The sequence below is a fragment of the Macaca nemestrina genome, chromosome 20, assembly GCF_043159975.1.
Source record: "Macaca nemestrina isolate mMacNem1 chromosome 20, mMacNem.hap1, whole genome shotgun sequence".
In the NCBI taxonomy this organism is placed as follows: Eukaryota; Metazoa; Chordata; class Mammalia; order Primates; family Cercopithecidae; genus Macaca; species Macaca nemestrina.
Genome location: NC_092144.1, coordinates 14,256,010 through 14,311,114, shown reverse-complemented (window position 1 = coordinate 14,311,114; position 55,105 = coordinate 14,256,010). Strand labels below are relative to the sequence as shown.

Genomic DNA, 55,105 nt, shown 5'->3' with positions numbered 1-55,105 from the left:
TGGTCCTCCTCCCACCTCCTCTGCTCCCTCTGGGGCCCTGGGAACGGTGGGGAAGCTGTTAGCCGATAATGAGACCCCCGCTCCCTTAATGACTCTGGGGGCTGCGGGGATGCCTCAGGCTAGCTCTGCCCTAATTAATTAATAGGGAGCGTTTCCCACAGAGGAATTAGCCTCAATTCCTCAGTCTCAGGCTCTTCTTGGCTCAGCTCATGTTCAAGCTCCACCTTGCAGCTGGGGCAGTTGTCTGGGGCAGCCTGGGGTGCTCCGTCTGCACTGCCCTGCCCTCCTAATGCTAGAGCCAGAGTTGGAGCCTCTGATCAGAGTGGACCGGGGGTGACTGGAGGTTTCAGCCAGACAGATGTGAGCTCCAATCTAACTCCACTCAATTTTTTTTTTTTCTTGAGACAGAGTCTTGCTCTGTAGCCCAAGATGGAGTGCAGTGGCACGATCTTGGCTCACTGCAACCTCCACCTCCTGAGTTCAAGTGATTCTCCTGCCTCAGCCTCCTGAGTAGCTGGGATTACAAGTGCGCACCACCTGTCTGCCCACCTTGGCCTCCCAAAGTGCTGGGATTACAGGCGTAAGCTGCCACACCTGGCCCTGACCCTGCTCTTTATTAATTCTGAGGCCTGCTGCTTAACCTCTTTGAGACCCTTTTATATCCATAAAAGGGAGCTGGCAGCCTTTACTGTTGAGAGAGCAAGAGATCCACAAGGCCACGATGAGGTTAAGATACCAGTCCCGCATGCAAAATATAAGGTAGCACCAAAAAACTCGGCGACTAAACTAAATAATGTTCCAATGTCAATAATTAAAAAAACCCAACAACTCATGAAATTAACGCAAAGAATCCATGGTTAAACCAAATAGCAGAATGTTCAAGACGGAATCAGTAAGCATGTTGAACTGAGTCATACAGGAGCCTAAAAAGCGGAAGGCACTGGGCACAGTGGCTCACGCCTGTAATCCCAGCACTTTGGGAGGCTGAGGCGGGCAGATCACCTGAGGTCAGGAGTTCGAGACCAGCCTGGCCAACGTGGTGAAACCCCGTCTCTACAAAAAATACAAAAATTAACTGGACGTGGTGGTGGGCACCTGTAATCCCAGTTACTTGGGAGGCTGAGGCAGGAGAATCGCCAGAACCCAGGAGGCGGAAGTTGCAGTGAGCTGAGATCACATCACTGCACGACAGAGCAAGACTCCATCTAAAAAAAAAAGCAGAAGGAAAAGTAGGAACTTTGGTCCCGTCTTTATTTAACATGTTGATCTATTTTGTTCATTGTGGATTTTTTGTGTTCATTTGATTTCTAAAAAGATTGCATTGAAATATTGTTTCTCTTTAATATTGAGGATTTTTGGCACTCCTTTACTTTTGTTTTATTGAAGTGAAATTTGTGTAATGTAAAATTAACTCTTTTTTTTTTTTTTTTTTTGGACACAGAGTCTCCCTCTGTCACCCAGGCTGGAGGGCAGTAGTGATATCTTGGCTCACTGCAACATCCTCCTCCTGGGTTCAAGCAATTCTGGTGTCTCAGCTTCCCAAGTAGCTGGGATTACAGGCGCACATCACCAGCAGCTAATTTTTGTATTTTTAGTAGAGATGGGGTTTCACCATGCTGGCCAGGCTGGTCTTGAACTCCCGACCTCTAGTGATCCATCCACCTCAGCCTCCCAAAGTGCTGGGATTACAGGCATGAGCCACCGCACCTAGTCAAATTAACTCTTAAAGAGTACAATTCCCGGTGTTCTGTAACCATCACCTCTATCTAGGTCCAGAACGCTTCAATCACCCCAAAAGGAAATCTATACCCTTTAACAGTCACTCATCATTTCTCCCTCCTGCAGCCCCTGACAACCACAAATCTGCTTTCTAAATCTAGGATAGGATTTGCCTATTCTGGACATTTCATATAAACAGAATTATATACACTTACGTGGCCTTTTGTATCTGGCTTCTCTCACTCAGCATTATGTTTTTTTTTTTGTTTGTTTTTTGTTTTTGAGACGGACTCTCGCTCTGTCCCCCTGGCTGGAGTGCAGTGCCGTGATCTCGGCTCACTGCAAGCTCCGCCTCCTGGGATCATGCCATTCTCCTGCCTCAGCCTCCTGAGTAGCTGGGACTACAGGCGCCCGCCACCGCGCCTGGCTAATTTTTTTGTATTTTTAGTAGAGACGGGGTTTCACCGTGTTAGCCAGGATGGTCTTGATCTCCTGACCTTGTGATCCGCCCGCCTCAGTTTCCCAAAGTGCTGGGATTACAAGCGTGAGCCACCACGCCCAGCCAGCATTATGTTTTTTAAGGTGTGTTTTAAAAATTATTTTTATTTTAAAATTTTATTGAAATGACAGATAAAATTGTGTGTATTTATTGTGTACAGCATGTTTTGAAGTATACACATACACATTGTGGAATGGCTAAATCTAGCTCACCAATATGTGCATTGCCTTCCAAAGTTTATTTTTGTGGTAAGGACATTTACAATGTACTCTCTCAGCATTTCTCTAGAGTACCATGTATTGTTATTAACCAGAGTCACCATGTTGCACAATAGATCCCCTGAAATCATTCCTTTTTAAAAAAAAATTTTTTTATTTTAGACGGAGTCTTGCTCTTGTTGCCCAGGCTGGAGTGCAGTGGTGCGAATCTCAGCTCACTGCAACCTCCGCCTCCCAAGTTCAAGAGATTCTCCTGCCTCAGCCTCCCAAGTAGCTGGGATTACAGGTGTGCACCACCATGCCCGGCTAATTTTGTATTTTTAGTAGAGACAGGGTTTCACCATGTTGGCCAGGCTGGTCTCAAACTCCTGACCTCAGGTGATCCGCCCACCTCAGCTTCCCAGAGTGCTGGGATTACAGGCGTGAGCCACCGCGCCCGGCAAAAATTATTCCTCTTTACCAACTGATATTCTGTATCCTTTGGCCACCATCTCCCCAATCCCCCTACTTAAGTCTCTGATAATTATCATTTTATTTTCTGCTGTTATGAGTTCAATTTTCTTTAGATTCCACTTGTAACTGAGATCATGTGGTATTTGTCTTTCAGTGCCTGGCTTATTTCACTCAACATAATGTTCTCTAGGTTCATCAAAAGGAAATCCTGTTATTTGTTCATGTTGTCATAAAGGACAGGATTTTCTTTTCTTACAACTGCATAGCATAGTATATTTAAAAATTCATTTCTCGGTGGACACTTAGATTGCTTCCATATCTTGACTATTGTGAATAACTTTGCAATGAGCATGGGGGTGCAGGTATCTCTTTGAGATACTGATTGCATTTCGTTTGGATATACATATCTGGTAGCGGGACTGCAGGATCATATGGTAATTCTATTTTAACTTTTTGAGAAACCTCCACACTGTTCTTTTTTTTCGAGACAGAGTCTTGCTCTGTCGCCCAGGCTGGAGTGCAGTGGCATGAACTTGGCTCACGGCAACTTCCGTCTCCTGGGTTCAAGTGAATCTCCTGCCTCAGCCTCCCCAGTAGCTGGGATTACAGGTGCACACCTGGCTGATTTTTGTATGTTTAGTACAGACGGGTTTTCACCATGTTGGCCAGGCTGGTCTCAAACTCCTAACCTCAGGTGATCCACCCCCCTCAGCCTCCCAGTTTTGAAATTACAGGCATGAGCCACTGTGCCTGGCCTCCATACTTTTTTTTTTTTTTTTTTTTTTTTTAATAATGGCTGTACTAATTTACATTCCCACCAACAGAGTACCCGGGCTGTCTTTTCTCCGAATTCCCCTGACCACTTATATTTCATCTTTAAAAAAAATTTTTTGACCGGGCGCGGTGGCTCACACCTGTAATTCCAGCACTTTGGGAGGCCGAGGTGAGTGGATCACCTGAGGTCGGGAGTTCAAGACCAGCCTGACCAACATGGAGAAACCCTGTCTTTTCTAAAAATACAAAATTAGCCAGGCATGGTGGCGCATGCCTGTAATCCCAGCTACTTGGGAGGCTGAGGCAGGAGAATTGCTTGAACCCAGGAAGTGGAGGTTGCAGTGAGCTGAGATCACACCATTGCACTCCAGCCTGGGCAACAAGAGAGAAACTCCTTCTTAAAAAATTTTAAGTAGATTTTGGGCCTACTGTGCAGTTTTGATACAAGGAAATATTGAATAGTGGTCAAGTCTGGGCTTTTAGTGTAGCCATCACCCAAATAGTGTGTATTGTACCTAATAGGTGGTGTCTCATCCCTCAGCCCCCGACCCTCCCACCTTTTGGAGTTGCCGGTGTATGTATATCCATGGATACCCATAGTTTAGCTCCCATTGTGAGAACATTCAGTATTTGACTCTCTTCCTTCTTTTTTTAAAGACAGGATCTTGCTTTGTTGCTCAGCCTGGAGTGCAGTGGCACGATCATGGCTCACTGCAGCCTTGAGCTTCTGAGCTCAGGTGATCCTCCCACCTCTGCCTCCTGAGTAGCTGGGACTACAGGTGTACACCACCACACCCAGGTTATTCTTATTATTAATAGAGATGGGATCTTGCTATGCTGCCCAGGCTGGTTGTCTCCTACTCCTGAGCTCAAGTGATCCTCTCTCCTCAACCTCCCAAAATGTTGGAATTACAGGCATGAGCCACCACACCAGCTAGTATTTGACTTTCTGTTTGTGAGTTATTTCGCTTAAGATAATGGCCTCCAGCTCCATCCAAGTTGTTGCAAAAGACATTATTTCATACTTTTTTTAATGGCTAAGTAGTATTCTACGGTATATATTCTGACAGGTATTAGGTGATATCTCATTGTGGTTTTAATTTGCATTTCCCTGATGATTAATTATATTCAGCATTTTTGGTTTCATGAACCTGTTGGCCATTTTGTATGTCTTCTTTTGAGAAATGTCTATTCAAGTCCTTTGCCCATTTTCTAATTGGGTTATTTTTTTTCTGAACATAAGGTTTCACAGAGCAGGAGCACCATCATCTTGGACAAAAACCGCCACTTTAAGTTCCAGCTCTTTTTCTAGCCTCACGCATTGCAAAGAAATCACTTCTCTTCTAACTACAAGCAGACAGAAAGAGCAGATCATAAAACACAAATAAGACAGCTCGGGCACAGAGGGAGGTGGGGAGAAAGTTTATTGGGTAACGACCAAACTGCACCCTCATACAATGGACCCCAGTAAAACAGTGGGTCTTAATAAGCACATTCCTTTCCCTTCAGGTGCACTAAGATAAGGAAGCTAAAAGCAGACTTGGGGAATATGCCAGGAGACTCTCCGCCTCCTGGGTTCAAGCAATTCTTCTGCCTCAGCCTCCCGAGTAACTGGAATTACAGGTGTGCACCAACATGCCTGGCTAATTTTTGTATTTTCAGTAGAGACAGTATTTCGCCATGTTGGCCAGGCTGGTCTCGAACTCTTGACCTCATGATCCTCCCGCCTCAGCATCCCAAAGTGGTGGGATTACAGGCGTGAGCCACCGCGTCCAACCCTGATTATTTCTTTCCCCCATAGGACTTATCACCGTCTGACAATGGTTTGCAAAGTGTGGGCTGCAAATCCCTAGGGTGTGGTGGCCTTGAGACCATTCAGGGGGTCTGCAAGGTCAAAATGATTTTAATAATCATACTAAGATATTATTCGCCTTTTTTCACTGTGTTAGTCTATGCACTCGTGGAGCAAAAGTGAGGGCGAGTAACAGTGTCTACCATCTAAGCATGAATCAACGCAGCAGCACCAAGCTGTACTAGGGGGCATTATATTCTTCATTGCCACACACTCATAGTTTTAACAAAAGTCAGTTTCAGGCCAGCTACAGTGACTCATGTATGTAATTCCAGCACCTTGGGAGGCCTTGGCAGGAGGATCACTTGAGTTCAGGAGTTTGAGACCCAGTCTCTACAAAAAAGTAAAAGAAAAATTAGCCAGACCTGGTGGCACACACCTGTAGTCCCAGCTACTCAGGAGGCTGAGGTGGGAGTGTCACTTGAGCCCAGGATGTCAAGGCTATAGTGAGCTATGATCGCAACACTGAACTCCAGCCTGGGTGACAGAGGGAGACCCTGTCTCAAAACAAACAAACAAACAAAAAACCCCCCAAAAAAACCAAACAAACAAACAAACAAACAAACAAAAAAACCTCACTTTCATTTTGGCTTGTTGTGCTTGATAAAGCAATAAAATTATTCATTTTATTAAATCCTTTTTTTGTTTTTTGAGACAGAGTTTTGCTCTTGCCGCCCGGACTGGAGTGCAATGGTGCGATCTTGGCTTACTGCAAACCTCCACCTCGTTGGTTCAAGCAATTCTCCTCCCTCGGCATCCCTAGTAGCTGAGATTACAGGTGCCCGCCACCATAGTGAGCTAAGGTTTTTTTGTATTTTTACTAGAGATGGGGTTTCACCATGTTGGCCAGGCTGGTCTTGAAATCCTAACCTCAGATGATCCAACCACCTCGGCAATCTTGACTGTTGAGTATGTATCTTTTTAATTTTCTGTGTGATGCAATAGGAAGTATGGATAAAGAATTTTTCTACACACAGAACTACCATGGTAGCTGTCTCCAGGACCAAAAAAAAAACAAAAACCAAAAAAAAAAAAAAAAAACACTTTGATGAGTGTTTGAATTGCAAGCTGAATCAGCTACTTTTTTTTTTTTTTTTTCACGGAATACCATTTTTGGACAGACAAACCATGGCTATTCTGACATGGTGTATTAGCCTGTTTTGTTGTTGTTGTTGTTGTTTTGTTTTTTTTCTTTTTTGAGACAGAGTCTTGCTCTATCGCCCAGGCTGGAGTGCAATGGTGTGATCTTGGCTCACTGCAACCTCTGCCTCCTGGGTTCAAACAATTCTCCTGCCTCAGCCTCCTGAGTAGCTGAGTGGTGTGCACCACCATGCCCAGCTAATTTTTGTGTTGTTAGTAGAGATGGATTTTTGCCATAGTGGCCAGGCTGGCCTCAAACTCCTGGCTTCAAACGATCCTCTGTCCTTGGCCTCCCAAAGGCTGGGGTTACAGGCGTGAGCCACAGTGCCCTGTCAGACTGTTTGCATTGCTATAATAAAGGAATACCTGAGACTGGGTAATTGATAAAGAAAAGTGCTTTATTTTGGCTCATGGTTCTGTAGGCTGTACAGGAAGCATGGTGCCGGCATCTGTTTCTGGTGAGGCCTCAGGGAGCTTCCAGTCATGGCAGAAGGTAAAGGGGAGCAGAAATGTCAGATGATGAGAGAAAGCAAGAAAGAGAGAGGGAGGAGGTGCCAGGCTCTTTTAAACAGTTAGCTTTCCCGTGAACTCATAGAGTGAGAACTCGCTCATTACCAGGAGAATGGCAGCAAGCCATTCATAAAAATCCGCCCCTGTGACCCAAACACCTCCCACTAGGCCTGCCTCCAACACCAGAGGTCACATTTCAACACGGGATTTGGAGGGGACAGAACACTCAAACCCTATCAAAGGAAGTTTGACCGACGTTTTTGCAAAAATGAAAGAAATATATCTGTCACTTCAAGGAAAATGATTCACAGTCGCCGTTGTCAATGATAAAATTTGCACTTGTCGGACAGGCACGGTGGCTCATGCCTGTAATCCCAGCATTTTGGGAGGCTGATGCGGGCGGATCACCTAAGGTCAGAAGTTCAAGAGCAGCCTGGCCAACGTGGTGAAACCCTGTCTCTACTAAAAATACAAAAATTAGCCAGGCGTGGTGGCACGTGCCTGTAATCCCCATTACTCAGAAGGCTGAGGCAGGGAATCACTTGAACCAGAGAGTCGGAGGTTGCAGTGAGCTGAGATCACGCCACTGCACTCCAGCCTGGCGACAGAGCCAGACTCTATCCAAAAATAAAAATAAAAAATAAAAAATAAAAAAATTGCACTTTTGAGTGAAAATTATAATTTTAAAAAATTTGTATTCATGACTGTGACAGCTTCCCAACACTTTAAAACTCTCCATGAGATCAGTGATGATATTAACAAACATGACTTTTTGTTGCTGCATAATGAAATGTGTTAATATTTAGAAGATCTATAACTAGTGAGCTAACATTTTTCAAATGACGAATGCATGAGGTCTCAAAATCATGCATGGTTAAAAGACGAGCTTAATGGATTTTAATATTAACAGAACACAAGAATTCACGGACAGGGTTTCCGATTCCACATTGCAACTGTTCTTGAAGAAACTATGTAGCATTTTGGTGTCACTCAAAGAATAGACACAATTACCTGAAAAGCTGATTGAAATAATCTTCCCTTTTCAACCGCCTGTCTGTGTAAGGCTGAATATGTTTCATGTATTTCAACCAAAACAATATGCTACGACAGAGTCAATGCAGAAGAAGATACAGTTGATTTTCATTATTCATGGTAGTTATATTATATGAAGTTGCTTTTTTTTTTTCTGCTTTTTTTTTTTTTTTTTTTTTTTTTTTTGGAGATGGAGCTTTGCTCTTGTTGCCCAGGCTGGAGGGCAATGGTGCGATCTTGGCTCGCCACAATGATGCGATCTCAGCTCACCACAACCTCTGCCTCCTGGGTTCAAGCGATTCTCCTGCCTCAGCCTCCCAAGTAGCTGTGACTACAGGCATGTGCCACAATACCCAGCTAATTTTGTATTTTTAGTAGAGACGGGGTTTCTCCATGTTGGTCAGGCTGGTCTCGAACTCCCAACCTCAGGTGATCCGCCCGCCTTGGCCTCCCAAAGTGCTGAGATTACAGGCTTGAGCCACGGCATCCAGCCCTATAAAGTTGCTTTGAACACTGAAGTAGCAGATACTAAATCACTGCTTCCAGGGGGAAGTATAAGATTTAGTTTCTGTAAGCACCTGGTCACAACATTTTTGTCAACTGATATACACTTTGTTTTATTTGTGTTTTTGTTTAAAGACACCATATTTAATATATGTTGTTGATTCACTAACATCAAGCTCATGGCCAACAGTACTAAAGGTTATGTCTGAGCACAGCTTACCTAACATACATATTGTCTCTGTAAGGCACGTCACAGCCTTACAGTTTTTTTTTTTTTTTTGGTTGTTGTTGTTGTTTTAGAGATAGAGTCTTGCTCTGTCGCCCAGGCTGGAGTGCAGTGGTGCGATCATAGCTCACTGCAGCATCAAACTTCCAGGCTCAAGTGATCCTCCCACCTCAGTCTCCTGAGTAGCTGGGACCACAGGCACGCCCACCATACCTGGCTCATTTTAAAAGTTTTTATAGAGATAGGGGAGTCTCGATATGTTGCTCCGGCTGGTCTCAAACTCCTGGGCTCAAGTAATCCTCCCGTCTTGGCTTCCCAAAGTGTGGCTGGGATTACAAGTGTGAGCCACCGCACCCAGCTACCCCACAGCCTTCTAGAGCTTAGAAACACACTAAGCACGTAAGCTTAGAAACGCTAGACAGCACTTCGGCAAAGTGCCTGGGACCATTTTAAACAGCAAAATCAACAAAAAACGTGAAAAATAGAAAAGGATGGCATTAAATAGGCCACAAATAGGATGCTTGTTCACCGTATGAGCTGAAACAAGATAACAGAGCGTGGTTTTATTGTACCTCAGCTACAGATGTTCACGCCGTGCAGCTCGAAATGTTCATCTCTCTGCAAATGACCCAGAATAACTTCAAAATCTCCGCAAGTATTAATTTTGGGGTCACAAATACATGTTAGTGAGTGAGTGACTTTGCAAATACAGAATCCATGAATAATGAAAATCAACTGTATAAAAATTCCGTTTCCTTTTTATTAAGGTAGACATCAAAGCAATTTGAAAAAGTGTAAAACAACGTCACTCTTCTCTTTTTTTTCCTTGTTTTGGAAAATACAGTTATTTTTCATAAAAATATGCTATTTTATGTTAACATGTAGTAGGTTTATTTTTGTTATGTCAAAATGAATAAATAAGTGTCGAAACACTTTTTCAGTTTTAATTTCTGATACTGTAAAGATCAATAGCTGTAACCTATATAAACAAAAGCTCTTTGGGATCTCCCAGGATCTTTTTAAATTAAGACACAGTTTCTGAGAACAGTTTTAGATTTACATAAAAAATGAAAAGATAGTACAGACAGTTCCCATATACTCTCTTGACTTAGTTTCACTTGTTATTAATATCTTTCATTAGTATGGCACATTTGTATAATTACAACATTGTAACATTGATATATTATTATATTGATACATTATTAACAAAATGTTATTGTTAGAGATACTTTTTTTTGAGACAGAGTCTTACCCTGTCGCCCAGGCTGGAGTGCAGTGGCATGACCTTGGATCGATGTAACCTCTGCCTCTTGGGTTCAAGTGATTCTCTTGCCTCAGCCTCCCGAGTAGCTGGGATTACAGTCACCCACCACCATGCCTGGCTAATTTTATATTTTTAGTAGATACAGGGTTTCACCATGTTGGCCTCGAACTCCTGACCTCTAGTGATCTGCCCACCTTGGCCTCCCAAAGGGCTGGGATTACAGGTGTGTGCCACCATGCCCGGCCAATATGGATACATTATTATTGGTGAAAGCCCATACCCTATTCAGATTTCCTAATTTTTTCCTTATATCCTTTTTCTTTTCTAGGATCTCACATTACATTTGGTTGTCACATCTTCTTAGATTCCTCTTGGCTGTGACAGTTTCTGAGACATTCCTTGTTTTCTCATTTTTATTTTTATTTTTTTTTTGAGACGGAGTCTCACGCTGTTGCCCAGGCTGGAGTGCAGTGGCGCGATCTCGGCTCACTGCAAGCTCCGCCTCCTGGGTTCACGCCATTCTCCTGCCTCAGCCTCCTGAGTAGCTAGGACTATAGGCGCCTGCCACCGCGCCCGGCTAATTTTTTGTATTTTTAGTAGAGACGGGGTTTCACTGTGGTCTCGATCTCCTGACCTTGTGATCCGCCCGCCTCGGCCTCCCAAAGTGCTGGGATTACAGGCTTGAGCCACCGCGCCCGGCCCTCATTTTTTAATTTTAATTTTTTTTTAGAGACAGGGTCTCGCTGTGTTGCCCAGGCTGGAGTGCTGTGGCACAATCACCATTCACTGCAGCCTCAACCACTTCAAGCAGTCCTCCCGCCTCAGCCTCCTGAGTATCTGGGACTACAGGGCGCCTGCCACCAAACCCTGCTCCAGACGTTCGTTAATTTTTTTTTTTTTTTTTTTTTTTTTTTTTTGAGACGGAGTCTGGCTCTGTTGCCCAGGCTGGGGTGCAGTGGCCGGATCTCAGCTCACTGCAAGCTCCGCCTCCCGGGTTTACGCCATTCTCCTGCCTCAGCCTCCCGAGTAGCTGGGACTACATGCGCCCGCCACCTCGCCCGGCTAGTTTTTTGTATTTTTTAGTAGAGACGGGGTTTCACCATGTTAGCCAGGATGGTCTCGATCTCCTGACCTCGTGATCCGTCCATCTCGGCCTCCCAAAGTGCTGGGATTACAGGCTTGAGCCACCGCGCCCGGCCCGTTAATTTTTAATGACTGTTTTGAAGAGGACTACGCAGGTAGATTACAGGATGCCTCTCTATTGAAATGTGTCTGATGCTTTTCTCATGCTTAGGCTTGAGTTGTGGTTTCTTTGGGATTGTCCCTGACTGTTACCGGTGTAAAGAATTTGCAAGACCCAATTGCCAGGGAACTATTGCTATTTTATTTACTTATTATTTTGTGTGACAGACCAAGGGCCCTGTTGTCTTCGCTGCTGAATCTCCAGCCTCTAGCACAGCCAAGTGCACAGTAAGTATTTGTGGAGTGAATGACTGTAAGAGGCACGAGTTCAGAGGCAGCTCTAGGTTCAAGAAGGATGCAGAATCGTCCAAGCATAGTGAGTGACTGAAGCAGAGGAGTGAGAAGGTTGCAGGGAGGGGTTGCCAATGTGGTCCAGGGGAACCTGACACCAAGGACAGAGATTCAGCCTTAGCCATACATTGGGGAGCATTCAAGTATACTGATGCCTGGGTCCCACTCCCAGGGATGCTGAAATGCTTAGTATAGCGTGTGGCTTGGGCATCAGATTTCTTCTCTTTCTTTCTTTTTTTTTTGGATAGGATCTTGCTCTGTTGTCCAGGCTGGAGTGCAGTGGCACAATCATAGCTCACTGTAACCTTAAGTTCCTAGGCTCAAGTGACCCTCCTGCCTCAGTCTCCTGAGTAACTGAGACTACAGATGTGTGCCTAGCTAATTTTTTGATTTTTTTTTTTTTAAATTAGGGACAGAGTCTTGCTATGTTGCCCAGGCTGATCTTGAACTCCTGGGCTCAAGTGATCCTCTCTCCTTGGCCTCCCAATGTGCTGGAGTTACATGCATGAGCCACCATGTCAGGCTGGCTTCAGAATTTTTGAAAGCTTTCCAGGTGATTTTAAAATACAGTCAAGTTTGAGAATCACCTATCTAGGAGCTGTTGCAAAGAAGCAGAGCTAGGGCGATGAATGCAAACAATTAGAATTGGGGCACCCGTTTCCTGGCTGTGTGACCTTGGACAAGTTATTGAACCTTTCTGAGCACCTGTCCACGCCCTGAAAATAGAGGAAGTGATATCTACTTTATAGAAGTGTGTAGATGAAATATAAGTATTAATAAAAGAGCCGGCCTAGTTCAGGAGGTTGCCATCAACACTTCATCAATAACAGCAACAATAATAAAAAACATTGAACGTGCACTGAGTTTTTTTTTTTTTTTTTTTTTTTTGACGGAGTCTCGCTCTGTCGCCCAGGCTGGAGTGCGGTGGTGCGATCTCGGCTCACTGCAACCTCCGCCTCCTGTGTTCAAGAGATTCTCCTGCCTCAGCCTCCCGAGTAGCTGGACTACAGGCATGCGCCACCATGCCCGTCTAATTTTTGTATTTTTGTAGAGACAGGGTTTCACCATCTTTGCCAGGCTGGTCTTGAACTCCTGACCTCAAGTGATTCATGCCCGCCTCGGCCTCCCAAAGTGCTGGGATTACAAGCTTGAGCCACCGCGCCCGGCCTGCACTGAGTTTTTATTCACATGACAGACTTTATGCTCAGATCTTTAAATGGCGTTAGCTCTCAGGAGAGGCGGAAGATGTGGGAAGCAACCAAGTCACTGCCTTTCGAGAAGAAAAGCCGAGTGCGCCTTTCCTGGTGTGCTCTAAAGACAGCGAAGAATAATATTAATTACAATAGGAGCAACATTATCCATCTCCCATTTGCCCAATGCTTCGCGCTGGCATGGAGCATTTCCAGCCTCACGCGCTTTAATTTTCCCAGCTTTAATTTTCTATGGGGTCGGCCAAGTCATCTCCCTTGTTTAGAGGAGGAGGCCAGGCTCAGAGAGGGAGAGGGGTTGGCCCAAGGGCACAGAGCGGTCGAGTGGCCAAGGCCAGAAGGTGCACCCGCAGGGAGAAGGGGGCAGCGGAGCCATCTCCCGGGCTGTTGTCACTGGGACACTAGAGCCGCGCCTTCCCCAGGCCTCCGCCGAGGCTGCTGGCGCGGGTCCCGCAGTGCCAGGGCCTGTTCCCCGCGCTCCGCCCGGGATGCTGAGGCCTCCGAGGGCTCCGGAGACGGTTTAGGGGGCGGGGGCGCGGAGGCGCGGCTCTGAGCAGGGGGCGGGGGCTGGATGCCGGAGAGGCCACTCACCCCCGCCCACCCCAACTCCCCTCCCTTCCCAAACACGCGGTCCCCTTTCTCCCGCGCGGCTGCTGAGCCTGGGCTGGGCGCGGGGGAGGCGGGGGGCATCGCGGAGGGGATCCCGCCCCCTCCCCCGGCCGCCCGGCGCCCCCACACCCACGTAAGCTCAGGGTTGGCCCGGATCCCACCGGCAGCACAGCGCGTCCCGGCTCCGCGCCGGTGCCTCCACCGTCCAGTCCCCACGCCGGCGCTGCACCGTCCCTGGCGGGTCCCCGCGGCCCCGGCCGGGCGCTTCGCCGGGCTCCGGCTCCTGCATCCGGGCGCAGCGCGCAGGCCGAGGCGCTGGCAGGCCGCCCCCGCCGCTCCGAACGCTGGTGACTGGGGGCTCCGCGGCTCGGCGCGGGGACTCGGTGGGGCTGCGGCGCGGAGGTTGCGGGCAGGTGGGGATCCGTGGCGCTGGGCTGAGGCGTGTGGGGCGCTCCCTGCACCCACGTCCCCACCTCTCTGCCGCCCTTTGTCTCTGAGCTCCTCCTTGCCCCTTAGAGCCGTCGCCTCCGCTTTTCTCTGGGTCGTTCTGGTGAGTTTCCTATCCCCTTAGTTATCCCCAGTCTCCCTGCCCCATATCCCCACCTCCCCAACCCGTGGCCTCCGCTCACAGGCATGTTTCCAGCACCGAGCCTGATGCCTCGTGCATTTATAGGGCTCGATTGCTTTCTCTATCAGAGGGCTTATTTCACCAATTTCAGATATATCTGATGTGGCTGAGGCTGCAAGGGGTCTGGGCATTTGTGTGTGTGTGTGTGTGTGTGTGTGTGAGAGAGAGAGAGAGAGAGAGACAGACAGACAGACAGACTGAATTTGTGAGTGGGATCGCCGTCCTGAACAGGTGTGTGGAGCTGAATGTTTAAATGTGAGGATGATTTCAAAAGTCTGAAGTTTGTGTTTTGTGACCTAAAGAGAGTGTGTGTGTGTTTCTGTGTGTATGTAGGAATTGTGTGACTGTCACTGCTTCTGTAGGATTTAATCCATGAAGGGTGGTTGTGCAGAGCCACGAAGGTGTGTGTGGTTGTGTGTCTGAGGGTGTACATGAATGTGGGAAGTGTGTGTGTGTGTGTAGGGATTGTATGACTGCATGCACGGAGCTGCATTTCTGAAGGTGTGTGTGGGTATGTGTGTGGTTGTATGTCTGAAGAGTTTGCGTGTGACTGGGGTTGTGGATATGTCAATTGCATACAAGAGGTTTTCGAGGTTATGTGTGCCTGTGTGTGTCTGAGTGTGTGTGATGTACGTGGTTTCCATCCCATCTCTCTCTCCCCTCACTCACTCCTCTGGCTAGCACAGCATTGACATAAAATGTATAGAAAGCATTTTCAGTTTACTCACTGTAACTTGCTTTAATTTTAGGGATGTAAGAGGCTCCAAGAGGTAGCCGACACATCTCATCATATTGAAGTGTCTGGAGGTTGGGAGAACCGAGTGGGAAAGACCCATCCTCACCCTCCTCACCCCTCACCCTGTAGAGACTGGGGACACTAGAAGGGACATTTTCTGAGCAGGAAACCCAAGAGGTAAGTCCAAAAGAAAGCCTAGACCCAGGAAAGCCTAGAAAAGAGGGAGCCCAGGGTGGGGAAGAAGAGAGAAACCCAGAGAGGCCCAAGTGGAGGTTAAGATCACATTTCAAGTCAAACATTTTTAAAAACTAATATTATTATTAATTTGACAATCACAATGGTATAAACTTATAAGTGATGCAGACAAGAGAAAAATTGATAGTAAGACATTCTCACACTGTAGCATTTTATTCTTAATTTTGTGTGAGTTAGGTTTCTGCTTTTTATCAACCACAGTTGACAACTATATTATAGTCATCAGGTGCTAAGGTGCTGTTTTCTTTTCTTTTAGACAGGGTTTTATGCTGTTATCCAAGTTGGAGTGCAGTGGTACAGTCATAGCTCATTGCAGCCTCAAACTTCCGGGTTCAAGCGATCCTCTTGCTTTAGCCTCTTGAGTAGCTAGGACTACAGGCACGGGCCACTATGCCTGGCTAATTTTTAATTTTTTAAAAAGAGATAGGATCTGGCTATGTTGCCCAGGCTGGCCATGAACTCCTGGGGTCAAGCAGTCCTCCAAACTTCACTTCTCAAACTGTTGGGATTGCAGGCATGAGCCACTGCGTCTGGCCCACAGATGCTAAGTGTTGTCTGCTCTTCTCCAGGGGTCAGCAAATTTTTTTCAGCAAATGGCCCGAGAGTAAATATTTGGAGCTTTGTGGCCCATACAATCTGTCCCAACAACTCAACTTAGGCATTGTAGCTTGAAAGCAGCTCTAGACAATAGGTAATGAATGAGTGTGGCTGTGTGCCAATAAAACTTTATTTACAAAAACAAGCAGTAGGATGAATTTGACTAGCAGACCATAGTTTGTCAATACCGTACTATGGCTTGTAAGGAAGAGAAAAGAACCGGACAAAACCCTAGCCTCTGGAGTTTTCCTGACTGTTCAGATCTTAGCTGAATGATCTCTCTTGGTATCCACAGGCAACTTCCTGCTGTGGCTTAGGGACTGGAAACATAATATCCCAGAGGAGAGGGAGGGATTGTACATTCCCTGTGTAGTCTGTGGTTCACTCCTTGGGATTTTTTTTTTTTTTTTTTTTTTTTTTCCACAGCAAGGTGAGAAGCAGCTTTGTGGTTTCAGGAGATGGATCCATTTGGAGCAGGATCTTAAGTGGGGCTTGGCATTCGGTATTTGGATTAGATCTAGAGGACACAGGGTCTGGAAAACCAGGGCAGATGTCCCATCCCTTGGATATGGTGGGGAGTGGAGGAGGGCAAGGAAGATCTCAGAAAAACCAGTGGCAGCAAAACAAAAAGCCAGGCATCTACGTACTGGTAACAGAGACCTCCGAGAAACTCCCAGCTGGACCTGGTTGAATTCAGGTACTGGGCATGAGGCTGGGGTGGGGGTGAGAAAATATATCAGGGAGCCTTGATCCCTTAGGAAGTAGATGGGGAAGCTGCCAGGCGCTGTGGCTCATGCCTGTAATCCCAGCACTTTGGGAGGCCGAGGCCGTTGGATCACCTGAGGTCAGGAGTTCGAGACCAGCCTGGCTGACATGATGAAACCTGCCTCTACTAAAAATCAAAAAAAAAAAAAAAAAAAAAAAAGGAAGTAGATGCGGGAGGTGAACACATTCTCTTTATAGGTGTGACAATCCCAGGCAAACCAAATAGGTACAGAGTCCAGTACAGGGTACAATATTTAGTGTCTTCCTTTAATTTACAGAGTTTTTTTTTCTGAGTCAGATGAATCTGGTGTATTGCTGGGGAGACAGACAGCAGACTCTGAAGGGAGAAGTAAAAAGGGTTTGTCATCGGACTATTTATGAAGATACTAGCAGAGAGGAGGACCCAGGGAGATCCAGGGTTATGGCGGAGGACTGTCCCATGGGAGCAGTGGTCTTAGGTAGAGGAACACAGCTGCTGCCAAGTAGGGGCCTGGCACAGGGAGCTGGGAGACAGGAGAGTAAATGCTCCATCTCAATCTCTTCCCACCCTCCATTCTCCTGCTGCCTTTAAAAGAATTTTGTGGCTGGGCGTGGTGGCTCACGCCTGTAATCCCTGCACTTTGGGAGGCCGAGGCAGGTGGATCACCTGAGGTCAGGAGTTTGAGTCCAGCTTGGCCAACGCAGTGAAACCCCATCTTTACAAAAGATACAAAAATTAGCCAGGTGGGGTGGCGGGTGGCTGTAATCCCAGCTATTTGGGAGGCTGAGGCAGGAGAGTCACTTGAACCTGGGAGGTGGAGGTTGCAGTGAGCTGAGATGGTGCCATTGCACTCCAGCCTCAAAAAAAAAAAAAAAAAAAGAAAGAAAGAAAGAATGGTGTATACATTTAGAGGGTACAAGGGTAGTTTTGATACATGCATAGATTGCATGGTGATGATGTTCGGGCTTTTAGTGTAAACATCACTCTAATTGTGTGTGTTGCACCTATTAAGTAATTTTTCACATCCCATCCACCTCTCACCCTCCCACCCTTTCTTTCGAGTTTTCAATGTCTGTTATTTCACTCTATGTCCTTGTGTATACATTATTTAGCTCCCACTTATAAGTAAACATGCGGTGTTACACTTTGCTTCTGAATTATTTCGCTTAAGAGAATGGCCTCCAATTCTATGTATGTTGCTGTAAAGAACATTTCATTCTTTATTATGGCTGATTAGTATTCCATTATATACATAATGAAACATAGATACGATAACATAATCAACAATGTAGCAAGAAAATGTGCTAGCAATATAAATGTGATACAGGTCTGTTTATCTATAATGTGACACACTTATCTGTATCACATTTTCTTTAATCGTCCATTGGTGGACACTTAGGGTGATTCCGTATCTAAGCGATTGCAAATATTGCTGTGAAGAAACATACCAGTGTAGATATCCTTTTGATACAATGATTTGTTTTCCTTGGGGTGGATATTCAGTAGGGAGGTTTCTGGATGGGATAGTAGTTCTATTTTTAGTTCGTTGAGAAATCTTCATACTGTTGTCCTTTCCACTGGGCAGATCGAAAGGGAGCCAGTGGGAGAGGGAGCCTAAGAGTGGGTCTAGAAGGAAGAACAGAATTCTCAGTATGCCTGGAGGAAGGGCACCACCCTTTCTTGGTTATGAGAACAGTGTAGGTTAGGAGGTGTAGTACCTATAGCACACAGTGCTTTTAGGGACCTACAGAAATGTCTTCCCTTCCTTCCCTCCTTCCTTCCTTCCCTTCCTTCCTTTCCTTCCCTTCCTTCCCTCCCTTCCCTCGCTTCCCTCCCTTCCCTCCCTTTCCTCTCCTCTCCTTCCTTCCTTCCTTCTTTCCTTCCTTCCTTCCTTCCTTCCTTCCTTCCTTCCTTCCTTCCTTCCTTCCTTCCTTCCTTCCTTCCTCTCTTCTCTTCTCTTCTCTTCTCTTCTCTTCTCTTCTCTTCTCTTCTCTTCTCTTCTCTTCTCTTCTCTTCTCTTCTCTTCTCTTCTCTTCTCTCTCTTTTTGACAAAGTCTGGCTCTGTCACCCAGGCTGGAGTGCGGTGGTGCAATCTTGGCTCACTGCGACCTCTGCCTCCCAGGTTCAAGCGATTCTCCTGCCTCAGCCTCTGGAGTAGCCAGGATTACAGGCGTGTGACACATCCAGCTAATTTTTGTATTTTTCGTAGAGATGGGGTTTCGCCATGTTGGCCAGGCTGGTCTCGAACTCCTGACCTCAAGCGATCCGCCCGCTTCGGCCTCCCAGAGTGCTGGGATTACAGACGTGAGCCACTGCGCCCTGGCCATTTTCATTTCTTTTTGTTCCCTTTTATTTTGAGTTGATATGAAATACTTGTACATATTGGTGGGATACAGAGTGATATTTCGATACATGTATACAATGTGTAATGATCAAATCAGGGTAATTAGCATGTCCATCATCTCAAACATTGATCATGTCTTAATGTGCGAATGCTCAGAACCTTCTCTACTGGCTTTTTGGAAAATATAGAATAAATGATCATTAACCATAGAACACCAGAACTCATTCTTTCTCTCTAGCTGTAGTTTTGTATCTGTTAACCAACCTCGCCCCATCCTCCCCTCCCGCCTGCCCTTCCCAGCCTCTAGTACAATTCTACTATTTCCCTGATGTTTTCATCTCTTTTAAAATTAGAAGACAGAAACAAGCGTTTAGATGAAAGAAAATGCTATAATGTATAATATTAACATATTCATTTTAATTTTTTTTTTTTTTTTAGGGTGGGTGCGGTGTCTCGTGCCTATAATCCCAGCACTTTTGGAGGCTGAGGTGGGAGGATCACTTGAGCCCAGGAGTTGGAGGCTGCAGTGAGCTGCAGTCCTGCCTGGGTGGCAGAGCGACATTCTGTCTTAGTTCTTGAACTCCTGGGCTCAGGTGATCCTCCCCGCTCAGCCACCCAAGTAGCTGGGATTAAAGGCGTGAGCCACAGCAGCTGGCTCCATTTATAAAATTGAGGGCAGGCCGGGCGCAGTGGCTCAAGCCTGTAATCCCAGCACTTTGGGAGGCCGAGACGGGCGGATCACGAGGTCAGGAGATCGAGACCATCCTGGCTAACATGGTGAAACCCCGTCTCTACTAAAAAATACAAAAAAAACTAGCCGGGCGAGGTGGCGGGCGCCTGTAGTCCCAGCTACTCGGGAGGCTGAGGCAGGAGAATGGCGTAAACCCGGGAGGCGGAGCTTGCAGTGAGCTGAGATCCGGCCACTGCACTCCAGCCTGGGAGACAGAGCGAAACTCCGCCTCAAAAAAAAATAAAATAAAATAAAATAAAATAAAATTGAGGGCAAATTCACATAACATGGAAGCAACCATTTGAAAACGTACAATTTAATAGCATCTAGTATTTTCATTATGTTGTGCAATAATGATCACCTCTATCTCGTTCTGAAATAATATATTTTTCTTTGTATGAATGCAGTTGTAAAACAGAATTTTAATGTAGACTTTTTTTTTTAATGAAGAAAAGGGTGCACAAAGAGAAAAGTTCCTCAGGCCTACGAAAATCACAATTTCTAAGCCGCCCTGTACATGTGAAGTGTTTAGTTGGTAGACGGATCGGCAGGTTTTAATTTTTATATGCATTGTATTTAATGTTGTTGAAAAATATAATTCACATTTCAAGTAGGAGTCTAAAGTTTCCGTTTTACATACATTTTTAATTTTAATTTTTAAAATAATTATTTATTTATTTTTATTTTGAGACAGAGTCTCACTCTGTCGTCCAGGCTGGAGTGCTGTGGTGCAATCTCTGTTCACTGCAACCTCCACTTCCCGGGTCCAAGTGATTCTCTTGCCTCAGCCTCCTAAGTAGCTGGGACTACAGGCACCTGCCACCATGCCCGGGCAATTTTTGTATTTTTAGTAGAGGCGGGATTTCATCATGTTAGCCTGGCTGGTCTCGAACTCCTGAGCCCAAGTGATCTGCCCGCCTCGGCCTCCCAAATGCTGGGATTATAGGCGTGAGCCACGGCGCCTGGTTCGGTACTGTTTTTTAGATAAGTGAATTAGGACACATGGATATCGCCAAATATAAGGAGGAGACACGAAAGTCTGCAGTTTGGGAAACAGCAGTACAGTGCCTGCCACCCCAGAGGGGCTCATGCACATCACGCTGTGGCCAAGAGTCATTATCATTTCATTACCAAAGGACTCCCCGCTTTCTGTGTTGCTCACCTGGGCATTCAGGCAGAGTAGCTGCATTTACTGGGCACCTGCTCTTTGCCAGGCGCCTGCTGATTTTGTCCTTGTGAAAAGCCTCCAGGCTGGACACAAAACCGTGTTAATTTAGAGGACTAGCCTCCGGGTGCTTTGTCTAGGGCTCCATATGCAGCAGGCACTTCACAAAGGCTTGTTAATTTCCTTTGAGCCGCTGGGGCAGCCCCCAGAGGCTTGTGATAATCTCAGTGAAAAAAGAATGGGCTGGAGTCAGGGAATGTCAAAAAGATCCATTATTTTGTGGTTTCCTCCTCTTCCCAGCCATTCCCAGGAATGATTCTGGAGACTTGACCTTTTCCTGCCAAGACCTGATCTTAGAACCCCAGGCAGTGCCTCAGGTGTCCTCAGATGGGCACATCTTAACAGACTGACCTTCCCCTTCCCCTGCCTTTTAAAAAAAAAATTTTTATTTTTATTTATTTGTTGCTCTTAGAGACAGGGCTGTGCTCTGTCACCCAGGCTGGAGTGCAGTGGTGCAATCACAGCTCACTGCAGCCTCAAACTTCTGGGCTCAAGCGATCCTCTTGCCTTGGCCTTAGAAAGTGTTGGGATTACAGGTGTGGGCCAGTGCGCCTGGCCTTTGTGCTTTTTTGGAGGGGTGGAGGTCTCACCATCTTGCTCAGGCTGGGAAGATCATAGCTCACTGTAACCTTGAACTCTTGGGCTCAAGCGATCCTCCTGCCTCAGCCTCCCGAATAGCTAGGACTACCATCCCCAGCTGTTTTTAAATTTTTAGAAACAGGGTCTCACTATGTTGCCCAGGCCAGTCTTGAACTCCTGGGGGCGAGTGATTCTCCTGCCTCCGCCTCCCAAAGTGCTGGGATTACAGGCCTGAGCCAAAACACTCAACCACCCCCGCCTTCTGAGAGTCCTTAGGAAGCGCTCATCACTCTTCCCAGCCTTCGCCATCTGCCCACGCCTGCCTTCTGTCCTGGCCCTCACCAGCCCCAGGCTTCTCTGTTTCCCGCAGATAGACCATGAGCAGCCATGGCAACAGCCTGTTCCTGCGGGAGAGCGGCCAGCGGCTGGGCCGGGTGGGCTGGCTGCAGCGGCTGCAGGAAAGCCTACAGCAGCGAGCACTGCGCACCCGCCTGCGCCTGCAGACCATGACTCGCGAGCACGTGCTGCGCTTCCTGCGCCGAAACGCCTTCATCCTGCTGACGGTCAGCGCAGTGGTCATCGGTGAGCTCTGCCTCCTGGAGGGCGGGGACTTCGGGGAAAGGCGGGGACTTCAGGGAAATTCCTGGCCCCTACACATCTCTTTGCTCCACTCCCTCATTCTCACCTGCACACACCTCCCAGTCCCACTAGCCACCCTCAACCCCACATAAAGACACACCACACAGATGAATACGCATGTGTGCAAACACAACTGTGCACACAATGTCACATGCATATCCTTGTGTATACACACACACACATATATACATATACAATGTACAAACACACTTTGCACGCACACATACGCATGCATTGAACTTATAGGTGCAAACACAGAAACTTACATGCACACTTGTGCATGTGTATTGGAACTTATAAACACATTCACATCTCACATACGTTCTCCTGAGTACTCGTGCACACACTTATGAGTTTAAAAACCACATACATTCGCATGTTTGAAAATAGTAACATACACACAAATCACACCTATAGATGTCCAGGAAAACACGTGTGCATATTCATGTGTATATGTGCCTGTATACAGACACCTATGCCCGTTTACAAGTGAACGTCTACCGTCACATATCCTGGATATGTATACACTTACACATTTACATTTACACAGACATGGACACACATTTACACAGTATCAGTATGGTAACCCATACATGCATACATTTCTACAATGTCTGCACGCATCAGTGCACACACGAATACACACACTCATAGGATATTTCTCTCCCTCACTCCCACCCTTGCCCTAGCCTTCTTAGGGTGGATGGACCCTGCCTAGGGCTGGGCAACCCAGACTTCAGTCCATGGACCTCTTCTTTTGACCTTAGGGGTCAGCCTGGCCTTTGCCCTGCGCCCATATCAGCTCACCTACCGCCAGATCAAGTACTTCTCTTTTCCCGGAGAGCTTCTCATGAGGATGCTGCAGATGCTGGTGTTACCTCTCATTGTCTCCAGCCTGGTCACAGGTGAGAGAGCCCAGGCCAGTGTTGGCCTCCAAGACCCATCCGGAGCCTCAGCTTGAACCTAGAGCCAAGGCCATTCCAAGCATGGGACCACTTCCTTGACGTGGCACCTCAAACGCGGAGCCTGCGTCTGGTCCAGGGTCCTTGGCCAAACAAAGCCCAGGTCCCGATCGGTCCCAGGTTCCAGACCCCGTATGACCCCACCCCACTTAACTCAGTAGGCTTCCTGTCCTTTTCCTTGGAGGTAAAAATGCCAGCTTGCAAGGGGCTCAGTATTACCCAGAAGTGAGAGAAAGTCTTGGAGGGGCAGCCAGGGAGAGTGGCCGGGATATGGTGTGGATGTGCAGGGAGTAGCGTGTAGATTAGGGTGTGGAAGGTGCATGAGATGGAGGTGACAGCTTAGTGGGTAGAGGGTGGGATGGGAGTATGGTTGGCTTATGCAGGGGTCCACAGACTTTTGCTGTAGAGGGCTGGATAGTAAACATTTTCAGCTTCAAGGGCCATACGGTCTCTTCTGCAACTAGAGTTGATCCTTGAACAATTTGGGTGTTAGGGGCACCAATCCCCACACAGTCAAAAATCCACATATAACTTTTTTTTTTTTTTTTCCGGAACCTCGCTCTGTTACCAGGCTAGAGTGCAGTGGCACCATCTCGGCCCTCTCACTGCAATCTCCGCCTCCCAGGTTCAAGCAATTCCCCCACCTCAGCCTCCCAAGTAGCTGGGACTACAGGCGCACACCAACGCGCCCGGCTAATTTTTTCTATTTTAGTAGAGGTGGGGTTTCACCATATTGGCCAGGATGGTATTGATTTCCTGACCTCATGATCTGCCCACCTTGGCCTCCTATAGTGCTGGGATTGCAGGCGTGAGCCACCGCGTCGGGCTCACGTGTAACTTTTGACTCCCGAAAAGCTTAACTGCTAATCGCCTACTATCGACTGGAAGCCTTACAGATAGCATAAACAGTTGGCTAACTCATATTTTGTATGCTGTATGTATTATATACTATATTCTTTTCTTTCTTTCTTTTTTTTTTTTTTTCAAGACGGAGTGTCACTCTGTCACCCAGGCTGGAGTGCAGTGGCGCGATCTCGGCTCACTGCAAGCTCCGCCTCCTGGGTTCACGCCATTCTCCTGCCTCAGCCTCCTGAGTAGCTGGGACTACAGGTGCCCACCACCATGCCCGGCTAGTTTTTTGTGTTTTTAGTAGAGACGGGGTTTCACCGTGTTAGCCAGGATGGTCTCGATCTCCTGACCTCGTGATCCGCCCACCTGGGCCTCCCAAAGTGCTGAGATTACAGGCGTGAGCCACCGCGCCCAGCCGTTATATACTATATTCTTAAAATATAGTAAGCTAGAGAATAGAATGTTATTAAGAAAATCAGGCCAGGTGAGGTGGCTTATGTCTGTAATCCTAGTGCTTTGGGAGGTTGAGGCAGGAGGATTGCTTGAGCCCAGGAGTTTGATATCAGCCTGGGCAACACAGTGAAACTCCAGCTCTACAAAAAATAAAAAAATCAGCAGGACATGGTGATACATGCCCATAGTCCTAGCTACTCGAGAGGCTGAGGCAGGAGGATCACTTGAACCCAGGAGGCTGCAGTGAGCTGTGATGGTACCACTGCACTCTAGCCTGGGCAACAGGGTGAGACTCTGTCTATTAAAAAAATGATAAGGAAGAGAAATTTTATTTACTATTAATTGAGTGGAAGTGGATCATCATAAAGATCTTCATCCTCATTGTCTTCATGCTGAGTAGGCTGAGGAAGAGGAAGAGGAGGGCTTGTCTTGCTGTCTCAGGGGTGGCAGAGGCGGAAGAAAATCCATGCATAAGTGTACTCGAACAGTTGAAACCCATGCTGTTCAAGGGTCAATTGTACTCGATTCTGCCACGGTAGCACAAAAGCAGCCATAGACAATATGAGAACAAATGGGCATGATGGTGTTCCAATAAAACTTTATTTACAAAAGCAGGCAGAGGGCCGGATTTGGCATGAGTAGCAGTTTGCCAATCCCTGGATTTGGGGATGGGGAAGAAGAAAAAAGCATGAAGAAATGGTTTCTTAGGTTGGGTTTCCTGGAAGCAGAGCCTGACTGAGATGGGGATGTCTGCACTGGTGATTTATTGCGGGGTAGCTCTCAAGAGAAACTCATAAGGGAGTGAGGGAAGTGGGACGGGACTGGGAAAACAGTGAAGCAAAGATGTGGGTTTCAGAAGAAGGCTGGCCTGTCAACCTGATTTCATCGGGAGCTCTGGAGCGTGAGCAGAACCACAGAGTTGAACCCCTCCCCAGCTCTGCTGCCACCTGAATCAAAGGAGTTGGCCATTGTGAATCCTTGCATGGTCATTCATTGGCTATAGGTCTCCCCTGGGGTTTTTGTGGGCAAGGCAGTTCCTGTTTTGTTGAGGGCAATTCTCAGGAGAAGGAGAAGGGGGCAGCCTGAGCTATTTGTAGACAGTGCTCTTGGGGCTGAAGGATCAGCATATTGGCTTGGGAAAGGGTGTAGGAGTGGAGCACCAAGAACATGTACTACAAAGGGTGTGCAGTGAGGTGGGTTGGAGGAAGGTGTGATTTTGGGATGAATAGTGGGATGACAAGTGGAATGAAAGTTAGGTTATGGGCCAGGCGCAATGGCTCACGCCTGTAATCCCAGCACTTTGGAAGGCTGAGGCGAGTGGATCGCCTGAGGTCAGGAGTTCGAGACCAGCCTGACCAACATGGTGAAACCCCGTCTCTACTAAAAATGCAAAAATTAGCTGGGCGTGGTGGCAGGCGCCTGTAATCCCAGCTACTCGGAAGGCTGAGGCAGGAGAATTGCTTGAACCTGGGAGATGGAGGTTGCAGTGAGCCGAGATGGCACCATTGCACTCCAGCCTGGGCGAAGGAGAGTCCGTCTCAGAAAAAAAAAAAGAGAGAGAGAGAGAATAGAAAGAAAGAAAGTTAGGTTATGGTGCAAAACAAGAGGAAACAAGAGTTAATAGGAGATGGGGTGAAAGAGTGGAAAAGATTGGCTTGGAGTAGAGGGAAGGCAGTAGGGTAGTGGAATGCTGCTTGGGGTAAGGGTTGGGGTGGAGTGTGAGGGTGTGTATTTGGAAAATAGAATGGAAGTAGAAAGATGGTGGTGCTGGTGAATGGGTAATGGGTGGGTTCTGGGGTGGGCTGTAGGAAAAGGGATGCTTGGTGGGATGGCTGTTGAGTTGGTAATATGGGGAGGGTGGAACGGATGGCTAGGAGGGCTGGCGTTGGGTATGCATGGAGCTGTGGGGACCACATCATCTGTCCTGCAGGTATGGCATCCCTGGACAACAAGGCCACGGGGCGGATGGGGATGCGGGCAGCTGTGTACTACATGGTGACCACCATCATCGCTGTCTTCATTGGCATCCTCATGGTCACCATCATCCATCCCGGGAAGGGCTCCAAGGAGGGGCTGCACCGGGAGGGCCGGATCGAGACCATCCCCACAGCTGATGCCTTCATGGATCTGATCAGGTATGCCGACCTAAAAAATCACAATATGCATATTTGGAAAAGGAGACTTTATTTGTTGTAAAAGGTTATAGCCTGCAAAGCGGTCATCCCACAGGCTGGGAAGTATGCATCTGGTCAGGATCAGAGGCAGGCACTTCTAAGGAGGAGGGGTTGGAGTAGGAGCTTTATGCTGAATAGGTTGGCTAAACATCCATATTCAACAGGTTGTAGGAGGAGCTATGAATATTCATGTAGGTGACCCTGATGCATGCATATTGAACAAAGTTGCATGTGACATATGACCCCATGTCCACTTTGGGGTGGAGACTTAACATTTAGTTAACATTTAAATGTATCACATTTAGGCTTTATACATCAAAAGGTCTTTTCAGGACACGAAGGTACCCAAATGCACAGCCTCTGTCAATGAGCCAGAACCAGCCCATGGTCAGTGGTGTTATCAGGAGAAAGTTACTGAAATCGGTCTCTTGCCCAATCAAAGCTGTAGTTACGGCTGGTGGAACAAGGGCCCCATTAGTCCTTGTCTGTGAGCTTAAGAGTTGTAATTATTTTAATATTGCTTATCTTAAGGCTAGTGTTTGTTTCACTCCTAGAGAAAAAGAAGAAGCTTTTGGCAGCTAGAACACAACTTATTATTTGAGTGTAGGGTGCATGACTTCACCCCTGCCTGGCATGGCCTTAGATCCTGCTTAGAGTCTGGTGTCTTAATGCCACAAGGAGCGTGTTCTATCAGTCTTATGATTTCTGTTTTAATTAATTTAACACCCTAATTTAACATTGATGTGGGTTAGTTATTGTGTCTAGATTATAAAAGGGAGAGGGTGTAAGGAGGCGTGTCTGACCTTCTGTCCCATCATGGCCAGGAACTCAGTTTTAAAGTTGTTCTGGGGTCCACTTGGCCACGAGAGAGTCTGTTCAGCTGTTGGCGGTGGTGGTGGCTTAGGTGTTACTTTTAGTTTACGGGTGACTGTACTCATTTTGATATGATTTCTGACTCTACTTGCAACAACTCATACTCAAGGAGAGACAAAGGGGACAGGCTGCTGCAGGCTGGACATAGCAGCTCCCATAGTACCCATTTTTGGTACCCAATTTCTGCCCTGGAGCCTTGCATATATTCTCCAACGGCAGCTGCTGCTAGAATATGATCTTAGGATATGACCCTCAAGGTGAGGTCAGAACAGCTGGTGTTTCCCTAAGCATCATTGGAGGGTGAATGATTCTCTTAAAGCAGCATGATTTTTTAATTTATATTTTATTTTATTTTTTACTTTAAGTTCTGGGATACATGTGCAGAACGTGGAGATTTCTTACATAAGTCTGCATGTGCCATGGTGGTTTGCTGCATCTATCAACCCTTCATCTAGGTTTTAAGCCCCACATACATTAGGTATTTGTCCTAACGCTCTCCCTCCTTTTGCCCCTCCCACCCCCTGAAAGGCCCCGGTGTGTGATGTTCCCCTCCCTGCGTCCATGTATTCTCATTGTTCAACTCCCACTTATGAGTGAGAACATGCAGTGTTTGGTTTTCTGTTCCTATGTTAGTTTGCTGAGAATGATGGCTTCCAGCTTCACCCACATCCCTGCAAAGGACATGAACTCATTCTTTTTTATGGCTGCATAGTAGTCCATGGCATACGTGTGCCATATTTTCTTTATCCAGTCTATCCCTGATGGGCATTTGGGTCAGTTCCAAGTCTTTGCTATGGGAAATAGAAGCAGCACAATTTTTAAAAAAATTAACTAAATTTTTGATTTTTATTATTTAAAAATATATTTTGGCTATTAATAGTTGCCTTTATTCTTTTAATTGTTTTTATTTTTATTTTTTATTTATTTATTTTTTTGAGACGGAGTCTCACTTTGTCACCCAGGCTAGAGTGCAGTGGCTGGATCTCAGCTCACTGCAAGCTCCGCCTCCCAGGTTCACGCCATTCTCCTGCCTCAGCCTCCCACGTAGCTGGGACTACAGGCGCCCACCACCTCGCCCGGCTAGTTTTTTGTATGTTTTAGTAGAGATGGCGTTTCACCGTGTTAGCCAGGATGGTCTCGATCTCCTGACCTCGTGATCCGCCCGTCTCGGCCTCCCAAAGTGCTGGGATTACATAATTGTTTTTATTTTTATTTTTGCACTCCATCACCCAGGCTGGAGTGCAGTGGCATGAGCTTGACTCACTGCAACCTCTGCCTCCAGGGTTCGAGCTATACTTGTGCCTCAGCCTCCAGAGTAGCTGGAATTACAGGCGCATGCCACCACACTGGACTAATTTTTGTATTTTTAGTGGAGACAGGGTTTTACCATGTTGGCCAGGCTGATCTTGAACTGCTGACCTCAAGTGATCCACCCGCCTGAGCCTCTTAAAGTGCTGAGATTACAGGCGTGAGCCACTGTGCCCGGCCTATGAAAAAATTTTTAATTTTTAATTTCAGTAGCTTTTGGGGAGCAAGTGTTTCTTTGTTACATGGATGAATTATATAGTGGTGAATTCTGAGATTTTAGTGCATTTGTTCCGCTAGTAGTGTACATTGTACCTAATGTGTAGTTTTTAATTTCTAACTACTCTCCCCGCCTCCCGCTTCTGAATTTCTAGTGTCCATTATATCACTCTGTATGTTTTTGCATACTCATAGCTCAGTTCCCACTTATAAGTGAGAAATACTGTATTTGGTTTTCCATTCCTGAGTTACTTCACTTAGAATAATGGCCTCCAGCTCCATCCATGCCACAGACATTATATTTTATTTTTTATTTTTTTTTAGACAGAGTCTGACTTCTCACTCTGTCGCCCAGGCTGGAGTGCAGTGGCACGATCTTGGCTCACTGCAACCTCTGCCCTTCGGGTTCAAGCGATTCTCCTGTCTCAGCCTCCTGAGTAGCTCGGATTAGAGGTGCCCGCCACCATGCCCAGCTAATTTTTGTATTTTTAGTGGAGACGGGGCTTTATCATGTTGGCGAGGCTGGTCTCCAACTCCTGGCCTCAAGCGATCCACCCATCTCGGCCTTCCAAAGTGCTGGGATTACAGGTGTAAGCCACTGCACCCAGCCTATTTCATTCTTTTTCATGGCTGAGTAGTATTCTATGGTGTACATATATCATGTGTTCTTTATGCACTCATCAGTTGATGGGCACTTAGGTTGGTTCCATTTCTTTGCAACTGTGAATTGTACTGTGATAAACATATATGTGCAGGTATCTTTTTGATATAGTGACTTCTTTTCGTTTGAACAGATACCCAGAAGTGGGATTGCTGGGTGGAATAGTAGATCTACTTTTAGCTCTTTAAGAAATCTCTCGGCCAGGTGCGGTGGCTCACGCCTGTAATCCCAGCACTTTGGGAGGTTGAGGCGGGCAGATACGAGGTTAGGAGATTGAGACCATCCTGTCTAATATGGTGAAACCCTGTCTCTACTAAAAATACAAAAAATTAGCCAAGCGTGGTGGCAGGCACCTGTAATCCCAGCTACTTGGGAGGCTGAGGCAGGAGAATTGCTTGAACCGGGGAGGCGGAGTTTGCAGTGAGCTGAGATCGCACCACTGCACTCTAGCCTGGGCGACAGAGCAAGACTCCGTCTCAAAAAAAGAAAAAGAAATCTCCATACCGTTTTCCATAGAAGTTGTACTAATTTACATTCCCACCAGCAATGTGTAAGTGTCTCCTTTTCCCCACATCAATGCCAACATCTATAGTTTTTTGACTCTTTAATAATGACTGTTTTAGCTGGAGTAAGGTGGTATCTCATTGTGGTTTTAATTAGAGCAGCAAGATTTTTGCCACCCAGATTCAAGGCTAGCCTTGGTTCTCCCTTAATCATGGGCACAGGGGAAACCTAAAGTTAAAAGGGTTTAGGAGTTTTCTGTGGATTTTTGAGGCATCACTGAGACACGTGTGTTTGAATGAAAGTCCTTGAGGTGATGCAGGGCTCTGGCCACGTGCTCAGACAGACCTGGATTTGAGGGCCATCTGCACCTCTTAGCAGCTCTGTGGCTCTGGGTAGCTTACATCAATTCTCTGAGCTTTGGTTTCTTTCTATGTGAAATGGGGCATTAAATAGCACTTACATCTGGGGTTATTGTAGTGTTTAAATCAGATGATAGCAAGATACTTGCTCAGTGCCCAGCCTAGAGGAGACATTCATGTGTTGGCTGCATTACTGTTGTTCTTGGTGTTAGTATTACTGTTATCACCCTAGATGCCCTTCCACGGTCTAACCACTTTCCTTCTTCTGATGTTTCTCTGCAGAAATATGTTTCCACCAAACCTTGTGGAGGCCTGCTTCAAACAGGTCAGGGGGAAGTACACAGTTTGATCAGGGAGATTCGGAGGGTGGCGGGAGCTTGAGGCTGAAGGGATGGTCCAAGGGTAAGAGGTGGGAGGAAGGGCCGGACGGAGCAATGGGCAGGGGTTCTAGAGGAGTCTAGGAGAAAGGATGTATTTTCCATGGTGATCTGGAAGGGTTAGGGAGAAGGACTTAGGTCCGAGAACGGTAGCTCAGGCTTGTAATCCCAGCACTTAGGGAGGCCAAGGTGGGAGGATTACTTGAGGCCAAAAGTTCAACACCAGCCTGGGCAACAGAGTGAGACCCTCCCTCTGTCTTTAAAAAAAAAAAAAAATAGATTAAAAAAAAATTAGCTGGGCACGCCTGTCTCAGCTATTTGGGAGGCTGAGGTGGGAGGATTGCTTGAACCCAGGAGACCAAGGCTCCAGTGATCACACCCCTGCACTCCAACCTGGGTGACAGAGCAAGACCGCATCTCAAAAAAGGGAAAAAAAAAAAAAAAAAAAAAGAGGACTTAGGCCAAGGACTTCCTGAGCACAGGGCTAGAGGAGGCATCGAGGCTGGTGTAGAGATTCCAGAAATTTTGACCATAGATGGTTGAAGGGAGAGGCCCTGAACTCTGGTTAAGCATTGCCCAGGGAGCTTGTGAACAATTCGGAATCTATACTACTTCAACACATTGGCTGTTCACTTCCTCATTCATTTATTCAGTCACTTATTCTTCAAAAAAATAGATTTTCAATTTATTTAAGTTTAAATTCACACAAAAATTATATGTATTAATGAGGTATGACGATGTTTTGAAATATGCCTGCATTGTGGAGTGGCTCAATCAAGCTTATTAACATATCAATTACCTTATGTACTTATCATTTGTTGCGATAAAAACACTAAAAATCTACCCTTTTGGTGATTTTCAAATACACAATACATTGTTATTAGCTAGAGTCACCATGTCGGATAATAGAGCTCTTGAACTTATTCCTCTTGTCTAGCTGAAATTTTGTGTCCTTTTACCGACATCTCCCCAGTTTTCCCTGTTTCCCAGTCCCTGGTAAGCACTATTCTATTTTCTGCTTCTATGAGTCCAACTCTTTTAAATTCCACATATAAGTGAGAGCATGCAATATTTGTTTTTCTGTGCCTGGCTTATTTCACGTAGCACAGTGTTTTTCAGGTTCAACCCTGTTGTCACGAATGACAGGATCCCCTCCTTTTTCAAGGCCAAATAGTATTTTGTTGTGTATGTATACCACATGTTCTGTATCCATTCATTCATTGATGGATACTTACGTAGATTTCATATCTTGGCTATTGTGAATAGTGCTACAATAAACATGGGAGAGCAGATATCTCTTTGAGATACTGATTTCATTTCCTTTGGATATATACAGTTGTGGGATTGCTGGTCCTATGGTAGTTCAATTTTTTTTTTTTTTTTTTTTTTTTTTGAGACGGAGTCTCACTCTGTCGCCAGGCTGGAGTGCAATGGCACCATCTCAGCACGCTGCAACCTCCGCCTCCCAGGTTCAAGCGATTCTCCTGCCTCAGCCTCCCAAGTGTCTGGGACTACAGGCGCGCACCACCACGCCCGGCTAATTTTTGTATTTTTAGTAAAGACAGGGTTTCACCATGTTGGCCAGGATGATCTCGAACTCCTGACCTCATGATCTGCCTGCCTGGGCCTTCCAAGGTGCTGGGATTACAGGCGTGAGCCTCGCCTGGCCGGTAGTTCTATTTTTAATTTTTTGAGGAACCTCCATACTATTTTTCTTAATGGGTTTACTGATTCATTCACTCATTCTTCCATGCACTGTTCAAATCATTCATTCACTCATTCAGTTCTGCTGGATAAGATTTTCCAGGGTGTGGGAACTGGGAATCAGTGGTCTCAAGGAATTTCTCCAGGCGATTCTGATGCATCCGCTGAATTGAGTCTGGGCGCAATCTCTCTCTATTTCAGTTCAAGACGCAGTACAGCACGAGGGTGGTAACCAGGACCATCGTGAGGACAGAGAACGGGTCTGAGCTGGGTGCCTCCATGCCTCCTCCATTCTCAGTGGATAACGGAACCGGCCTCCTGGAAAATGTCACTCGGGCCTTGGGCACCCTGCAGGAGGTGCTGAGCTTTGAGGAGACTGTACCCGTGCCTGGCTCTGCCAATGGCATCAACGCCCTGGGCCTCGTGGTCTTCTCTGTGGCCTTTGGGCTGGTCATTGGTGGCATGAAACACAAGGGCCGAGTCCTCAGGGACTTCTTCGACAGCCTCAATGAGGCTATTATGAGGCTGGTGGGCATCATTATCTGGTGAGTCCTGGTCCGTGCCCATGGGAAGATGGAGCCAGAGCTGGGAAGTCAGGCTATGGGGAAGCTGCTGAAGGCTTGCTGGGGACTTTTGGTCATTCATTTATGTATTGGGTAATTTATTTTCCCACTCACCAACTCATTCACTCATGTCTTTCTGCAATGATTTCGTCACTGGTTCACTTCCTTGTTCATCTGTTCATTCATTAATTCTTCTATGCATTGGTTAGTTTCATGGAATATCTCACTCTTTCATTCATTCGTGTCCTTCTGCAATGATTCATTCACACATTCACTCCTGTGTTCATCTGTTCATTCACTCATTCTTCTATGCATTGATGAAATCACTCATTCAGTGATTTATTCATCTACACTCATTCTTCCATGCATTGATTTACTCATTTCCTCATTCATTTGTTGATTCTTCTACGCATTGGTTAAATCACTGGCCAACTCACTAACTCATTCATTCATTCACACTTTTCTGCAATGATTTGTTCACTTGTTCACTCCCTTGCTTATCTGTTCATTCACTCATCCTTCAATGCCTTGACCAAACCATTCACTGACATTTATTTATCTACATTTATTATTTCATGCATTGGTTTCTGGATTTATTTGGTCATTCATTTATTTTTAAAAATTAATGTATTTTTAATTGACAAATAAAAACTGTATATATTTTCATGTGCAACATAATGTTTTGAAATATCTCTACATTGTGGAATGGTTCAGTTGAGCTAACTAACATACACGTTACCTCACATGCTTATTTTTTTGTGGTGACAACACTTAAGATCTAGGCAGGGTGTGGTGGCTCATGCCTATAATCTCAGCACTTTGGGAGGCCAAGGTGAGAGAATCACTTAAGCCCAGGAATTTGAGACCAGCCTGGGCAACATGGCAAGACCCGTCTCTACAAAAAATACAAAAAAGTTAGCTGGGTGTGGTGGCATGCACCTGTAGTCCCAGCTACTTGGGAGGCTGAGGTAAGAGGACAGATTGAGCCTGGGATGTAGAGGCTTCAGTGAGGTGTGATTGCCGGGGTGACAGAATGAGACCCAGTCTCAAAAAAAAAAAGAGAGATCACTTAAAATCTACTCTCTTTGTGATTTGCAAGTACATGATACATTGTTTTTAACTATACCTACCATGTAGTCCAATAGATCTCTTGAACTTATTTCTCCTATTTAACCGAAATTTTGTATCCTTGGTCAACATCTCCCCAACCTCCCTTCCCTGTGAGTCCCTGGTAACCACCATTTTACTCCCTGCTTCTGTGAGTTTGATTGTTTAGATTCCACAGATAAGTGAGATCATGTGGTATTTGTCTTTCTGTATCTTGGTTATTTCAGTTAGCATAATGTCCTCCAGGTTCATCTGTGTTGTCACAAGCGATGGGGATTTATTCATCTCCTATGCATTGGTTAGTTACTATTCATTCATTCATACCTTTCTGCAATGATTTATTCACCCACTTACTTCCTCATTTATCTCTTCACTCACCAATAAATTCACTTATCATTCTCATTTTTCTATCGGTTCATTCATTTTCTTATTCATCTATTCACTCTTCCATGCGTCAGTTAATTCCCTCATTTATGCATTCATTCACTTGTAAATTTATTTACAAACTCATCCATGCATTAGTTAAATCACTGATGGACTCATCTGTTTATTTACTCAGTTAAGTCATTTATTCATTCTAATTCATTCCTTGACCCACTCATTCATCTATGCATTTGTTATTCTTTCATTCATTTACTCAGGTGTTCTCTTCATTCACTCATTTGTTCATGTATTTGTTCACTCAGCTACTAACTTGTTTCATCTACTTGTTTCCTTGCTTTTTCATCCACTTGCTAATCCTATCCTATCCTTCCTTTCCCTTCCCTTCCCTTCCCTCGTCTTTCCTTCTCTAAATTCCTTCATTCCTTCAGAAATTTCTTTATTCACTCAGCAGGCATTTTCCCAGGCAGACTTTGTCTTGACCTCTGGAATACAGAGACACAGTGCACTCATACTTGTCCTCAAGGAGCTCACAAAATCTTAGGGGAGACAGACACATTGTAGATCAATATAACACAAGGTGGTAGGTTCTGTAGTAAAGGAACATTTAAAAAGTGTTGGGAACATGGAGAAGTGAGCAGTGAGTAGAGGGGTACACAGTGAATGCTTTCTGAAGAGGGAGTCATGAAGAAGGTCACCTGTTAACTGCATCTTGACAGGTGAGTAGGACTTCAACTGGACAGTGAGAGGGGAGACGTATTTCAGGCAGAGAGAAGAGAACATGCAAAGCATGAAGGTACCTAAGTTATTTGGAGAGTGGTGGGGCATTCAGGAAGGTGAGAGCATGGGGTAAGTTGGGAGTGGTGGTGGACGATATTAACTAAGCTGTCAGATCCCAAATGGGAGAAGACTTTGTACGTCATCCCAAACAATTGGAAAGTTGTATAGTGTTGTATGTAAAATGTTTATTTAGAAACAGAATGCTTGTTCCCCAGTGCCGCAAAGAAATAGCACTTGAACATAAATTTAATTATCTCAGCAAGGCAATTTTTACCTTCTGCAGAAAGGGTGCTCATTGCAGATGGAACAACGGCAAGAGCACACCTGAACAAAGGAGGGAAGCCATTTTTATCCCTTACACAGTTTGTCCCTGCTACTGTGTCCTGTCTCCATTGGCTGGAGCCAGACCTTACAATCTAAACTAAAACCCACTGGCTAATAACTTAAAACTTTTCTAAGTAGGTAAAAGCAATGGAAAACAGAGGAAAAGAGGAAGTTGCTTACAAAAGGACTTAGAAAAAGTAATAACATTCCCAAATAAGGAAGGGGTATAGGCTGCGAGCTGGGACATGCCTGTGAGCACATCCAGCACCGATATCTTTGTCAAACTACAAGGACGTAGAATGTACTATGTGCCTGTGAACATGTCAATAGCTACATAGGATAGGGCTTAACAAAAAGTTACTAGCATAAAGTAAGGAGGCTTGAAGGAAGTTAGTCTTTAAAAGAAACAATTTTTAACACTTAAGATTTGTTCTTTAACAAGAAGGGAAACTTTGAAGACTACATATAAGGAACTTGAGGCCAAGTTGAGGGCCTAGGAAAGCATTTGAAAGGAATGGGAGTGGGGAGCTTATTCAGGATAAGCAGATAATTAACAAGGAACAATGAAGGCTCAGTTAAATTGGGAACAATGAATGTATAGCACTGTCGTTGGCATGACTGGGTGAAATGTCCAGATTTGCCAGGTGGCTGAGTGTAGGGGGTAAGAAATCATGCACAATTAATCTTGGGCTGAGGAATTTTGCAGGGGATGAGGTGGAAGGATGGAGGTGAGGAAGTTGAGAGAGGGATTACTCAGAGTAAGCACAGAGGTGGATCTAGTCATGTTGACTTGGAGAAGACTCAGCAACTACTTCCCCGGGCTAACTCTGAGCCGTTTGGAAAACACAGATGTGACTGGAGAAGTCCCTCACATCCTCATTTTTGACTCAAGCTATTGTGCCACCTTCCCAAGAGGTCCCCGCCTCCTCCAAAACATCTATGATGAACGTGAGTCAAAGTAGATTTCCTTTTTTTTTTTTTTTTGAGATGGGGTCTTACTCTGTTGCCCAAGCTGGAGTGCAGTGGTGTGATCTTGGCTCACTGCAACCTCCACCTCCTGGGTTCAAGTGATTCTTCTGCCTCAGCCTCCTGAGTAGCTGGACTGCAGGCACACACTACCATACCTGACTAAGTTTTGTATTTTTAGTAGAGACAGGGTTTCACCATGTTGGCCAGGCTGGTCTTGAACTCCTGACCTCAAGTGATCCACCCTCCTCAGCCTCCCAAAGTGCTGGGATTATAGGCATGAGCCACCTCGCCCGGCTGTAGACTTCGATTTTTAAAGAGAGAGGAGTAGCCACTGAAACCTAGAAATGAGATGATGGTGCCAATGGCAGAAACTCACATGATTGACCAGTGGGCTGGATTGTGGGGAAAACAGGTGAGCCCCTGATGAACTTGCTTCTTTCATCTTCTTTATTCTCCTTTTTACTCACTACTCCAGCCACACTGGTCTTCTCTCTGGTCCTCCAGCACTCCTAGTGCATGCCCATCTCAGAGTCTTTGCATTGTGCCTGCAATGATTTCTCCCAGACACCCAGGGTACCTTCTTATCATGTAAAAGCTTAAATGTCACCTCTTCAGAGAAGCCCTCTCTGATCATCTGCTCAGAAGCAGTCCCATACAGTGACTCTCCTTTGCTGTTATCACCACTTGAAGTTTGTAATTGGTGCGTTTCTATGTGTACCTCTTGCTTTCCCCATTAGAATGTGTCTTAGTACATGTCAGCTGCTGTAACAAAAATACATAGACATTGTGGCTTAAAGAACAAAAATGTATTTCTCACAGTTCTGGAGGGTGGGAAGTCTAAGATCAAAGCACCCACAGATTCCGTGTCTGGTGAGGGCTGTCTTCTGGTTCATGGAAGGCGTCTTCTTGCTGTGTCCTTGAATGGCAGAAGGATGGAGGGAGCTCTCTGGTGTGTCTTTTATATGGGCACTAATTCCATTCATGATGGCTCCATCCTCATGACCTAATCACCTCCCAATACTGTCCCACTGGGGGTTAGGATCTCAACATATGAATTTGGTTGGAGAGGGAAGGGGACATAAACATTTAGTCCATAACAGAATGTAAGTGCTATGAGGACAGGAGCCATGTGCCTGGAACATAGTATGTACTCAGTTAATATCTGTGGAATGAATGAATACATTGGTGATTTTGATAGGACAGGTGTTTTGAGAGGGAAATTATTAGGCTGGTGCATGAGTGAGAACAGGCACTGATAGGGAAGAGAAAAGGGGCATATAAGTTTCAAATGTGGAACAAAGAGTTGGGGGCAGAAGATAAGGGAAGCTTAGAAGACCAGAGACAGGGAATGCCTTGGCAACGTCTAGGGAAGGATCCTGAAGGTAGTGATTATTTGGGGCATGGTTGAGAGGGCTTGAATGGGGAGTAGGCACCTGAAAGGTTGTATATCCTGGAGTTGTAGGACCTTTTCTACCATGATGGGGAGATAAGGAAGAGCAGGAGGAGGAGGTGGGCTTCATTTGTGGGGCCCGGTGGCATTCGTTAGTGTACGGGGAAGACTGGGATGGAGTAGGGTGCTGTATCGTGGGTACTGCGTCGCTCCAGGGCCCTATATGAGCAAAGCCTTGGGGATGCCAGCCTCAGACCTGCAAGGGAGGTTAGGAGGGAGCCCTGACAGGTATGTGGCTCCCTCACACAGGTATGCACCTGTGGGCATCCTGTTCCTGATTGCTGGGAAGATTCTGGAGATGGAAGACATGGCTGTCCTGGGGGGTCAGCTGGGCATGTACACCCTGACCGTCATCGTGGGCCTGCTCCTCCATGCTGGTGGCGTCCTTCCCCTCATCTACTTCCTCATCACTCACCGGAACCCCTTCCCCTTCATTGGGGGCATGCTACAAGCCCTCATCACTGCCATGGGCACGTCTTCCAGGTATGGCCTTGCTCCCCACCCCAGCACCATTTCTGGTTGCACTTGTCCTTCATGTCCTCTCCTAGGGCATCTGCCCTCTCCCTTCCTTAAACACCTCTTCTGAGACATCCAATAATGTCCAGGGCTCTGGAGGGCCTCCAGCTGGTGCAACACCTGGGGGCCAATCATTGTCCCGGGCTGGCTCTCCTGATCTCCTTTTCTCCTTTCCTGTTTTTTAACTTTCTATGGAGGAGAACCAGGTACCAATTTTGAGGTTAAGAGGGAAGGTTCCAGGATGCCCCATGAGCTCAGTCAATTCCTAGCTCAGAGGGTGTCATCTCTGCTTGTGAGATGGTGTCTGGGAGATCTCTTGGCTGCTGCCGCCACCGCCGCCTCCTCCTCCTCCTCCTCCTCCTCCTCCTCTTCCTCCTTCTCCTTCTCCTCCTCCTCCTCCTTCTCTTCTCTTCCCCTTTATTCTCTTCCTCCTTTTCCTTCTTCCTCCTCCTCTTCTTCTTTTGTAGTTTTACGGGATTAATTAAGAGCATCATCCCAATTCAAAAACAATTTGAAAAGTAGCACAACAGCCAAAAAGATGGAAAAATTTTTTTTTTTTTGAGACAAAGTCTTACTGTGTTGCCCAGGCTGGAGTGCAGTGATGTGATCTTGGCTCACTGCAACCTCTGCCTCCTAGGTTCAAGCGATTCTCCTGCCTCAGCCTCCCAAGTAGCTAGGATTACAGGTGTGCGCCACCACACCTGGCTAATTTTTGTATTTTTAGTAGAGATGGGGTTTTGCCATGTTGGCCAGGCTGGTCTTGAACACCTGGCCTCATGTGATCCGCCCACCTTGGCCTCTCAAAGTGCTGGGATTACAGGTGTAAGCCACCACGCCCAGCTAAAAATATCTTTTTTTTTTTTTTTTAATTTTCTTTTGATATGAGGCCTCACTCTATCATCCAGGCTAGAGTGCCGTGGTGTGATCTCCACTCACTGCAACCTCCACCTCCCAGGCTCAAGTGATCCTGCCACCTCAGCCTCCCAAGTAGCTGGAATTACAGGTGCGTGATTCCAGTCCACCTGGCTAATTTTTTTTAGCCCTCCCGGCTAAGTGTTTTTTTTTTTTTTTTTTTTTTTTTTTGTAGAGACGGGATCTTGCCATGTTGGCCAGGCTCGTCTTGAACTCCTGAGCTCAAGTGATCTGCCCGCCTCGCCCTCCCAAAGTGCTGTGATTACAGGCACGAACCACTGCACCTGGTCAAAAATAGAATTTTTAAAATTGCCCATAACGCTGGTCAGGGTATCTTGGTGCCTCTTGGTCTATGCCTATGTAAGACTAATGTCACTGTATCCTAGAATTAAACTCACGTAGTCACCGCTGAGCTGGACACCCAAAGACCCTCTATGAGTCCAGGATTCCAACCGTATGATATAAAGCTGACCACAGAACACACGTCCTGTGGACAGGCTTACCCCAAATGAGACGCCCACTTCTTTGACTAAACTCGCCAACCAATTAGGTCACTTTTCTCCCATAAGGCATGGTGGGGAGATGGATAGAGAAAGTTAACATAGCTGAGGTCAATGATGGTGCAAACAGGGGAGTCTGGAATAGGGGCCCTCCCTGAAGTCAGCAGACCTTTGGTCCTGTCCTTTCTGGAAATGGATAGGTAGAATGAACTAGTGCCATAAACTAGTGTGTAGTCATTGGTCTTAGCTATTGGCTTTAAGTGGGTCAAGAGATCTTCAGCTTGGGGGACCCTCATTGCTGTTTTCTCCCTGTATGGTGAGGAGTTGTTCCTTTCCTTTGTGCAGTTATCAGCCTCTGAAATGTTATACCCTTGTCTTCTGCCTCTTGCGGAGCCCCCACCTGGCCTGCTCAATGTTCTCAAGGGGAACGCTCCTTCGGCTCATTTTGCCCTGCTCTGAGCCCCGCCCTGCCTGGCCACGCCCTATTCTCAGTTCTTCCTCACCTGGCCACGTCCTGCTCTGAGCCCCGCCTCACCTACTCCTCCCCTGTTCTCAGCCCCGCCCATGTGACCCAGCCCTCCCCATTCTCAGCCGTGCCCCACTAGGTCACGCCCTGTTCTCAGTCTTTCTTCGGCTTGGCCACGCCCCATTCTCTGCCTTGCCCCACTAGGCCACACCCTGTTCCCAGCCCCGCCCCCACCAGGCCACGCCCCGTCCTCAACCCTGGGCTCTTTCCCCCAGCTCAGCAACGCTGCCCATCACCTTCCGCTGCCTGGAGGAGGGCCTGGGTGTAGACCGCCGCATCACCAGGTTCGTCCTGCCCGTGGGCGCCACGGTCAACATGGACGGCACTGCCCTCTACGAGGCCCTGGCTGCCATCTTCATTGCTCAAGTTAACAACTACGAGCTCAACCTGGGTCAGATCACAACCATCAGGTGAGGGGATCTGCCAGCAGATGAGACTTCAGCAATCTTCAGCTTGGCTGGGAGGGTTGGGGAGGGAGGAGGGGGCCACAGCTGGAGCTCAGAGGAGCCCTCGGATGTTGGAAGGGGGATGTGGAAAGAACCCAACGCCGGATGACGTGAAAGGTAAAGTTGCCACCCGAGGCTGTCAGGAGCTGCCAAGACGTTCCCGTCGGTTTCCCTCTCACGTGAGAGATCCCTTTGTCCAGTGTTTTCCAAAGGATGGCTGGTGCATCCTAATAACCCGAGGTTCTTGTTATGAATATAGATTCTTATATTTATAGGCCTTATACATTTACCTATTCCTGTATTTATAGGTCCTATCATCCAGTGGTTCCAACTTAGTCATTATAAAAATAACAGTGAGCTGTCATCTCCTTCAGGTCTTCAGCGTTACTTTTTCAGGGAAGCCCTGTTTAAAATGGCATATCGGGTCTTGCTAAGGAGGCACCGTTTCCCCGTGTAGTACCATCTCCACCTAGTATGAATTTTACTTATTCATTTTGTTTATTATCTGCTTCCCATACTAGAATGTAAACTCTGCCGGGCGAGGTGGCTCACGCCTGTAATTCCAGCACTTTGGGAGGCCGAAGTGGGAGGATCACTTGAGGTCAGGAGTTTGAGACCAGCCTGGCCAACATGGTGAAAGCCTATCTCTACTAAAAATACAAAAATTTGCTGGGCGTCATGGCTGTCGCCTGTAATCCCAGCTACTCGGGAGGCTGAGGCACAAGAATCACTTGAACGTGGGAGGCGGAGGTTGCAGTGAGCCAAGAGTCTCGCTCTGTTGCCCAGGCTGGAGTGCAGTTTAAAATCTGTTATTTTACATAGTTGCCTTTCTTTTTTCTACTAAGAATACCTAAAATCTACTCTGTTAGAAAATTTCCAGTGTACACGCAAATATTATTAACTGTACTCCTCCTATAGTACTTTAGATCTCTAGATATATTCATCCTACATAACTGCATTTTTTTTTTTTTTGAGACAGAATCTCACTCTGTCACCCAGAATGGAGTGCAGTGGTGCAGGCATAGATCACTACAGCCTCAACCTCCTGGGCTCAAGCCATCCTCCCGTCTTAGCCTCCTAAGTAGCTGGGACTACAGGCATGCACCACCATGCCCTGCTAATTTAAAAAAAAATTTTTTTTTTTTGTAGAGACAGGGTCTCACTATGTTGTCCAGGCTGGTCTTGAACTCTTGGGCTCAAGCAGTCCTCCCACCTTGGCCTCCCAAACTTCTGGGATTACAGGTGTGAGCCACTGTGCCTGGCCTTTAAATGCAACTTTGAATTCTTTGACTACATCTCCCAATTATGTATTCAACTTATTATTATTATCTTTTAGAGTCTACGTATAGCAGAGGTCAAGGCCAGGCATGGTGGCTCATGCCTATAATCCCAGCACTTTGGGAAGCTGAGGTGGGAGGATTGCTTGAGCCTAGGAGTTTGAGACCAGCCTGGGCAACATAGTGAGATCCCATCTCTACAAAAATACAAAAAAATAAAAATAAAAATAACCAGGTGTTATGGCATGTGCCTGTGGTCCCAGCGACTCAGGAGGTTAAGGTGGGATTGAGTAGTGAGTTGCAGTGAGCTGAGATAACACCACTGCACTTCAGCCTGGGCAACAGAGTGAGACTCTGTTTCAGAGAGACAGAGAGAGGGGAGAGAGAGAGAGAGAGAAGAGAGAGAGGAGGGAGAGAGAGAGGGGAGAGAGAGAGAGGGGGGAGGGAGAGAGAGAGAGGGGAGAGAGAGAGAGAGAGGAGGGAGAGAGAGAGAGGGGGGAGAGAGAGAGAGGGGGGAGAGAGAGAGGAGGGGGAGATAGAGAGGGGGGAGAGAGAGAGGAGGGAGATAGAGAGGAGAGAGAGAGAAGAGAGAGGAGGGAGAGAGAGAGGAGAGAGAGAGAAGAGAGAGGAGGGAGAGAGAGGGGAGAGAGAGAGGAGGGAGAGAGAGAGAGGAGGGAGAGAGAGAGAGAGGAGAGAGAGAGAGGAGGGAGAGAGAGAGGGGAGAGAGAGAGGAGGGAGAGAGAGAGAGGAGGGAGAGAGAGGAGGGAGAGAGAGAGAGGGGAGAGAGAGAGGAGAGAGAGAGAGAGAGAGGAGGGAGAGAGAGAGAGGGGAGAGAGAGAGGAGGGAGAGAGAGAGGGGAGAGAGAGAGAGGAGGGAGATAGAGAGGAGAGAGAGAGAAGAGAGAGGAGGGAGAGAGAGGGGGGGAGAGAGAGAGGAGGGAGAGAGAGAGGGGAGAGAGAGAGGAGAGAGAGAGAGAGGAGGGAGAGAGAGAGAGAGGAGGGAGAGAGACAGGAGGGAGAGAGAGAGAGGAGAGAGAGAGAAGAGAGAGGAGGGAGATAGAGAGGAGAGAGAAGAGAGAGGAGGGAGAGAGAGAGAGGGGAGAGAGAGAGGAGGGAGAGAGAGAGAGGGGAGGGAGAGAGAGAGAGGAGAGAGAGAGGAGGGAGAGAGAGAGAGAAGAGAGAGAGAGGAGGGAGGGAGGGAGAGAGAGAGAGAGATCAAGCAGTATTTTTCTCTCTGTGTCTGTCTGGCTTGGGCATTTAATTTAAGATGCCTTGGAGAGCGGATCTCTTCCCTCTCTCTGTCCTTTTCCTGTCTCTTCCTCATCGCCTTCTTCCCTCCACCTGCCTCCCCTTGTTCTCCCTCCCCCTGCAGCATCACAGCCACAGCGGCCAGTGTTGGGGCTGCTGGCATCCCGCAGGCGGGTCTGGTCACCATGGTCATTGTGCTCACGTCGGTCGGCTTGCCCACGGAGGACATCACGCTCATCATCGCCGTGGACTGGTTCCTGTGAGTGTTCTCCAGGCTGGACCCTGGTGCTCCTGCTTCTGCACATACTGCTTTCCCCTGCAACATCCTTAACTTGTGGACTTTCATTCCAGCAGAGATGAAGTGGTCCAGAATTTTCGAGTGAAAAGGAGGCCTTGGAGAGGCCTCCAATCCATGGCCTCTGGACCCCAAATCCCACAGAAAAACTCCTCTTTTACCTGTTGTATGTGGAAGTCACAAAAAGGTGATCCAGGCCGGGCGCGGTGGCTCACGCTTGTAATCCCAGCACTTTGGGAGGCTGAGGCGGGTGGATCACCTGAGGTCAGGAGTTTGAGACCAGCCTGAACAATATGGTGAAACCCTGTCTCTACTAAAAATACAAAAAAAAAGAAAAAAAAAATTAGCCGAGTGTGGTGGCATGTGCCTGTAATTCCAGCTGCTCAGGAGGCTGAGGCAGGAGAATTCCTTGAACCTGGGAGATGGAGGTTGCAGTGAGCCGAGATCGCACCACTGCACTCCAGCCTGGGCAATAGGAGCGAAACACCATCTCAAAAAACAAAAATCAAAACCAGCAACAACAACAAAACCAGGAGGTTTACATTAAAGGAAGCCTGGACTTTCATTCCCACATGGGAGCTGACAGCTGAGCCTGAGTTCCAATTTTACAATCTTCAGCCTGCCCTAGTCTACACCTGTATTGACTCAGGCCTGCCCTGGTTTACCATTCCTGATTCGATGTGCTTTTCACTTCATAACCCTTAATTGTCTGTATCGGATGTGCATTTTTTCTTTTCTTTCTTTTTTCTTTTTGAGACAGAGTCTCGTTCTGTCACCGAAGCTGGAGTGCAGTGGCTCGATCTCAGCTTACTGCAACCTCTGCCTCCCAGGTTCAAGCGATTTTCCTGCCTCAGCCTCCCAAGTAGCTGGGGTTACAGGCACATGCCACCATGCCTGCCTTTTTTTTTTTATTTTTTTTTTATTTTTAGTAGAGACAGGGTTTCACTATGTTGGTCAGGCTGGTCTCAAACTCCTGACCTCGTGATCCGCCGACCTCGTGCTGGGATTACAGACATGAACCACCATGCCCAGCCTCATTTTCTTTTTTTTGAGAGACAAGGTCTTGTTCTCTCATCTAGGCTGGAGTGCAGTGGCATGATCATAGCTCACTGCAGCCTTGACCTCCTGGGCTCAAGTGACCCTCCCATCTCAGCCTCCCAAGTTGCTGGGACTACAGGCACGTGCCACCATCCCAGGCCATGTTTTAAAATTATTCTATTATAGAGATGGGATCTTGGTTTGTTGCCCAGGCTGGTCTTGAACTCCTGGTCTCAAGCAATTCTCCTGCCTCTCAGCTTCCCAAAGTGCTGGGATCATATCTTTTTAATGATATGGCTTTTTTTTTTTTTTTTTTTTCACCACACCCGGCCTCATTTTTTTTTTTTTTTTTTAAATCACATCTAAGATCAAACATGAACATCTCAGAGCTGGTCCATCCTGTTTGTTAGGAGGAGAAACAGGACAGAGAGGGGGAAGAACCTACTTGGGGACATGTGGTCATGGATTGTTCTGGAATGGGAGCCCCCTGACTCCCTGGCACAGGGACCCCCCCTCCCCCAGTCTGCTTCACTCTCTTTCTGAGAAGCTTTTCAAGCCCCCATTAATGGCAGCTTCTTTTTCCCCCCGTACCAGTGACCGGCTTCGCACAATGACCAACGTACTAGGAGACTCAATTGGAGCAGCCGTCATCGAGCACTTGTCTCAGCGGGAGCTGGAGCTTCAGGAAGCTGAGCTCACCCTCCCCAGCCTGGGGAAACCCTACAAGTCCCTCATGGCACAGGAGAAGGGGGCATCCCGGGGACGGGGAGGCAATGAAAGTGCTATGTGAGGGGCCTCCAGCTCTGCCCCCCAAGAGAGGAGGGAAGGGGCCTGGGGAGGGGAGTCCTGGGGACACATCTGCCACCCAGCTGACCGTGGGCTGAACACACATGTTCTGCTTGACTCGTTTAAGGGGGAGGGAAAAGTGTAATAAAGGAGCAGGAATGAAAGGTGTACAAGGTCTCTGTTTCTCTCTGAGCACATGCTGAGGGCTTGAAGGACGGCGTGAGCAAGGGAGGGAAATAAATGTTTCTCCTAGGTTTGGGGAGAAGGGAAGCTTCAGCTTCAACAAGAAGAAGGGTCAACTCATGTTTCTTATATTCTCAAAGAGTGGCGGAACTGAAGAGGGTAAAGCAAAACCATTATTTCTCCTAATAAAACAATAGCCATGGTCTCTGTGTCAGGGGTCCCCCAAGACCACCTTTAGCAATTCACTAGAAAGGCTCATAGAATTCAGGGCCAGACACGGTGGCTTATGCCTGTAATCCCAGCACTTTGGGAGGCTGAGGCGGGCAGATCACCTGAGGTCACGAGTTCAAGACCAGCCTGGCCAACATGATGAAACCCCGTCTCTCAGAAAAATACAAAAATTAGCTGGGCGTGGCAGTGGCTACCTGTAATCCCAGCTACTCGGGGGCTGAGGTAGGAAGACTGGCTTGAACCCGGGAGGTGGAGGTTGCAGTGAGCCGAGATCGCACCGTTGCACTCCAGCCTGGGTGTCAAGAGCGAAAGTCTGTCTCAAAAACACAGAAACAAAACAACAACAAAAAAATATGCCAGACACAGAAAAACACATTACATGTTCTCACTTGTATGTGGGAGCTGAAAAAATTGAACTCATGGAAACAGAGTAGAATGATGGTTACCAGAAGCTAGGAGGGGTAGTAGGGAGGGAGGATAAAGAAGGGATAGTTAACAGATAACAAAAATACAGTTAGAAGGAATAAAATCTAGTATTTGGTAGCACAATATGGTGACTATAGTTAACAATAATTTGTTGTATATTTCAAAATAACTAAAAAAGTGGAATTGGAATGTTTATAACGCAAAGAAATGATAAATGCTTGAAGCAATAGATACCCCAATTACCTTGATTTGATTATTATACATTGTATGTTTGTGGAAAAGTTTTGTACGTACTTCATAAATATGTACAACTATTATGTATCCATAAAGATTAAGAATAAAAATTTAAAAACTCAGTCAACTAGAATTTTAAAAAATCTAAGATTATAAATGATCAAAGGAGGTAAACTCAAAATCTAGTAAAAATAAATGCAAGTAAATCACTATACAATGTATACATGTATCAAATCATGTTATACACCTTGAATATGTACAATGTTTATTCATCAGTTATACCTCAGTAAAGCTGGCAAAAAGAGTTACTATAAAACATCAAACACAAAAAGATCGAGCACACTCATTTTCATGAACAATCAAAGGAAGTCAAATTAAAATATCAAAGGAAACAATAAATCTTACTCACGGGTTTAATTTATTTCTGAGGCTGCAGCACCCAAACACAGTTCTTGGTTGGGGAGCGTAATTCCAGAAGTAAGAATTTATGTCAGAGAATTCCTGGTTCCTTTGAGGTTTAACTATTATTATTAGAAGGTTCAACCGTCATGGCTGAGTGGCGACTGTCTGGGGCTGGTGGTGTGGAGGATAAGAAGAATTTACCAACACGTGTAGTTGTAGGTAAAGAAAGGCAGATTTATTGGAGAAAGTATGAAAATACGTTGCAAGGAAGCAATGGGTAGGCTAGCAATAGAAGAGCTGACTGCAAAGAGACAAAAGCTTGCTGGGGATTTTATAAGACAGTGCTTGTGCTGTGTGCTGAAGAGGGCTTTGTACAGTATTGATCACGCCAAGGTTGCAGTGAGCTAACTTCCAATTTTTGTATCAGCCGAGGGTCTGGCGATAGCTGAGTGCAGGAAGATTGTGAGTTATTTGTACAGGAGGGCTTTGTGTCCGGGACCGTGAAGAAAGGCAGACTTCTATCTGCTGCTTCTTTTTGCTTTCCCTTGGTCTCACCAGCCTGACTCCTTTTCCCTAATTAGGACTCCACAGTAACGTAACATAAGGCCTGGGAGAGCGCCGTCTGATTCCTACAGCCCTGCGTTGGAACCTTGTCACTACATTTATTACTTTGAGCTAGTTACCTACTTACCATAAGCTCTTACTTTCTTATTTGTAAATATGAGAACTAATACTAATCACATAAAAGAGTTATTGGAAACATTAAATGAGGTAATGTACATAAAGCTCTTAAACTGTGCTGGTATAGAAAGTGTTATTAATATCAACATCAATAACCTTGAATTTTGTTTCTAGCTCAACAACTTAATTTATTATTATTATTATTATTATTATTATTATTTAGAAACAGGGTCTCACTCTGTCACCCAGGCTGCAGTACAGTGGCATAATCACAGCTCACTGCAACCTCAGCCTCCTGGGTTCAAGCCATCCTTCCACCTCAGCTTCCTGAGTAGCTGAAACGACAGGCATGCAGCACCATGCCAGCCAAAAGCTCTAATCAGATTAATCAGTTTGTATATTTCTGGTCCAGATCTTATTTTCTATTTAACCATCCGCCCATCTATTTTTCTACTCCATTTGACAAATATCATGTAAACATAAACTCCTTACCAACAACTGTACCAGGCATTGTGATTGCAAAAATGGGTAAGACATTGCTGTGAAATTCAAGGGACCGATATTGTGAAAGAGTAGAAGTGAAGTAAAGTTAGTGTGACTGAAAGGAAAGTGAATTGGATAAAAAAAGGGGGCAACTCTTTGAGTTATTTTTATTCATGTAACCTCAAAAAACATCTCTGTAAATGAGTTTCCAGGGCAACATGTCCAAAATAGGGACATATCTCATCGCTTCTGACAGTATATATTTAACACGTAAGATTTGATATATATATTTTTAACTCAAATCAGGCCGGGCGCGGTGGCTCATGCCTGTAATCTCAGCACTTCAGGAGGCTGAGGCAGGCAGATCGCTTGAGGTCAGGAGTTTGAGATCAGCCCAGCCAACATGGTGAAACCCTGTCTCTACTGAAAATACTAGCAGGATGTGGTGGTGCATGCCTGTAGTTCCATCTCTTCAGGAGGCTGAGTCAGGGGAATTGCTTCAGCCCGGGAGGTGGAGCTTGCAGTGAGCCGATATGGCGCCACTGCACTCCAGCCAGGGCAACAGAGGGAGACTCTGTCTCAAAAACAAAAACAAAAAAACAAAATCCAAATTATTACCAAAGATAACTGAGAAAACACCAGGTTGTATTCATGCAAAGTTAAAATTACTGGTTAGAAAGTCAAAAAGTGTAATCCTATATAACTTTGTTAGCAGTAGCAAGGGCAGGAAACGTTCCAAAGCAAGATACAAGGGAAGAGATGCTTTAAAATGTATAAAAGAAGCCAGGGTGCGGTGGCTCATTGCCTGTAATCCCAGCACTTTGGGAGGCCAAGGCGGGCAGATTACCTGTGGTCACGTGGTGGCGAGTGCCTGTAATCCCAGCTACTCGGGAGGCTGATGCAGAAGAATCACTTGAACCCGGGAAGTGGCGGTTGCGGTGAGCCGAGATTGCACCATTACACTGTAGCTTGGGTGACAGAGTGAGACTCCTTCTTGAAAAACAAAAAAAAAAAAAAGCGGCTGGGCGCTGTGGCTCATGCGTGTAATCCCAGCACTTTGGGAGGCTGAAGCGGATGGATCATGAGGTCTGGAGTTCGAGACCAGCCTGGCCAACATGGTGACACCCCGTCTCTACTAAAAATACAAAAAATTAGCCGGGCATTGTGGCGCATGCCTGTAATCCCAGCTACTAAGGAGGCTGAGGCAGGAGAATTGCTTGAACCTGGAAGGCGGAGGTTGCAGTGAGCCGAGATCATGCCATTGCACTCCAGCCTGGGCGACAGAGCAAGACTCTGTCTCAAAAAAAAAAAAAAAAAAAAAAAAAAGCATAAAAGCAGAAGTTAAAACATTGGCTGAAAGAGGCCAGTCTGGCCTCAGTATTGTGTTCACTGCAATTCATGAGTGCTCAGCAATGGTTCCCTCATTGAGAGACGTTGCCCTGAGGAGGAGTCTCCCCAGTGACCCCTTCATGTGCCTGTTCCTCAGGCTGTAGATGAAGGGGTTCAGCATGGGGGTGACCATGCTGTACATCACCAAGGCCATCAGACTTCTCCTAGAAGATGGTGTAGCTGCAGAACTGAGATAGACCCCAAGGCCTGTGCCACAGAACAAGCTGACTATTGAGAGGTGAGAACCACAGGTGGAAAAGGCTTTGTGCAGGCCTCTGGCAGATGATACTCTCAGGATGGAGGAGAAAATCTGAGAATAAGAGAACAGGATTCCAGAGAGAGGGAAAACACCCAGGACAATGGTCATAAAATACATCACGATGTTATTGATGAAGGTGTCAGAACAGGAGAGCTTCAAGACTTCGGAAGGATCACAAAAAAAGTGTGGAATTTCCATGTTTGTGCAGAAGGACAGCCTCAAAATGGTCAAGGTCTCGAGCAGGGAACCCATGACACTGATGCACCAGGACCCCAGAACCAGCAGCCCACAGAGCCGGGGGTTCATGATGATCAGGTAGTGCAGGGGGTGACAGATGGCCACGAAGCGGTCATAGGCCATCACGGTCAGGAGCAAGTTGTCCAGGCATCCAAATGCAGTGAAAAAAAATATCTGGGTGAGGCAGCCTGCAAAAGTGATCATTTTGCTTTGTGTTTGGATAGTCACTAGCATCTTTGGGACAGTCGTGGACGTGAAACAGATGTCAGCAAAGGACAGGTTGGAGAGGAAGAAGTACATAGGGGCATAGGGGTGTGGAGGTGGGAGTCTGAGCTGATGGTCAGGATGATGAGCAGGTTTCCGGTGATGGTGACCAGGTACATGGAGAGGAACAGCCCATAGAGAAGAAGCTGCATGTCAGAGTCCTCTGCGAATCCCAGGAGGAGAAAGTTTCCAACTTCTGTTTGGTTTCCTCTTTCCATGGGGCCGCTGGGTTTACTGAGAAGGAGGCAAAAACAACAACAACAATAACAAAAAAAAAAAAAAAAAAAAAAAAACCACACAAAATTTACTCAAAACCAGGGAACTCAAGAAATCACGCATGTTGGCTAATTATTGGATTTCTTTGCCGACAAGTTACAGTTACCATCGCTACCTGGAGAAGTCATCCCTACGTCATTGGTCCTCAAACTGTGGTTCCTGGAACAGCCCCATCAACATCACCTGGGAACTCATTATATATGCACCTTATCATGCCCGCCTGACCAACTGAATTAGATACTCTGGGTTTGGAGCCCGCATTCTGGTGTGTGTTTGTTTGTTTGAGATGGAGTCTTGCACTTTCGCCCAGGCTAGAGTACAGTGGCACAATCTCGGCTCACTGCAACCTCCACCTCCTGGGTTCAAGCGATTCTCTTGCCTCAGCCTCCAGGGTAGCTGGGATTACAGGCACGCCCAGCTAATTTCTGTATTTTTAGTAGAGACAGGGTTTCACCATGTTGGTCAGGCTGGTCCGAACTCCTGACTTCCTGATCCTCCCGCCTTGGCCTCCCAAAGTGCTGGGATTACAGGCATGAGCCACTGTGCCTGGCCTTTTAATTTTAATTTTTTTTTTTTTTGAGACAGAGTCTCACTCTGTTGCCCAGGCTGGAGTGCAGTGCTGTAATCTCAGCTCGCTGCAACCTCTGCCTCCCGGGTTCAAGCAATTCTCATGCCTCAGCCTCCTGAGAAGCTGGTACTACAGGCGCAAACCACCACACCCAGGAAATTTTATTTTATTTTTTTTGGTAGTTTTAGGAGAGACGGGGTTTCTCCAAGTTGGCTAGACTGGTCTCAAACTCCTGACCTCAGATGATACGCCCGCCTCAGTCTCCCAAAGTGCTGGCATTACAGGCGTGAGCCACCGTGCCCGGCCTGCATTCTGGGTTTTAACAAGCCCTCTAGGGAATTCTGATGCACACTCGAGTTTGAGGACTATTGCTTCAACGCTTGCCTGTGTCCCTAAGCAATCATCCCCTCCCCAGCATCCCTGGCTGCTCTTGCCCTTTCTGCCTAAGGCATGGGAATTAGGAAATTACGGAGTGAAAATTCCCTAATTCTAGGCAGATTTCCAATCCTCAGAAGGCTTTTTCTTCCATTGTGCTGCATTCCTGTAATTTGTTTTTCATTCTGTTTTAGAGACAAGGTCTTGCTCTGTTGCCCAGGTTGGAGTGCAGTGGCACCATCCTAGCTCACTGCAGCTTCGAACTTCTGGGGTCAAGTGATCCTCCCACCTCAGCCTCCCAAGTAGCTGGGACTACAGGTGCAAGCCACTGTGCCCGATTGTAATTTCTACATGTTAAATCCTCTGGATCTTGGATGCTCCTTCTGCTAAAAAATAATAACCACCTTAATAATCATTGTTTACATTTCATTTATATTATCAATTTCCCTACCTAAACTCAACAAAAAAATGGAATTTTGAAATAGAAAAATCCTAGAGTTTCTAGATATAGAATTAAATTTTACCCCCATTTTCCGTCATCTGATTCTCATCAGATCAAAATATTCTGCCACACAGAAATGGCTCTTTAAAACCTGCCCATGTTGGACATTTACTTACTTTCTAAGTTTTCTTCAATACAAAGAAAGTTTTTGATTAATTTTAGTTTTATATTTTCTTCTCTTAGGATAATCTGCAAATGGCCTTTCTCAGTTTTTAAAAAAATTAAGACATTTCCAGCTGGGCATGCTGGCTCAGAATCCATACCAAAAAAAAAAAAAAATCAAAGGACTTCCTAATATAATACCAATAGCCGAGATGTTATGTGGGGGAGTATTACATTAAAATATCTTTAAGAAATTAACATAATCTATACGTGTGTTTTTAACACATGAACAAAAATGTCTACCCAATGGCACGATCTTGGTTCACTGCAACCTGCGCCTCCTGGGTTCAAGCGATTCTCCAGCCTCAGCCTCCCAAGTAGCTGGGATTACAGGCATGTGCCACCGTGCCCGTCTAATTTTGTATTTTTAGTAGAGACGGGGTTTCACCATGTTGGTCAGGCTGGTCTTGATCTCTTGACCTCAGGTGATCCACCTACCTCGGCCTCCCAAAGTACTGGGATTACAGGTGTGAGCCATCTTCCCTGGCCTCCTTTAGTTATTTTAAATAGTGTTTTAAAAAGATAAAAATAAGTGTTTAATGATTAGTTAGAAAAAATAATGTTAAATCCCATCTCTGTAGTCCCAAATACATTTCAAACAGACAAGAGACTACTTAAGCTATCTGAAGAAAACATGGATAAACATATAGATTATATGTATTTATACATGGATATATATAATCTTTGAAAGTGCAAATTCTTTCTGAATAATTCGCCTTTGATAGAAAAAAGAGATCAGCAACTGGAACCATAAGTTGAAAAATTCTGAATGAGAAAATGTGTCTTGCAGAAAGTTAGAATGCAAAAATAATCTATTTAACTGACAAAAGTTAGTATCATTATAAAGACAAGTATAAATCATTGAAATATTAATGCATTGCTGGGGAAAATAAACAGAATATTAAAGGTTCATAAAATGAACTGTAAAAAAGGTAATAAATGTTTGAGAAAATGTTTTGTTTTTACTGTTACTCTAAAAAAGTAAAATTAACAATAACATACCCCTTTCACTGAGGGAATTAAAATGTCTGCATGAAAGAAGAGTAAGAATGCAAAATTCCGGCTGGGCGCGGTGGCTCACGCCTGTAATCCCAGCACTTTGGGAGGCCAAGGCAGACGGATCATGAGGTCAAGAGATTGAGACCATCCTGGCCAACATGGTGAAACCCTGTCTCTACTAAAAATACAAAAATTAGCTGAGCATGGTTGCACCCGTCTGTAATCCCAGCTACTCGAAGCTACTTGGGAGGCTGAGGGAGAATTGCTTGAACACAGGAGGCGGAGGTTGCAGTGAGCCGAGATCGCGCCACTGCACTCCAGCCTGGAGACAGAGTGAGACTCCATCTAAGAAAAAAAAAAAAAGCAAAATTCCATCATGTCGAAAGAAAGCATTTCAGATACTGCTATGAAAAGACATTTGGTCTCCCTTTCTGAGCTAGAGAAATGAACTCAGCCTTGCCTATGGATCTCTTATAATTATGCACATTGGCACCAAAAAAAAAAAAAAAAAAAAAAAACTATAACAACATACCCCAAAGCATGAAGAGGGATCATCTTTGAGTGTTAATATCAATCTTGATTTTTAGATTCCTTTTTAGTACATTGTTTGAAAATTGCAAATAAACACATGTGCAGCCTATCCTCAAGAAAGAAAAACTTAAAAATTTGAAGATATTGTCAATACAAATGTTACAAAATCAATATTGTAAAATTTGATTTTGTTAAAAATTATCAGAAAACATTTAACATTCTGTTAAAACAGAAAGAAGTAGCAATAAAGATCAAAGCCGAGTTAATGAACTAAAAAGAAGAAATATTCTGGAACTGAAAAATAAATTCCCGAGCTAATTCTTCGGCAAACACAAACAAATAGAAAAAATTAGATAAAAGTGTAACAAAAGGGATACAAAGAGGGAGAAAGAACAGAAACGCCTGGAACCAGGAATGAGAAAAAAAATGAACACAGAGGTAAGGAAACGCTCAACTTTGCAAGATAATTTATTTATAATGCCATGTTAAAATATTAAAATATCCAAGAAACAAACTTATTTCTGGAAAAACATAAGTGCCCAAAGTTGAATCAGGATGGAGGAAAACAGATCAATAACCAAGGAAGGAATTAAATAAAAAACTGAACTTACTTCCAAAAATGATCTGGTGAGGCTGTGTGGCAGGAACAACAGGAGAATTCTCCTTTAAGAATTAAAAAGGAAAGGTATGTTTATCATTAGTAATTGTTTGTCAGTGCCCTGGAAGTTTCAACCAATGCAATCCAAGGAGAAAAAGAAATGAGACCTGTATTAAAAAGGCAACACAATTTTGTTTTCAGATGATGGATTGGTGGTGGATGATGGATTGGTAGCTGAAAACTTTTGGTAGCTGAAAACTTTCTTTCTCTCTCCCTGCCTCCCTTCCTTCCTTCCTTCCTTCCTTCCTTCCTTCCTTCCTTCCTTCCTTCCTTCCTTCCTTCCTTCCTTCCTTTTTTTCTTTCTTCCTTCCTTCCTTTCTTTCTTTCTTTCTTTCTTTCTTTCTTTCTTTCTTTCTTTCTTTCTTTCTTTCTTTCTTTCTTTCTTTCTTTCTTTCTTTCTTTCTTTCTATCTCTCTCTCTCTCTTTCTTTCTCTCTCTCTCTCTCTTTCTTCCCTCCCTCCCTTCCCTCCCTCCCTCCCTCCCTCCTTCCCTCCTTCCTTCCTTCCTACCTTCCTTCCTTCCTTCCTTCCTTCCTTCCTTCCTTCCTTCCTTCCTTCCTTCCTTCCCTCCTTCCTGGCAGAGCCTCACTCTTCTCCCAGGCTGGAGTGCAGTGGCACGATCTCGACTCACTGCAACCTCCACCTCCTGGGTTCAAGTGATTCTCCTGCC

At 46.0% G+C, this 55,105-nt stretch overlaps 2 protein-coding genes across 5 annotated transcripts; one reads left to right on the top strand and one right to left on the bottom strand.

Annotated features, from left to right (window-relative positions):
• The first annotated feature begins 14,001 nt into the window (after positions 1-14,001).
• On the top strand, positions 14,002-46,045 carry LOC105496313 (solute carrier family 1 member 6). 4 transcript variants are annotated; one of them, XM_071086341.1, is made up of 11 exons: positions 14,896-15,082; positions 16,184-16,454; positions 21,751-21,962; positions 22,787-22,924; positions 26,214-26,418; positions 30,661-30,703; positions 32,661-33,004; positions 38,283-38,516; positions 40,703-40,897; positions 43,582-43,716; positions 45,385-46,045. In XM_071086341.1, the coding sequence occupies exons 3-11, from the start codon at positions 21,758-21,760 to the stop codon at positions 45,578-45,580; spliced, it is 1,695 nt and encodes a 564-aa protein (XP_070942442.1). In that variant the 5' UTR covers positions 14,896-15,082; positions 16,184-16,454; positions 21,751-21,757; the 3' UTR covers positions 45,581-46,045. The 4 variants fall into 4 exon arrangements, with proteins under 4 accessions (XP_070942443.1, XP_070942442.1, XP_011765114.1 ...); XM_071086342.1 differs by lacking the exons at positions 14,896-15,082; positions 16,184-16,454 and adding an exon at positions 14,002-14,091; XM_011766812.3 differs by lacking the exon at positions 16,184-16,454 and having other exon boundaries at positions 21,732-21,962.
• A 3,567-nt stretch (positions 46,046-49,612) lies between these two features.
• LOC105486818 (olfactory receptor 7C2) lies at positions 49,613-50,583 on the bottom strand. The gene is given in 2 exon segments (XM_011749885.2): positions 49,613-50,410; positions 50,413-50,583. Coding segments are annotated over 2 exon segments (969 nt in total).
• Positions 50,584-55,105: the final 4,522 nt, after the last annotated feature.

Coding starts and splice junctions, on each gene's coding strand:
- LOC105496313 (XM_071086342.1), top strand. CDS start 21,758: ATGAGCAGCCATGGCAACAGCCTGTTCCTGCGGGAGAGCGGCCAGCGG. Junction 26,419..30,660: donor GCCTTCATGGATCTGATCAG/GTATGCCGACCT, acceptor GTTTCTCTGCAG/AAATATGTTTCCACCAAACC. Junction 33,005..38,282: donor CTGGTGGGCATCATTATCTG/GTGAGTCCTGGT, acceptor TCCCTCACACAG/GTATGCACCTGTGGGCATCC.